This window comes from Halichoerus grypus, chromosome 7 (genome assembly GCF_964656455.1).
Source record: "Halichoerus grypus chromosome 7, mHalGry1.hap1.1, whole genome shotgun sequence".
Taxonomy (NCBI): domain Eukaryota; kingdom Metazoa; phylum Chordata; class Mammalia; order Carnivora; family Phocidae; genus Halichoerus; species Halichoerus grypus.
Window position 1 is genome coordinate 108,917 of NC_135718.1, and position 72,089 is coordinate 181,005.

Consider the following 72,089-nt stretch of genomic DNA (forward strand, 5'->3'; position numbering starts at 1 on the left):
CTGTGATTTCTTCTCATTCAGTTTTCTCTCCTTTCTCCTATTGTCCTCTACACTATTCCTCATGTTCCACATATGAGTGAAACCATATGATAATTTTCTTTCTCTGCTTGACTTACTTCACTTAGCATAATCTCATCCAGTTCCATCCATGTTGATGCAAATGGTAGGTTTTCATCTTTTCTGATGGCTAAATAATATTCCATTGTATATATGAACCACATCTTCTTTATCCATTCGTCTGTTGAAGGGCATCTTGGCTCCTTCCACAGTTTGGCTATTGTGGACATTGCTGCTATGAACATTGAGATGCAGGTGCCCCTTCTTTTCACTACATCTGTATCTTTGGGGTAAATACCTAGTAGTGCAATTGCTGGGTCATAAGGTAGCTCTATTTTTAATGTCTTGAGGAACCTCTACACTGTTTTCCAGAGTGACTGTACCAGTTTGCATTCCCACCAACAGCCTAAGAGGGTTCCCCTTTCTCCACATCCTCACCAACATTTGTTGTTTCCTATCTTGTTCATTTTTGCCATTCTAACTGGTGTGAGGTGGTATCTCATTGTGGTTTTGATTTGTATTTCCCTGATGGCAAGTGATGTTGAACATTTGTTCATGCATCTGTTAGCCACTTGTATGTCTTCTTTGGAGAACTGTCTGTTCATGTCTTCTGCCCATTTATTGACTGGATTATTTGTTTTTTGGGTGTTGAGTTTGATAAGTTCTTTATAGATCTTGGATACCAGCCCTTATGTCATTTGCAAATATCTTATCCCATTCCACGGGTTGCCTCTTAGTTTTGTTGACTGTATCCTTTGCTGTGCAGATGCTTTTTTTTTAAGATTTTATTTATTTATTTATTTGACAGAGAGAGGGAACACAAGCAGGGGGAGTGGGAGAGGGAGAAGCAGGCCTCCTGCTGAGCAGGGAGCCCGACGTGGGGCTCAATCACAGGACCTTGGGATCATGACCTAAGCTGAAGGCAGACACTTAATGACTGAGCCACCCAGGTGTCCCTGTGCAGAAGCTTTTTATGTTGATGAAGTCCCAAAAGTTCAGTTTTGCTTTTGTTCCCCTTGCCTTTAGAGATGTGTCTTGCAAGAAGTTGCTGTGTCCAATGTTGAAGAGGTTGCTGCCTTTGTTCTCCTCTAGGATTTTGATGGATTCCTGTCTCACATTGAGGTTTTTCATCCATTTTGAGTTTATCTTTGTGTATGGTGTAAGAGAATGGTCCAGTTTCATTCTTCTGCATATGGCTATCCAATTTTCCCAGCACCATTTATTGAAGAGACTGTCTTTTTCCATTGGATATTATTCTTTGTTGAAGATTAGTTGACCAAAGAGTTGAGGGTCCATTTGTGGGTTCTCTCTTCTGTTCCACTGATCTATGTGTTTATTTTTGTGCCATTACCATGCTGTCTTGATGATCACAGCTTTGTAATATAGCTTGAAGTCAGGCTTTGAAATAAACATTCCTAAAATTTGCATAGAACCAGAAAAGACCCCAAATCACCAGGAGAATGTTGGAAAAAAAAGACTGGGGGCATCTCAACTATTCTCTTATTTTATCAACTCTTTGTTTTTAAGTCATTTTTAACTTTTATTTTTATATTTACATTTTATAGATATATTCTTCATTTTTTACATCCTTTCACTGTATTCAATTTATTTTTATATAGATATAAATTTTGATTTCTTTACAATTTTGGGATTTAGTGTCTTCTAAAGAACAGGCCCAAAATACACCCAAGACCAAGTGGATCAACCTGTTTTGTCCACCTAGGAAATTATATTCTCTTTTTTTCCTTTTATTTTTTTTTTCATTTTTCTTATCTTTTTTGGTTTCTGACCTCTTCAGATTTGGCTAGTGTGTATTTTGCTTTGGTTGTAGTTGATATTTTTTATTTTGTTCTCTCATTCATCCATTCTTCTCTGAACAAAATGACTATAAGGAGGAATTCACAACAAAAGAAAGAACCTGAGGTAATACTCTCTGCCACAGATCTAATCAATATGGATATAAGTAAAATGCCAGAGCTGGAATTCAGGATGATGATCATAAAGTTATTAGCTGGGCTTGAAAAAAACATAAAAGACACCAGAAAATCTCTTAGTGTAGAAATAAAATCTAATCAGGCTGAAATGAAAAATGCTTTAACTGAGATGCATTCTAATATAGATGCTCTAACAGCTAGGGTAAATGAGGCAGAAGAAAGAGAGAGTGACATAGAAGACAAGATGGTGGAAAGGAAGGAAGCTGAGGAAACGAGAGAAAAACAGCTAATGGACCATGAGGGAAGGCTTCAAGAAATCAGCAATATCATAAAGTGAAACAATATTAGAATTATAGGGGTCCCAGAAGAAGAAGAAAGAGAGAGAAAGAGAGACAGAAGGTATATTTGAGCAAATCATAGCTGAGAACTTCCCTAATCTGGGGAAGGAAATAGGCATTAAAGTCCAAGAGGCCGAGAGAAACCCCTCAAAATAAACAAAAATAGATCAACACCCCAAAATATAATAGTGAAGCTTGCAGCTTCAGATGAAAGCAGCTCAAGACAGGTTCTTAACCTACAGGGGTAGGAACATTAGATTGGCAGCAGACCTATTCATAGAGACTTCGCAAGCCCCAAAGGGCTGGCATGATATATTCAGGGTACTAAATGAGAAAAACATGAGCCAAGAATACTTTATCCAGCAAGGTTGTCATTCAGAATGGAAGGAAAGATAAAGAGCTTCCAGGACAAACAAATTAAAGAATTTGTGATCCCTAAACCAGTCCTGCAAAAAATATTAAAGGGGATCCTATAAGTGAAGAGAGTGCCCAAAAGTAACATAGACCAGAAAGAAACAGACAATATACAGGAACAGGGACTTTACAGGTAATGAAATGGCACTAAATTCTCATCTTCCAATAGTTACTCTGAATATAAATGAGCTAAATGCTCCAATCAAAAGACACAGGGTATCAGATTGGATAAAAAACAAGACCCATCCATATGCTGTCTACCAGAGACTCATTTTAGATCTAAAGGCACCTCCAGACTGAAACTGAGGGGGTGGAAAACCATTTATCATGCTAATAGACCTCCAAAAGAAAGCTGGGGTAGCAATCCTCATATCATACAGATTAGATTTTAAACCAAAGACTGCATGGAGCACTGGGTGTTATACAAAAACAATGAATCATAGATCACTACATCAAAAACTAATGATGTATTGTATGGTGACTAACATAACATAATAAAATAAAATTAAATAAAAAAACAAAAAACAAAAACTATAGTAAGGGATGAAGAGGGACACTATGTCATACTTAAATGGTCTATCCCTTCTAACAAGAAAATCTAACAATTATAAATATTTATGCTCCTAACTTGGCAGTAGCCAATTGTATAAACCAATTAATAACAAAATTAAAGAAACACATTGATAATAATACAATAATAGTAGGGAACTTGAACACCCCACTCACAGCAATAGACAGATCATCTAAGCAGAAGATCAACAAAGAAACAAGAGCTTTGAATGAAACACTGGACCAGATGGACTTCACACATATGTTCAGAGCATTCCATTCTAAAGCAACAGAATACACATTCTTCTCAAGGGCACATGGAACATTCTCCAGAATAGATCACATACTGGGTCACAAATCAAGTCTCAACTGGTACCAAAAGATTGGGATTATTCCCTGACATATTTTCAGATCGTAGTGCTTTGAAACTTGAATTCAATCACAAGAGGAAAGTTGGAAGGAACTCAGTCCCTTTGAGGTTAAAGAGCATCCTACTAAAGAATGAATGGGCCAACCAAGAAATTAAAGAAGAATTTTTAAAATTCATGGAAACTAATGAGAATAAAAGCACATCAGTTCAAAACCTTTGGGATACAGCAAAGGTGGTCCTAAGAGGGAAGTACATTGCAATACAAGCCTCTCTCAAAAAATTAGAAAAATCTCAAAACACAAGCTAACCTTACACCTAAAGGAGCTGGAAAAAGAACAGCAAATAAAGCCTAAACCAATCAGGAGAAGAGAATAATAAAGACTAGAACAGAAATCAATGAAATAGAAATCAGAAGAAAAGTAGAACACATCAATGAAACTAGAAGATGGTTCTTCAAAAGAATCAGTAAGATCAATAAACCTCTGGCCAGAATTATCCAAAAGAGAAAGGACCCAAATTAATAAAATCGTGAATGAAAGAGGAGAGATCATGACCAACACCAGGGAAATACAAACAATTGTAAGAACATATTATGAGTACCTAAATGCCAACAAATTAGGTAATCTGGAAGAAACAGATGCATTCCTAGAAACCTATAAACTACCAAAACTGAAACAAGAAGAAATAGAAAACCTTAATAGACCCATAACCAACAAGGAAATTGAAGCAGTAATAAAAATCTCCTAAAAAACAAGAGTCCAGGACCAGATGGCTTCCCGGGGGAATTCTAAGAATTAATATCTATTCTTCTGAATCTGTTTCAAAAAATAAAAATGGAAGGAAAACTTCCAAACTTATTCTATGAGGCCAGCATTACCTTAATCCCAAAACCAGAGAAAGACCCCATCAAAAAGGAGAATTACAGACCAAAATTCCTGATGAACAAGGAAGTCAAAATGCTCACCAAGATATTAGCCAATTGTATCCAACAGTACATTAAAAGGATTATTCACCATGACCATGTGGGAATTATTCCTGGGCTGCAAGGGTCGTTCAACATTTGCAAATCAATCAACATGATACATCACATTAATAAAAGAAAGGACAAGAACCATATGATCGTCTCAATAGATGCAGAAAAAGCATTTGACAAAATACAGCATCCTTTATTGATTAAAAAAAACTCTCTGCCATGTAGGGATAGAGGGAACATACCTCAATATCATAAAAGCCATCTAGGAAAAGCCTACAGTGAATATCATTCTCAATGGGGGAAAACTAAGAGCTTTTCCCTTAAGGTCAGGAACATGACAAGGATGCCCACTCTCACCACTATTGTTCAACATAGTACTAGAAGTCCTAGCCTCAGCAATCAGACAACAAAAAGAAATAAAAGGCATCCAAATCAGCAAAGAAGTGAAACTCTCACTCTTTGCAGACAACACGATACTCTATGTGGAAAACTCACAAGACTCCACCACAAAATTGCTAGAACTCATACAGGAATTCAGCAAACTGGCAGGATATAAAATCAATGCACAGAAGGCATACCAAAAGGCAAAAAACACAGTCTGAGGACACAGAACAGCATCAGAACCAGACAGGGAGGGATATTGGCATGGTCAGACCAGGAATTTAAAACAACTACAATTAATATGCTAAGGGTGGAGGAGGGGAAAGATGGCAGAGGAGTAGGGGACCCTATTTCAACTGGTCCCTGGAATTGAGCTCGATAACTACCAGACCACTCTGAGCACCCGCGAAACCAGCCTGAGGTGTAAGAAGATCTGGATCTCTACAAACAATATCGCAGGCAGTTGGTTTTGAGGTACGAAGCTGAGAGCCGTGATTCCGCGGGCAGATACCGGAGGATAAACGGCAGCGGGAGGGAGCCTGGCCGTGGGGATCCTACACTGGCGGTGAGCGACAGCCTCGCACGCTGCAGACGGGGCACAGACTTGCAGACCGGGAGCGTCGGGAAAGGACTTTAGGGCAGCCCCCGGGGTGGAAAACCAGACCAGCGGGGTCGCGCGCACGCGAACTGCAGCCTCTGAGACGGAAACCGGGTGCGCCAGGGTCACGCTGGTGAACTGCAACCCCCGGGGTGGAAACCCCGAGTGGCGGAGTTGCACGCGCGTGAACTGGGAGCAGCTGGTGGTTTTAGAAGCACAAAGGGCAGAGACGTGCCCCAACCTGGAGGCAGGACTGGGGGCGCTGCGGAGGGGCGCACAACCCAGGACGCTGCAGTTTATAGCAGCAGGGACAGAAACGGAGACGGTGGGGCCTGGAGAGCTCACTGAAGAACGGACTGAGGTCTCTCTGCTCTGAGGCAGAGGGTTGGAAACGGTCTCTTCTGCTCTGACTCGCAGAAGAGATGCAGAAAGCCCCCAGGGAAAGGCGCCAGAGAACAAAAGCCCCAAAGACTGATTCCCGCTGAGCCCATCCCCCACCACAGGGCGCAGGGCAACTCCGCCCAAACAGGGTTGCCTGAGTAACAGCGCGGCAGGCCCCTCCCGCAGAAGACAGGCTGGGAAAACAAGAGGCCAGCAACCCTAAGGTCCCAAGAAAACAGGTGCATCTTGCTTGGGTTCTGGTCAATAATTTGGACTCTATACATTCCCTCAAACACCCATCAACAGAATGACTAGGAGGTGGAGCCCCCAAAACAGAAGAGACTCAGAGATTATGACTTATGCTGCAGATTTACAAATGGATGCAGATATAACCAAGATGTCGGAGATGGAATTCAGGCTAGCAATTGTGAAGACAATGGCTAGAATGGAGAAATCAATTAATGGCAACATAGAGTCTCTAAGGACAGAAATAAAAGGTGAATTGGCAGAACTTAAAAATGCTATCAATGAGATCCAATCCAATCTAGATAATCTAACAGCTAGGGTAACTGAGACAGAAGAGAGAATAAGCGATCTGGAAGACAGTATAATAGATAAAAAGGGAAAAGAGGAGGCCAGGGAAAAACAACTCAGAATCCATGAAAACAGAATCAGAGAAATAAGTGACACCATGAGGCGTTCCAATGTCAGAATAATTGGAATCCCGGAGGTAGTGGAGAGAGAGAGAGGGCTAGAAGATGTATTTGAGCAAATCATAGCTGAGAACTTCCCTAATCTGGGGCATGAAACAAACATTCGAGTCCTAGAGGCAGAGAGGACCCCTCCTAAGATCAAGGAAAACAGGCCAACACCCCAGCATGTAATAGTAAAACTTGCAAATCTTAGAACCAAGGAAACCATCTTAAGGGCAGTTAGGGGGAAGAGATTCCTTACGTATAGAGGGAGGAACATCAGAATAACGTCAGACCTATCCACAGAGACCTGGCAAGCCAGAAAGGCCTGGCAAGACATATTCAGCATACTGAATGAGAAGAACATGCAGCCAAGAATACTTTATCCGGCAAGGCTTTCATTTAGAATGGATGGAGAGATGCAGAGCTTCCACGACTGGCAGAAGTTGAAAGAATATGTGACCACTAAGCCGGCCCTGCAAGAAATATTAAGGGGGGTTCTATAAAAGGAGAAAGACCCCAAGAGTGATCTACAACAGAAATTTACAGGGACAATCTATAAAAACAACGTCTTCACAGGCAACATGATGACAATTAATTCATATCTTTCAATAATCACTCTCAACGTGAATGGCCTAAACACTCCCATAAAATGGCACAGGGTTGCAGATTGGATAAAAAGACAGGACCCATCCATATGCTGTCTACAAGAGACTCATTTTGAACCTAAAGATACATCCAGACTGAAAGTGAAGGGATGGAGATCTATCTTCCATGCCAGCAGACCTCAAAAGAAAGCTGGGGTAGCAATTCTTATACCAGACAAATTAGATTTTAAACTAAAGTCTGTAATAAGAGACACAGAAGGACACTATATCATTCTTAAAGGGTCTATCCAACAAGAAGATCGAGCAATTGTAAATATCTATGCCCCCAACATGGGAGTAGCCATCTACATAAGCCAACTGTTAACCAAAATAAAAAGTCATATTGATAACAATACGTTAATTGTAGGAGACCTCAATACTCCACTCTCAGCAATGGACAGATCATCTAAGCAGAAAATCAACAAGGAAACAAGAGCTTTGAATGATACATTGGACCAGATGGACCTCATAGATATTTACAGAACATTCCACCCTAAAACAACAGAATACTCATTCTTCTCGAGCACACATGGAACTTTCTCCAGAATAGACCATATACTGGGTCACAAATCAGGTCTCAACCGATACCAAAAGATTGAGATTATTCCCTGCATATTCTCAGACCACAATGCTCTAAAACTGGAACTCAATCACAAGAAAAAATTTGGCAGAAATTCAAACACTTGGAAGCTAAAGACCACTCTGCTCAAGAATGTTTGGGTCAACCAAGAAATCAAAGAAGAACTTAAACAATTCATGGAAATCAATGAGAATGAAAACACATCGGTCCAAAACCTATGGGATACTGCAAAGGTGGTCCTAAGGGGGAAATACATAGCCATCCAAGCCTCACTCAAAAAAATAGAAAAATCCCGAATTCACCAACTAACTCTACACCTTAAAGAACTAGAGAAAAAGCAACAAACGACGCCTAAGCCACGCATTAGAAGAGAAATAATTAAAATTAGAGCAGAAATCAATGAATTAGAAACCAGAAACACAGTAGATCAGATCAACGAAACTAGAAGTTGGTTCTTTGAAAGAATTAATAAGATTGATAAACCACTGGCCAGAATTATCCAAAAGAAGAGAGAAAGGACCCAAATTAATAAAATTATGAATGAAAGGGGAGAGATCACGACTAACACCAAGGAAATAGAAACAATTACTAGAAATTATTATCAACAGCTATATGCCAAAAAACTGAGCAATCTGGATTAAATGGAGGCCTTCCTGGAAACCTATAAGCTGCCAAGACTGAAACAGGAAGAAATTGACAACCTGAATAGGCCAATAACCAGTAACGAGATTGAAGCAGTGATCAAAAACCTCCCAAAAAACAAGAGTCCAGGGCCTGATGGATTCCCTGGGGAATTCTACCAAACATTCAAAGAAGAAATAATACCTATTCTACTGAAGCTGTTTCAAAACATAGAAACAGAAGGAAAACTTCCAAACTCATTCTATGAGGCCAGCATTACCTTAATCCCCAAACCAGGCAAAGACTCCATCAAAAAGGAGAATTTCAGACCGATATCCCTGATGAATATGGATTCCAAAATCCTCAACAAAATCCTAGCTAATAGGATCCAACAATACATTAAAAGGATCATCCACCACGACCAAGTGGGATTTATCCCCGGGATGCAAGGGTGGTTCAACATTCCCAAATCAATCAATGTGATAGAACACATTAATAAGAGGAGGGAGAAGAACCATATAGTCCTCTCAATTGATGCAGAAAAAGCATTTGACAAAATACAACATCCTTTCCTGATTAAAACTCTTCAGAGTATAGGGATAGAGGGAACATTCCTCAAGCTCATAAAATCCATCTATGAAAAACCCACAGCGAATATCATCCTCAATGGGGAAAAGCTGAGAGCCTTTCCCTTAAGATCAGGAACACATCAAGGGTGCCCACTCTCACCATTGTTGTTCAACATAGTACTAGAAGTCCTAGCAACAGCAATCAGACAACAAAAAGAAATAAAATGTATTCAAATTGGCAAAGAAGAAGTCAAACTCTCTCTTTTCACAGACGACATGATACTTTATGTGGAAAACCCAAAAGACTCCACCCCCAAATTACTAGAACTCACCCAGCAATTCAGTAATGTGGCAGGATACAAAAATCAATGCACAGAAATCAGTTGCTTTCTTATACACTAACAACGCAACTGTAGAAAGAGAAATTAAAGAAACGATTCCATTTACAATAGCACCAAAAACCATAAGATACCTCGGAATAAACCTAACCAAAGAGGTAAAGGATCTATACTTTAGGAACTACAAAACACTCATGAAAGAAATTGAAGAAGACACAAAAAGATGGAAAAATATTCCATGCTCATGGATCGGAAGAATAAACATTGTTAAAATGTCTATGCTACCCAGAGCAATCTATACCTTCAATGCCATCCCGATCAAAATTCCAAAGACATTTTTCAAAGTGCTGGAACAAACAATCCTAAAATTTGTATGGAATCAGAAAAGACCCCGAATTGCCAAGGAGATGTTGAAAAAGAAAAACAAAGCTGGGGGCATCACGTTGCCCGATTTCAAGCTATATTACAAATCAGTGATCACCAAGACAGCATGGTACTGGCACAAAAACAGACATACAGACCAATGGAACAGAATAGAGAACCCAGATATGGACCCTCAACTCTATGGCCAAATAATCTTTGACAAAGCAGGAAAAAATATGCAATGAAAAAAAGACAGTCTCTTCAATAAATTGTGCTGGGAAAATTGGACAGCCACATGCAGAAGAAGGAAACTCGACCATTCTCTAACACCACTCACAAAGATAAACTCAAAGTGGATGAAAGACCTCAATGTGAGACAGGAATCCATCAAAATCCTAGAGGGGAACATAGGCAGTAACCTCTTTGACATCGGCCACAGCAACTTCTTTCAAGATACATCTCCAAAAGCTAGTGAAACAAAAGCAAAAATGAACTTTTGGGACTTCATCGAGATAAAAAGCTTCTGCACAGCAAAGGAAACAGTCAACAAAACAAAGAGGCAACCCACAGAATGGGAGAAGATATTTGCAAATGACACTACAGATAAAGGGCTGGTATCCAAGATCTATAAAGAACATCTCAAACTCAACACCCAAAAAACAAATAATCAAGTCAGAAAGTGGGCAGAAGAGATGAACAGACACTTCTCTGAAGAAGACATACAAATGGCTAACAGACACATGAAAAAATGTTCATCATCATTAGCCATCAGGGAAATCCAAATCAAAACCAAACTGAGATACCACCTTACACCAGTTAGAATGGCCAAAATGGACAGGGAAAGAAACAACAAATGTTGGAGAGGTTGTGGAGAAAGGAGAACCCTCTTACACTGATGGTGGGAATGCAAGTTGGTACAGCCACTTTGGAAAACAGTGTGGAGGTGCCTCAAAAATTTAAAATTAGAGCTACCCTATGACCCAGCAATTGCATTCCTGGGTATTTACCCCAAAGACACAGATGTAGTGAAAAGAAGGGCCCTATGCACCCCAATGTTCATAGCAGCAATGTCCGCAAAAGCCAAACTGTGGAAAGAGCCAAGATGCCCTTCAACAGATGAATGGATAAAGAAGATGTGGTCCATATATACAATGGAATATTACTCAGCCATCAGAAAAGATGAATACCCAATTTTACATCAACATGGATGGGACTGGAGGAGATTATGCTAAGCCAAATAAGTCAAGCAGAGAAAGTCAATTATCATATGGTTTCACTTATTTGTGGAACATAAGGAATAACATGGAGGACATTAGGAGAAGGAAGGGAAAAATGGGGGGGGGGAATTGGAGGGAGAAATGAACCATGAGAGACTATGGACCTGAGAAACAAACAGGGTTCTAGAGGGGAGGGGGGAGGGGGGATTGGTTAGCCCGATGATGGGTATTAAGGAGGGCACGTACTGCATGGAGCACTGGGTGTTATACGAAAACAATGGATCGTGGATCACTACATCAAAAACTAATGAGGTATTGTATGGTGACTAACATAATATAATAAAATTAAAAACTACAAATAATAATAATAATAATATGCTAAGGGTCCTAAGAGATAAAGCAGACAGTATGCAAGAAGGGGTGGGCAATGTAAACAGAGAGGTGAAAATCCTAAGAAAGAACCAAAAAAGAAATGCCATATATATGCATTACTATAACATAAATGAAGAATGCCTTTGATAGGCTCATTAGTAGACTGGACACAGCTGCAGAAAGAATCTATGAGTTAGTAAATATATCAATAGCATCATCAAAAAAACAAAAGCAAAGATAACAAAGACTGGAAAAAAGTATCAGAATATCCAAGGATGTAGGACAACTACAGAATATGTAACATACATGTAATGGGAAGACCGGAAGGAGAGAAAAGAGAGAAAGGACCAGAAGAAACATTGAAACAATAATAACTGAGATTTCCCCCAAATTAATGTCAGACACCAATCAGGAATCTCAGAAAACACCAAGCAGGATAAGTGCCAAAAACACTACATCTAGGAATATCATATATCATATTCAAACTGTAGAAAATCAAAAGTAAAGGAAAAATCCTGAAAGAGGGCCAGGGGAAGAAAACATTTTACCTACAGCAGAGCAGAGATAAGAATTACATCCAACTTCTCCTTGGAAACCAGGCAGGGAACCAGAGAGTGGAATGAAATATTAAACGTGTTGAGAGAAAAACCCACCAACCTAGAATGCTGCATCCTGCAAAATTATCCTCCAAAAGTGAAGGAAAAATACTTTCTCAGATAAACAAAAATCAAGGGTATTTGTTTCCAGTAGACCTGCATTGCAGAAAATGTTAAAAGGATGAAAATAATATAGATCAGAAACTTGGATCTATATAATTACATATAATGTAAGGGAGAATATATATTATACATAATATATATATATATATACTTTCATGTAAGTGAAATGAATGGCAATGATAATACAAGGGAAGAAGGAATTAGGAATTTGTTATACCTGTCAAGTGGTATACTACTACTTTAAAGAGGATTTAGAGTAGTTGTAAATGCAAACTCCCAGGCAACCACTGTAAATTATTTCTTAATTTTCAGAGTACTGATCTTTTACTTCTTTGGTTTGGTTTATTGCTAGGTATTTTATGTTTGGTGCAATTGCAAATGGGATTGATTCCTTGATTTCTCTTTCTGCTGCTTCGTTATTGGTATAGAGAAATGCAACAGATAGAAATCTACATTAATTTTGTATCCTGTGACTTTACTGAATTCCTGTATCAGTTCTAGCAATTTTTTGGTGGAGTCTTTTGGGTTTTCTTATAGAGTATCATGGCATCTGCAAATAGTGAAAGTTTGACTTCTTCTTGCCAATTTGAATACATTTTATTTCGTTTTGTTGTCTGATTGCTGAGGCTAGGACTTCTAGTACTATACTGATCAACAGTGGTGAGAGTGGGCATCCTGTCATGTTCCTGACCTTAAGGGAAAGGTTGTCAGTTTTTCCCCATTGAGGATGATATTAGCTGTGGATTTTCTGTATATGGCCTTTATGATGTTGAGGCATGTTCCCTCTAACCCTACTTTGTTGAGGGTTTTTATCATGAATGGATGTTGCACTTTGTTAATAGTAGCATTATCAACAATAGCCAAATTATGGAAAAAGCCCAAATATCTATCAACTGATGAATGGATAAAGAAGATGTGGTATATATGTACAATGGAATATTACTCAGCCATAAAAAAGAATGAAATCTTGCCAATTGCAATGACATTAAAGGAGCTAGAGAGTATTTTGCTAAGCAAAATAAAGTCAGAGGAAGACAAATACCATACGATTTCACTCACATGTGGAAGTTAAGAAAAAAAAATGAACATGGGGGAGAAAAGAGAGGCAAAATAAGAAATAGACTCTTAACTATAGAGAACAAACTGATGGTTACTAGAGGGAAGGTGGGGGGGCATGGGTTAAACAGGTGATGGGCTTAAGGAGGGCACCATAGTGATGAGCACCAGGTGTTGTATGTGAGTGTTAAATCACTAAACTCTACACCTGAAATTAGTATTGTGCTTTTGTTAACTAGCTGGAATTTAAATAAAAACTTGGAAAAAAAGAAGTATAAGTGATTAGCTAAGAAAGGAAAGGAAAGGAAATTACATAAAATACTCAATTAAAACTAAGAAAAAGATAGTAAAAGAGTGGAAGATAAAAATAGGAACAAAGAACAAGGGCAATGAATAGAAAACAGTAATAAATATGGTAGATATTAATCCAACTATATCAAGTATCACTTTGAATGTCAGTGGTGTAAATGCACCAAGTAAGACAGAGATTGTCATAATGATCAAAAAAGAGGACCCAACTATATGTTGTCTACAAGAAACCCACTTTATTTTTTTAAAGATTTATTTATTTATTTTAGAGAGAGAGAGAGCAGTCGGAGGGAGAGGGAGAGAGAGAATCTCAAGCAGACTCCCTGCAGAGCATGAAGCCTGAGGTGGAGCTAGATCTCATGACCCGTGATATCATGACCTGAGCCAAAACCAAGAGTCGGATGTTCAACTGACTGAGCCACCCAGGAACTCCCACACCTTAACATATTTAAAAGAATAGAAGTCATACCATGTCTGCTCTCAGACCACAGTGGAATTAAGCAGAAGTCCATAAGAGAAGAATAACTGCAAAATCCCAAAATATGTGATTACACAATATATTTCTAAATAATACATGGATCAAAGAATAAATCAAAAGAAATTTTAAAATATCTTAAACTAAATGAAACTGAAAACACAATTTATCAAAATCTGTGAAATATACTGAAAGCTGCACATAGAGGGTGACTGAAAGCACTGAGCGCACAGACTAGAAAGAAGGAAGACCTAAAATGAGTGACCTAAGTTCCCACCTTAGGAAAATAGAAAAGTAAGAGCAAATTATAGCCAAAGTAAGCAGAGAAAAGAAATAATATTAATTAGAGCAGAAATCAATAAAATTTGAAAGAGTAAATCGATAGAGAAAATCAACAAAAGCAAAGGCGGTTCCTTGAAAAGACCAATAAAATCTGACTAAGAAAAGAAGTAAGAGGATGCAAATAGAATCAAAAATGAAAGAGAGATGATCACTACAGATGTCATGGAAGTTAAAAGGATAATCAAGGAATACTGAACAACTCTATGTCACAAACATGGTAAACTAGATGAATGGGCCAATTCCTTGAAAACACTATCCGCCCAACTAAAACAAGAAGAAAAAAATGGTAGGAATAGACTTATATGCAACTAATGAATCATTGAACACTACATCAAAAACTAATGATGTGGGGGCGGAGCAAGATGGCGGAGGAGCAGGAGACCTGGATTTCGTCTCCTCTCAGGAATTCAGCTGGATAGGGATCAAACCATTCTGAACACCTACAAACTCAACAGGAGATCGAAGAAAAGAAGAGCAACAACTCTCTGAACAGAAAAGCGACCACTTTCTGGAAGGTAGGACGTGCGGAGAAGTGAATCCGAGGCGATATTCGGGAGGATAGACGGCACGGGAGGGGCCTCCGTCGGCCGCTTCTGGCAAGTGATAGAGCCGCGGAGCACAAAATCGGAACTTTTAGAGTCTGCTCCGCTGAGGGACGTCACTCTGGTGGCGAAGTGGGGGGTGGAACCCTCGTGGGACAGTGTGGTCTCAGGACCCTCGGGGTCACAGAAAGACCGGGGGTGCCTGAGTGCGGCAGAGCTCCCAGGGATCGGAGCGGGGAAGCCAGCTGCAGAGACGGAGCCCAGGCGCGGGCTCTCAGCTCGGGGTTGTCATAGACCGTGATCCGCGGCACAGTCGGGCCACCGCTCCTCCAGCAGGGACCCAACAAGCGGCAGATCCGGGGAGACTCACCTTCCTCCCCCGGGAGGAGAGGTGCGGGAGCGCACCGCGGGGATCTGCTGGGTTTGGAGACTCCACGCGGGGTCGGGTGCCGGATAGAAAGGCGCGGTCACAGGCCGGGTGAGCGCGGAGTGTGGCCGGAGACCGGGGAGACGGGAGTGACTGACTGCTTTTCTCTGGGGGCTCGCTGAGGAGCGGGGACCTGAGTTCTCGGCTCCTCCGGGGCGGAGACTGGGAGGCCACCATTTTCACTCTCCGCCTCCAAAGCTGTACGGAGAGCTCGCAGGGAACAAAAGCTCCGGAGAGCAAACCCGAGCAGATGACTTAGCCCGGACCGGCAAGGGCGGGGCAATTCCGCCTCCAGCAGAGACATTTGGGAACCACGGCAACAGGCCCCTCCCCCAGGAGATCAGCGAGAACAGCCAGCCAAGACCAGGTTTACCGATCAGTGAGAATGGCAGAACTCCAGCGCTAGGGGAATACTGCACATAGAATCCATGGCTTTTTTACCATGATTCTTTAGTCTTTCAAAGTAAATTATTTTTTTTAACTGTCTTTTTTTCTTTTTTTTTGAATTTTTCTTTTTCCCTTTTTCAACCAACATCTTATCAATCCCTTTTTTAAAAAAATTTTTTATTTTTCATTTTTTAGAGTCATATTCTATCCCTTCATAGTAGTTACCCATATTTTTGGCATATATATATAAGTTGTTCTCTCTTTAAAATTTTGAGATAGTTTCTTCTAACAGATCAAAATATACTCTAAATCTCTAGTGTACGGTTTTTTTCTACTCCCCTGCCTGATCACATTCTCTCCCTTTTTTCTTTTTTTTTTTTAAATCCTCTTCTTTCTTTTTTCAACTTATCAATTCCTTTTATAAAATTTTTTATAATTTCCATTTTTACAGTCATATTCCATCCCTTCATCATATCAACCCTTATTTTTGGTACATATATAAGTTTTTCTTTCTTTAAAATTTTGGGAGGCACTTTCTTTTAACAGACCAAAATACACCCAAAATCTAGTGGGTGGCACGGATCTATAAACCAGCTTGATCATATTTGATCACATTCTGTTTTTGTTTTGTTTTGTTTTGTTCTGTTTTTGTTTGTTTTTATCTTTATCTTTTTCTTTTTTCTTTTTTTCTTTCTTTTTCTTTTTTCTCTCTTTCCCTTTCTTTTCCCACTGCTTCAGGTCTTTTCTGATTTGTTTAGAGTATATTTTCTGGGGACGTTGTTACCCTGCTAGCATTTTGTTCTCTCATCAATCTGTTCTCCTCTGCACAAAATGACAAGACGGAAAAAATCACCTCAACAAAAAGAACAAGAGGTAGTACCGACTGCCAGGGACCTACTGAATACGGACATTAGTACGATGTCAGATCTAGAGTTCAGAATCATCACTTTAAAGATACTAGCTGGGCTTGAAAAAAGCATGGAAGTTATTAGAGAAACCCTTTCTGGAGAAGTTAAAGAACTAAAATCTAACCAAGTAGAAATCAAAAAGGCTATTAATGAGGTGCAATCAAATATGGGGGCGCTAACTGCTAGGATAAATGAGGCAGAAGAAAGAATCAGTGAGATAGAAGACCAAATGACGGAAAATAAAGAAGCTGAGAAAAAGAGAGATAAACAACTACTGGATCACGAGGGCAGAATTCGAGAGATAAACGATACCATAAGACGAAACAACATTAGAATAATTGGGATCCCAGAAGAAGAAGAAAGAGAGAGAGGGGAAGAAGGTATAATGGAGCAAATTATAGCAGAGAACTTCCCTAATTTGGGGAAGGAAACAGGCATCAAAATCCAGGAAGCACAGAGAACCCCTCTCAAAATCAATAAAAATAGGTCAACACCCCGACATCTAATAGTAAAACTTATGAGTCTCAGAGACAAAAAGAAAATCCTGAAAGCAGCTCGGGAGAAGAGATATGTAACCTACAATGGTAGAAACATTAGATTGGCAACAGACTTATCCACAGAGACCTGGCAGGCCAGAAAGGACTGGCAGGACATATTCAGAGCACTAAATGAGAAAAATATGCAGCCAAGAATACTATATCCAGCTAGGCTGTCATTGAAAATTGAAGGAGAGATAAAAAGCTTCCAGGACAAACAAAAACTAAAGGAATTTGCAAACACGAAACCAGCCCCACAAGAAATATTGAAAGGGGTCCTCTAAGCAAAGACAGAGCCTAAAAGCAACATAGACCAGAAAGGAACACAAACAATATACAGTAACAGTCACTTTACAGGCAATACAATGGCACTAAATTCCTATCTTTCAATAGTTACCCTGAATGTAAATGGGCTAAATACCCCAATCAAAAGACACAGGCTATCAGATTGGATTAAAAAACAAGACCCCGATATCGATATGCTGTCTGCAAGAGACTCATTTTAGACCCAAAGACACCCCCAGATTTAAAGTGAGGGGGTGGAAAACCATTTACCATGCTAATGGACACCAAAAGAAAGCTGGGGTGGCAATCCTTATATCAGACAAATTAGATTTTAAACCAAAGACTGTAATAAGAGATGAGGAAGGACACTATATCCTACTTAAAGGGTCTATCCAACAAGAGGATCTAACAATTGTAAATATCTATGCCCCGAACATGGGAGCAGCCAATTATATAAGGCAATTAATAACAAAAGCAAAGAAACACATTGACAACAATACAATAATAGTGGGGGACTTTAACACCCCCCTCACTGAAATGGATAGATCATCTAAGCAAAAGATCAACAAGGAAATAAAGACTTTAAATGACACACTGGACCAAACGGACTTCACAGACATATTCAGAACATTCCATCCCAAAGCAAAGGAATACACATTCTTCTCTAGTGCCCATGGAACATTCTCCAGAATAGATCACATCCTAGGTCACAAATCAGGTCTCAACTGGTACCAAAAGACTGAGATCATTCCCTGCCTATTTTCAGACCACAATGCTTTGAAACTAGAACTCAATCACAAGAGGAAACTCGGAAAGAACTCAAATACATGGAGGCTAAAGAGCATCCTACTGAAGAATGAATGGGTCAACCAGGAAATTAAAGAAGAATTTAAAAAATTCATGGAAACCAATGAAAATGAAAACACAACTGTTCAAAATCTTTGGGATACAGCAAAGGCAGTCCTAAGAGGAAAGTATATAGCAATACAAGCCTTTCTCAAGAAACAAGAAAGGTCTCAAGTACACAACCTAACCCTACACCTAAAGGAGCTGGAGAAAGAACAGCAAATAAAGCCTAAACCCAGCAGGAGAAGAGAAATCATAAAGATCAGAGCAGAAATCAATGAAATAGAAACCAAAAGAACAGTAGAACAGATCAATGAAACAAGGAGCTGGTTCTTTGAAAGAATTAACAAGATTGATAAACCCCTGGCCAGACTTATCAAAAAGAAAAGAGAAATGACCCAAATCAACAAAATCATGAATGAAAGAGGAGAGATCACAACCAACACCAAAGAAATACAAACAATTATAAGAACATATTATGAGCAACTCTATGCCAGCAAATTAGATAACCTGGAAGAAATGGATGCATTCCTAGAGATGTATCAACTACCAAAACTGACACAGGAAGAAATGGAAAACCTGAACAGACCTATAACCACTAAGGAAATTGAAGCAGTCATCAAAAATCTCCCAAAACACAAAAGCCCAGGGCCAGATGGCTTCCCAGGGGAATTCTACCAAACATTTCAAGAAGAATTAATACCTATTCTTCTGAAACTGTTCCAAAAAATAGAAATGGATGGAAAACTTCCAAACTCATTTTATGAGGCCAGTATTACCTTGATCCCAAAACCAGACAAAGACCCCATCAAAAAGGAGAATTACAGACCAATATCCCTGATGAACATGGATGCAAAAATTCTCACCAAAATACTAGCCAATAGGATCCAACAGTACATTAAAAGGATTATTCATGAAGGGGGGGAAATCGGAGGGGGAGAAGAATCATGAGAGACGATGGACTCTGAAAAACAAACTGAGGGTTCTAGAGGGGAGGGGCGTGGGAGGATGGGTTAGCCTGGTGATGGGTATTAAGGAGGACACGTTCTGCATGGAGCACTGGGTGTTATGCACAAACAATGAATCATGGAACACTATATCTAAAACTAATGATGTAATGTATGGGGATTAACATAACAATAAAAAAATTAAAAATAAATAAATAAATAAAAGGATTATTCACCACGACCAAGTGGGATTTATCCCTGGGCTGCAAGGTTGGTTCAACATCCGCAAATCAATCAACGTGATATAATACATTAACAAAAGAAAGAACAAGAATCATATGATCCTCTCAATAGATGCAGAAAAAGCATTTGACAAAGTACAGCATCCTTTCTTGATCAAAACTCTTCAGAGTATAGGGATAGAGGGTACATACCTCAATATCATAAAAGCCATCTATGAAAAACCTACAGCAAATATCATTCTCAATGGGGAAAAACTGAGAGCTTTCCCCCTAAGGTCAGGAACGCGGCAGGGATGTCCACTATCACCACTGCTATTCAACATAGTATTGGAAGTCCTAGCCACAGCAATCAGACAACAAAAAGAAATCAAAGGCAACCAAATCGGAAAAGAAGAAGTCAAACTCTCACTCTTTGCAGATGATATGATACTTTATGCGGAAAACCCAAAAGACTCCACCCCAAAACTGCTAGAACTCATACAGGAATTCAGTAAAGTGGCAGGATATAAAATCAATGCACAGAAGTCAGTGGCATTCCTATACACCAACAACAAGTCAGAAGAAAGAGAAATTAAGGAGTCGATCCCATTTACAATTGCACACAAAACCATAAGATACCTAGGAATAAATCTAACCAAAGAGGCAAAGGATCTGTACTCAGAAAACTATAAAATACTCATGAAAGAAATGGAGGAAGACACAAAGAAATGGAAAAACGTTCCATGCTCATGGATTGGAAGAACAAATATTGTGAAGATATCAATCCTACCTAGAGCAATCTACACATTCAATGCAATCCCTATCAAAATACCATCCACTTTTTTCAAAGAAATGGGACAAATAATCTTAAAATTTGTATGGAACCAGAAAAGACCCCGCATAGCCAGAGGAATGTTGAAAAAGAAAAGCAAAGCTGGCGGCATCACAATTCCGGACTTCCAGCTCTACTACAAAGCTGTCATCATCAAGACAGTATGGTACTGGCACAAAAACAGACACATAGATCAATGGAACAGAATAGAGAGCCCAGAAATGGACCCTCAACTCTATGGTCAACTAATCTTCGACAAGGCAGGAAAGAATGTCCAATGGAAAAAAGACAGTCTCTTCAACAAATGGTGTTGGGAAAATTGGACAGCCACATGCAGAAGAATGAAACTGGACCATTTCTTCACACCACACACAAAAATAGACTCCAAATGGTTAAAAGACCTCAATGTGAGACTGGAGTCCAACAAAATCCTAAAGGAGAACACAGGCAGCAACCTCTTCGACCTCAGCTGCAGCAACTTCTTCCTAGAAACATCGCCAAAGGCAAGGGAAGCAAGGGCAAAAATGAACTATTGGGACTTCATCAAGATAAAACGCTTTTGCAAAGCAAAGGAAACAGTCAACAAAACCAAAAGACAACTGACAGAATGGGAGAAGATATTTGCAAATGACATATCAGATAAAGGGCTAGTATCCAAAATCTATAAAGAACTCATCAAACTCAACACCAAAAGAACAAAGAATCCAATCAAGAAATGGGCAGAAGACATGAACAGACATTTTTCCAAAGAAGACATCCAAATGGCCAACAGACACATGAAAAAGTGTTCAATATCGCTCAGCATCAGGGAAATCCAAATCAAAACCTCAATGAGATACCACCTCACACCAGTCAGAATGGCTAAAATTAACAAGTCAGGAAATGACAGATGTTGGCAGGGATGCGGAGAAAGGGGAACCCTCCTACACTGTTGGTGGGAATGCAAGCTGGTGCAGCCACTCTGGAAAACAGTATGGAGGTTCCTCAAAAAGTTGAAAATAGAGCTACCATATGATCCAGCAATTGCACTACTGGGTATTTATCCCAAAGATACAAAAGTAGGGACCCGAAAGGGTACGTGCACCCCGATGTTTATAGCAGCAATGTCCACAATAGCCAAACTGTGGAAAGAGCCAAGATGTCCATCGACAGATGAATGGATAAAGAAGGTGTGGTATATATATACAATGGAATATTATGCAGCCATCAAAAGGAATGAGATCTTGCCATTTGCAATGACGTGGATGGAACTGGAGGGTATTATGCTGAGCGAAATAAGTCAAACAGAGAAAGACATGTATCATATGACCTCACTGATATGAGGAATTCTTAATCTCAGGAAACAAACTGAGGGTTGCTGGAGTGGGGGGTGGGATGGGAGGGATGGGGTGACTGGGTGATGGACCTGGGGAGGGTATGTGCTCTGGTAAGCGCTGTGAATTGTGCAAGACTGTTGAATCTCAGATCTGTACCTCTGAAACAAATAATGCAATATATGTTAAGAAAGAAAAAAAGAAGAAGAATGTAGCAGGAGGGGAAGAATGAAGGGGGGGAAACCGGAGGGGGAGACGAACCATGAGAGACGATGGACTCTGAAAAACAAATAATGCAGGGTTCTAGAGGGGAGGAGGGTGGGAGGATGGGTTAGCCTGGTGATGGGTATTGAGGAGGGCACGTTCTGCATGGAGCACTGGGTGTTATGCACAAACAATGAATCATGGAACACTACATCTAAAACTAATGATGTAATGTATGGGGATTAACATAACAATAAAAAAAATTTTAAAAAAAAGGAGGGCATGTATTGCATGGAGCACTGGGTATTAGACGCAAACAATGAATCATGGATCACTACACCAAAAACTAATGAAGTACTACTGTATGGTGACTAACATAACATAATAAAAAAATTATAAAAAAAAACTAATGATGTACTATACAGTGGCTAATAGAACATAATTAAAAAAAGAATAGACTTATCTCTATTAAAGAAATTAAATCAATAATTAATAACTTTCTAAATCAAAAGGTAGCACGCCCAGATTAATTCTACCAAACTTTTAAGGAATGAATTCTCTGTATAAAAAGAATTGTACATCAGGGCAGTGGACACAGTGTCTGGTGAGAACCTGCTTCCTCACTGAAGGCCATCTTTATGCTGTGTCCTCATGTGGTAGAAGAGGAAAGGCAGCTCTGTGGGGTCCCTTTTATAGGGGCACTGGTCTCACTCATGAGGGCTTTGCCCTCCTGACCTAAGCCTTTCCCAAAGGTCCCACCTCCTAATACCATCACCTGAGATTTAGGGCTTCGACATGTGAGCTTTGAAGAGACACAGACATTCAGTCCACAGCACGTGGACTTTTAAAGGTGATGCTGGTAATGGTACAGAAGTGGGGAGAGCTCTAGAGAGAGGTTCTGTCTCTTTAGAGCATTCAAAAGTAATCATGTATGAAATGTTGTCAGAAGCATGGACCATGAAGACTGATCTGATAAGGCTCCGGACAGAAATGAGGAACACGCTCACTTGGCAATGCAGAAAAGGCAATTCTTGTAACAAGCTGGAAAAGAACTTGATTGAATTGTGTCTGAGTTGCATTGTTTTGTGGAAGGCAGAACTTGAAAGCAATGACACTGGATACATAGCTGAGCAGGTGTCTAAACAATGTACTGGCGGAACAGACAGGTCCTTCCTGACTGCTCATAGGGAAGTACAAGGAGAGAGAAGTGACTTGAAGATGGAATTGTTAAGCAAAAATCTGTTGGAAATTCTTATCTTATCCTTATTGCAAAAAGAGAGAGAGACAGCATGTTCAGAAGAGAGCACTTAAAGGTGTGGCCAAGTGATCCTTTGGTAGGGAGGTTTGCAGGGTGGGAACCAGGTGAGGAGGAAAGAGATGGGAAGGAAGGGAGGCTGTTGGACTTGGATTTTACTGGCTGAAATAATAGAGCTTTTCAGCTGTGAAGAATGTGGTACTTCAAAGCAAGGGAAGCATGACCCTGAAGTCCACTCAGAGATTACGAGAGCCACCTTTTCAGTTTCAAGGGAGACTATCACCTTGTTTTCACAAGCCAGACATCCTCTGCCTGAAGTCCTTGGGGCCGGGATACCTGGGGATGCCCAGGGGCATGACCCCTACCCAGCAGAGGTTCAGGGACAGGATCTCCACCCCAGTGGTTCTGGAGGGCAGAGCCTCAAGCCAGACAGGATTTTCCTCAGGTGTTGAGATCCTGTAATCTGCCATGCTGGGCTTTAGACGTCCTGGGACCTGCCACCCCTCCTTTCCTTACCATTTCTCCCTTTTGCCATGGGAGTGTCTATCAGGCGCCTGTCCCATCACATAACTCATTTGGTGTCATGGGTAACAGCTGGAGAGAGGTTTTGCTTGAGGAGAAACAGTGCCTCCTGTCTCACCCCCATCTGATTTAGTGGATATTTAGGGGAGACTGGATTTTGGACTTAAATGCTGACTGCAAGCAGTAAGACTTTGAGGCTGCTGGGATGGAATCAGTGTATTCTACATGTGGGAAGATATGAATTTTGGGAAGCTAGGAATGGAAAGCTATAGACTAAATGTCTGTGTCCCCCAGAATTCCTATGTTGAAGCCCTATTCTCAACGTGATGGTCTTAGGAGGCAGGGCCTTTGGGAGCTGACCAGGCCATGAATGGAACCAGGGCCCTTAGGAGAAGAGCCAGAGAGCTAGCTAGCTCTCTTTCTATACATGAGAACACAGCAGGAAGTCAGCAATCTACGACCCAAAAGCCATCTGCTCTCACCAGAACCCCACTCTGCTGGCATTCTGATTGTGGACTTAGAGCCTCCACACCTTTCAGTCGGTGATAAACCACAGTCTATGGCACCTTGTTACAGCAAAGAGAACAGACCAAGACATTCCTTCTTTCCCTTGTCCACCCCACCCTTTCTCTTCCTGTTCTGCCAAAGGTGGTTCAGATCAGTGGAGGGTTTCTTAAGCTAAGACTAATTTTCAAGGTAGTTTTACCTGGCGTCCATGCTTGCCCTTAAGGAGACAGCAAGACTCGTAAGAGCTGGGGCTTGGGAAACTACAGCATGGATGCATTTTGGAATGTGCTGACCGGGAAGCAACCCAAGCCTGTTGATAATCAACTGCTGCTACCTGGATCAGTTAAACACTTACACCCCAACAGCCCCCACTCTCCCTCCCAACTGTTTTTCATCACTTTTGAGTACTTTAGAATTTTCCTAGGCATTCTCTCAACTTCAAATCCCCAAAGCAAATAAAAAGACATTTTCTTATCTTTTTCTGCTGGAAGTAGTATTACCCCCTGTGTAGATATGGTCAGGAAAAAGGCAGGCAACTTTCAGAATGGGGCAGCTGGTCCTCCTCAGTTTGTGATTTGTCTGTCAATGTTGGTTTTGCTAGTGCTTCATGGTGGGTAAGATGGCACACACATCCTAATCCCAGAACCCGTGATTATGCTACTTTACATGAAGAAGGGGTTTTGAATGTGTGATGAAGTTAGGAACTCTAAGACAGGGAGACTATCTTGTGTTATTTGGGTGGGCCCATTATTGTCACAGGACCCATATAAGAGGGAGGTGGGAGGGTCAGTCAGAGAGAGATTGAAAGATGCTACACGGTTGGCTTTGAAACATTATTCATTTTATTAAGGAACACTTATGCAGGACTTTCGGTGTGCCGCTCAAGTTCCAAAGGCTCTGCATACCTACACTGTCCAGCCCTCATACTCTATTGCATAGAGGGGCCTCCATCAGGCCCATCCCACAGATGGGCAGTCAAAGCATGAAGGCTGAGCACACAGGGGGCTTTGGTGGGAGCCAACAGGGTGGGGACAGAGTTCTTGTTCCAAATTCCTCTACTGCTTCACCACATTGTTTAGTTCACTGAGCTGATTAATGATTTCCTCATTTCTGCCTTATTCCACACAGGTTCCCCGTGAGCCTAGAGTTTTTGTTCCAGATACAAAGTCACATTTTAATGTTAAGAGATAGTAACAGATGTCTGTGTTGACTTTTCAGACATAGTTTAATCTTAAAATATAGCACATGATGCTGAGAAGTGAGCCCAAAGGAACAACTTCATATCCTAGGGACAGATGGTAGTGGATACCTTTTTAACATGGCTAACAAGCTTTCAAAAAATAGAGCTACCCTATGACCCAGCAATTGCACTACTGAGTATTTACCCCAAAGACACAGATGTAGTGAAAAGAAGGGCCATATGCACCCCAATGTTCATAGCAGCAATGTCCACAATAGCCAAACTGTGGAAGGAGCTGGGATGTCCTTCAACAGATGAAGGGATAAAGAAGATGTGGTCCATATATACAATGGAATAGTATTCAGCCATCAGAAAGTATGAATACCCACCATTTGCATCGACATGGATGAAACTGGAGGGGATTATGCTAAGTGAAATAAGTCAAACAGAGAAAGACAATTATCATATGGTTTCACTTATTTGTGGAACATAAGGAATAGCATGGAGGACATTAAAAGAAGGAAGGGGAAAATGAAGGGGGGAAATCAGAGGTGGAGATGAACCATGAGAGACTATGGACTCTGAGAAATAAACTGAGGGTTTTAGAGGGGGGTGGGGGATGGGTAAGCATGGTGATGGGTCGTAAGGAGGGCACGTATTGCAATGAGCACTGGGTGTTATACGCAAACAATTCATCATGGATCACTACATCAAAAACTAATGAGGGCACCTGGGTGGCTCAGATGGTTAAGCGTCTGCCTTCGGCTCAGGTCATGATCCCAGGGTCCTGGGATCAAGCCCCACATCGGGCTCCTGGCTCAGCGGGGAGTCTGCTTCTCCCTCTCCCTCTGCCTCTGCCTCTCTCCCTGCTCATGCTCTCTCTCTCTCTCTGTATCTATGTGTCTCAAATGAATAAATAAAATCTTAAAAAAAAAAAAAAACTAATGATGTACTATATGGTGACTAACATAACATAATAAAAATAAATAAATAAATACAGAAATTCAAAAAAAACCCCAAAGGTATATTATTTTTCCCCTTTTCCAAACTACAAAGCAGCGTTTGTATTCTTTTTTGTGAATCATGGTGACTGGGTACTTCTACTTTCCTGGAAGAGGTGCGTTTACATTACTATAGTCTCACTCACCCTTGATCCAGGCACCCCAACATAGACTCAAGTAGGTCATAGTTTGTTTCAATTTGTTTAATTGGTTTTACACAATCTTTTTTGGACTTTGCTGTCAAATTTCATCTGATGTACATAACTCTGGAAAGCAGCACCTCTAGCCCAATTTCTTCCCTGAGTACTTTCACTGAGACTGTGCAAGGAGGGTCTTCCTGGAGGCACCAAGGGGACATGGGGGGAGCAGGAAAACTCCAGGTTTGCATCGAAGAGCCTGGGGATGGGGTGGGACTCTTCAGCCTGAGCGGGGAATGACACAGAGTTTGTAATGGGGTGGGATCTTGGCAAAACCGATTAGGATGGGACTGAGGTCAATATCCTTGGGGTCAACAAGAGACTTCAGGTTAAAGTGCTGCAGAATAGCGGACAAGAACAGGAACAATTCCATGCGAGCCAGGCCTTCTCCAACACACACCCGCTTTCCTGGAAATGACAGTAGTGCTGCTGAGACTCTGAGGCAGCTTCAGGACACAGCAGCACAGGTAAGGAAGCAGAGGGGGGCCGGGCAGGAGGGGGCTGTGGGTAAACCGTCACCCTAAAGCAGAACGGACCCCTCTCTGCCCCTTGGAAGGAAGCACATAACACCTTTCCGCATAAGAATATCCATGATAGACACATTCAGGGACCAGCCTTCATACGGCTTCTGTCGCCAGGACTCAGCAGCATAAACCTATGTGGGGTTGGGAGAGCGATCTCTGCCCATTGCTTGCCCTGACATCTTTCAGGAAAGAGGTAGGGCCACAGCCAGAAGCCAGTGCTCTAACCTTGAGTATTATTGAGTTGGTTACATACTTCCCTCCCACCAGCCACTGAGGAAAGGCCCTGGAGGAGACCAAGGGCCTGAGAGAGGGCACTGGGACACAGCCTAGGGAAGGCCAGATGGTTCCATGGGTCCAGGTAACCAAACGTTAGGTTTTGTTTATTAACTCTTGTTTAAAATTATGGAGAATTATGTAATGCAGTTTTGAAAGATTTTCACTAAGTCCTATTAAATAGAGTTTTAGCACTGGATGAAGAGAAGTATCTGCTATGAAGTAAGAATAATTCATCTCATTCCCAGGACCTCAGGTAAGAAGGTGTCATTTAACCACTATGAACAGGGGAGAACACACTTGGGTCCCCCTACAGGTGCTTGACCATGGAACTGGGGACAGTTCCTTAGGGAAGGCCCTACATCTTCACTCTTCTTACCTGCGGAAAATGCCTTGAAATAGTCACTATATTTGAACTTTCCATTTTCATTCAGAAAGTGCTCTGGCTTAAACTTCTCTGGATCAGGAAATTCTTGGTTGTCAAACAAGATGGAGTCCAGTGTTGGAATTACAACAGTGCCCTAGAAGGAAAAAGGCCTGTGTCAGTCAAATTAACAAAACATGAGCTTTCCACTGGGACGCCTAGGGGGGAAGTCGTTTGCTTAAGCACTAGATGGCAGGCAGTCAGGGGTCAGGTCTAAATGGTGACAAGAGCTCTAATCTCATCAGAAGAGGAGCTCACAGGCTAGATGCTACTGTTGTGGTTTCTGAGGTTGGGAAGTACCACAAACCCCAGGCACTGGCCCAGGGGTCCCCTGCCAGATTTTCTCCATTCGGTGGTCACCAGGTCCATGTGAGGACTGCTGGGGAAGCAGCACTCTGTGGGGCGGAACACAGGCCTGTCCCCCACCATTCAGCCAAATCTGCCAAAGGATCCTGCCTTTTGGTGGGTTGGCTGATGGGCTGGCAGGGTGGTGCTCATGGTGCGCACTCCAGGCTCACAACTGACCTTGGGGATGACATATCCTCTGAACTCCGTGTCCTGGTTTGCTTCATGGGGCAGGTTGGAGGGCAGGAGGTCGATGAATCGCTGAATCTCATGCACCACGGCATCCATGTAGGGCATCTCTAGCCTGTCCTTGATGGCAGGGATTCGGCTTGGCCCAATCACCCTGTCGATTTCTTCATGAAGTTTCTCTGCCAAGATATGAATAGAATAGATCAATGCCAGGCTGGCTCGGCACCCAACCACCCCTCTGCCCAGCAGATGCTTATGGAGCACTCTCAGCAGTGCTTTGGGGTGTCCTGGATACTTTGGATACACAAATGCCAATGAGAGCCACACTCTGCGAGGCTATTTAAGTCTCTAGCATGTGTTAGCCTCCAGCTGATCATAGCTGATCCAGTTCCTGACATTACACCAGGAGTAGAGAATAACAAAAGGTTCTTAGAAATTTCAGTTGGAGGGAAATCTCTGTCTTAATTATGACCCCAGGCTGGTTTATTGCACCCTTCAGGAAGTGTGGAGGTGAACGACAGGATGGAAACAGATATATGTGGCCTTCTGCGTGAAGAACAAGGAAGCACCAGGGCTGCCCCCCAGGCTGGGCGACCCTTCCTTTGACAAGTTGCTGGGTTAGCAATATATTGAGTGAATGACAAAATTGTGTACCATGTGGTTCCCAGGTAAAAATGTAAAACACACCCAGTATGGCTGGTATGCTGACACTGAGCAAACATTAAATGTATGAAGGCGAGCACAGAGATGACACACACGGTCCTGGGACAAGCCTGGGGGCGCAGGCAGGGGTCCCAAGGAGGGGCTTCGGCAGCCTGTCTTCAGGAGCCCTGAAGCAGATGCTGCCAAGGCTAACACGTGGTACGTTCGGCAGTGGTGTAAGGGTGTCCGTCATATTTATCTTCTTTTTCTCTATATTGGAGATTACTTATAATTAATCATGTAAAACAGTTTTTCAGTCTAGTTCCCCCAGTACTCAGAAGTTCTCTCAGCTCTGTGAAAGGCTTTGCTCCAGAGACTTTTGGCTCCTTCACCCCTCACCCTTCTGTGAGACAGAAAATGCAATGGCTTTGGGGTCAGATCTGATCCTGAACAGGTGACACTCCACATCCCTGGGGGAAATTACCTCATATCCTAGAACAGCTGCCCTTAAGAGCACAGTGTCTTTCGGTGCTCATGCTGTGCCAGGCACATAGCAGGAGCCAAATTATCCTTAGCAGCAACAGCAAGCATGCCTCGGGGTGATGGGGCGCCCCGGAGCAGGGCCCAGGGGCCTGGCCGCTAGCCATGAGGACACCCTCACCCTATCCTGCCCTCTCTTTCTCCCTGCTCTGCCTAGCAAGCCAGGTCTCGTTCAGGGACAAGGTAGATGTTATTTTCACTGTCATAAATAGGTTATATTGTGGAGCAGAATGCAGATGACATTGCATTTCTCCACGCTGGTACTGGCTCTTCTGTTCTGAAATCAGGTGTGAGTCAGTGGGGTGTGAGGAATTGGTATTCAAGAGTGCCAGGCACCCATCATATACAAGAGCACGCCCACTGAATTCATGCAGTGATCCCCACGTCACTGCCGTGAGGATTAACAAGCAATGCCAATTTCCATTTTGCAGACAGAAAGCTTCACCCTAAATACTCCAGCCTGACAATCCATGGCCCCAGAATCCTTGCCTGCTCTTGGCATACCTTCGACCTCTGGGTATTTCATGAGAATCAGGAGCCCGTATCTCAGAGTGGTGCTGGTGGTCTCTGTACCCGCAAAGAACAGGTCAGCCACGGTCACGGCAACGTTGTCCGACGTGCACCAAGGCTCTGCGCCGTATCTTTCCTGCAGATATTAGAGGCAGACAGGGACTCCATAAGAAGACGTCTTCAGGTGGATGAGAGACCTCTGTCCTCCTCAGCCTCAAAAGAACCTGACAGCTCAGCCAGCTCCACAGGGAGGAGAGGGCAGGTGTGCATGAGGGTATCCCCTGGAGACATGGTCGTCTCCATGGCACAGTTAGGGAAACCAAGGCTCCCAGAAAACTGACTACAGGCCCACGCACCTGGCCCCACAGCCACTGAGGGCTTCTCCAAGAAAGCCGTCTTGCTGGCCAGCACCATGGACGGTGTGTGCTGCTTGAGTTCCACCAGGCAGGCTGGCTGTGTCCCCACACCTCTAGGAGCAGGTGTGATGATCATGTGAAGCCATGTGCGGTCGGACCAGGAGCATCAGAACATGCCCGCATGGGCCAGCAGTGTCCCAGTGTCGGTCTGAAGCATGCACGTGCATGCCCCCACCCCACCAGCAGACACACGGGGTCCGTGGAACCAGGGTCTGCACGGTACCTTCTGCAATTCCAGGAGCAGGCAGTCGGTGAAGTCCCGGGGGCAGTTGGGGTCCAGCGACTCCTGATGCTCCTTCACTCTTTCTGAAGTGTAATCTTTTATTTCAGACACATTTTTAAATACTTTTCGATGGCTTCCAGGCAGGTAGTGCAGGTAGCTTGGGAAAACATTATAAAGCTAGAAAGAGAGAGAGAGGGAATTTCTATTTTTTTTTCCAGATGCAACATGGTTTTGTGTACTGGGCTAATTATTTTCTCCAACTTGAATTTATGGACATCACATTGTATTATTTAGAACATTTTGGCTCACAGTATCTTTTTGGCACCTCGTTGTGGGGTGTGTGAGGTCACGTGTTAGTGGGGTCCTGTTTCAAAGGGTAAAACGGCCTCCCGTGGTCAGCAAGGGAAACATCGGGCCCGATGGATGTCTCCAGAAGCAACATCCAGGCTATCGAGTTACACAAGCCCTGGCTGTTCTCTGGCTTTTGTGGGCCTGTCTGCCTGTCTCCCAGTTCCTGTCCTTGTCCTTTTCCTAACCTCAGTGGAGCAACCACGGGCAGGTGCAAACTAGGCGGGGGGGGGGGGGGGGCCTCACTTGGAGCCAGCATGTGCTGAGCAGGTAGAAGTTCTCATTGAAAAGCCTCTGTATCCTCAGACCCGTCTCATCCATGTAGTCAAAGTGCTTGCGGAAGAGGATGTCAGCGATGACGTTGAAGGGGGCAAAGCCCAGGAGAAAGGTGGGGTCGAAGGGCTGGCCTGGAAGACAGGGGAGCGGTCAGGGCAGCTCCCACCCACTAACACTTTCCAGCGCCTGTGAGGCGTCATCCTAAGCACCCCCGTAATTCTACGAGGCTTGTGGGAGCCTACTGGGGGTCCCTGTACTTTCCAGTTATTCCGGATGAACACACTGGACATGGAGAGGACCCTGCGATGCAGACAGTGTCTGTGGATTAAGGCAACCCTCTCGGTGCCAGCTGGGCCTCACGGGTCCACCAGGGCTGCCCCCAGGCTGAGTGTGCAAGGATCTGGCCACCACACGCACCCTGGGTGCCCCTGAGCGCCTCCAGCAGGAAGGGGATCTCCCTCTGGATCCGTTCCTCGTTGCCACGCTTCCCCATGCCATAGTCCCGGAGCGTGGTCAGGGAGAGCCGCCGGGTGTCCTTCCAGCCTGGTCCGTTGTTGAAAGTAATCCCTAGGGAAGAGGGGACAGCAGAGGAGTTACTGCAGACCCCCTGGGGCAGAGTGACAAGGTGAGTGACTCCAAGCAGGAGGGACCCAAGTGGCAAACTGTCCAGCCTGGGCACCCAAGCACTGGGGCTGCCTGGTGTCCAGAAGCTTGACTGGTACCCCTGAGGCTGGCTTTCCACCTGACATTTCACCTCCCCCAGTGTTCTTCACACCATCAGTTTACTGTCTTTTTCCACTTTGCCCGGAGTCTTCCCACGTGAAACAAAATCACAGCTGCCCACCAAGAGAAAGCCCCCAACCCCTTTCTCAGAAGCTCTCCTATTTCCACTGGTTTCTAACCTCCACATTACAAATAAAAAAGTGTCCTTACTAAAACCTGAGCTGTCACTCGGCTCCCAGACTCTGCCAACCATCGGATTTGGGAAGACCTCATGGACATCCCTCTTGGAGGTACAAGCAGAGGTCTGAGGAAGGCTGAGGCACAGCATATTCTAGAAGGAAGTCTGGTGCGCCTGACAGGTACCAGAGGTGTCACATGAGGGGGGGAGGGGGGACCAGGAGGTGTGAGATGAGGGGAGAGGAGGGACCAGGAAGTGTGAGATGAGGGGGGAGGAGGGACTGGGAGGTGTGAGATGAGGGGGGGAGGGACGAGGAAGTGTGAGATGAGGGGGGAGGAGGGACCAGGAGGTGCGAGATGAGGGGAGAGGAGGGACCAGGAGGTGTGAGATGAGGTGCGGAAGAGGGACCTAGAAGTGTGAGATGGGGGGGGAGGAGGGACCGGGAGGTGTGAGATGAGGGGGGAGGAGGGACCGGGAGGTGTAATATGAGGGGGGAGGAGGGACCGGGAGGTGTAATATGAGGGGGGAGGAGGGACCGGAGGTGTAAGATGGGGGGTAGGGGGTATTGGGAGTTGTGAGATGAGGCGGGTAAGAGGGACGGGATGTGTGAGATGAGGCCGGGAGAAGAGACGGGAGGTGTGAGATGAGGTGCGGAGGAGGGACCGGAGGTGTGAGATGAGGGGGGGAGGAGGGACCGGAGGTGTGAGATGGGGGGAGGGGGGATTGGGAGTTGTGAGATGAGGTGGGGAAGAGGGACGGGATGTGTGAGATGAGGCAGGGAGAAGAGACGGGAGGTGTGAGATGAGGGGGGAGGAGGGACCGGGAAGTGTGAGATGAGGAGGGGAGGAGGGACCGGGAAGTGTGAGATGAGGAGGGGAGGAGAGACGGGAGGTGTGAGATGAGGTGCGGAGGAGGGACCAGGAGGTGTGAGATGAGGTGCGGAAGAGGGACTGGGAAGTGTGAGATGAGGGGGGGAGGAGGGACTGGAGGTATGAGATAAGGGGGGGAGGAGGGACCGGGAGGTGTGAGATGGGAGGGGGGATTGGGAGTTGAGAGATGAGGTGGGGAAGAGGGACGGGATGTATGAGATGAGGCGGGGAGAAGAGACGGGAGGTGTGAGATGAGGGGGGAGGAGGGACTGGGAGGTGTGAGATGAGTGGGGAGGAGGGACCAGGAGGTGTGAGATGAGGGGGGGAGGAGCGACCGGAGGTGTGAGATGGGGGGAGGGGGGATTGGGAGTTGTGAGATGAGGTGGGGAAGAGGGACGGGATGTGTGAGATGAGGCAGGGAGAAGAGACGGGAGGTGTGAGATGAGGGGGGAGGAGGGACCGGGAAGTGTGAGATGAGGAGGGGAGGAGAGACGGGAGGTGTGAGATGAGGTGCGGAGGAGGGACCAGGAGGTGTGAGATGAGGGGAGATGAGGGACCAGGAGGTGTGAGATGAGGGGAGAGTAAGGACCGGGAGGTGTGAGATGAGGGGGGGAGGAGGGACCAGAGGTGTGAGTTGGGGCGGGGAGGAGGGCGGCAGTACAGGCCAGACTAAGGTCTAGTTCCACCCTGAAGGGAACATGAGGTAGAGACAGACAGGTGGTCTCACAGCATGGCCCCTAACTGGTTGTGAGTGCTCAGAGGGTACACAGCACCCAGGGCCATACTTAGAGGTGCTGTTTGCCAGGTTAAACACACAGCTAGGGATGGTGTTTGGGGGTCCTGCAATCAGGTCTGTGCATGCCCAGCTTTGGATTCCTGCAAGATGCTTTGGAGCCTGCTGGGTGGATGTCGGAGACACAGCTGGGCACCCGGGGAGGGAACCCAGGGCATATGTGACCATATTCCTGTGTGTCTGTGGGATCCACGATGGTCGCAGCAGGAGGGCACCCTCCATCTTCCAGTGCCTGCAGCAGACGCGTTGACCCAGAATGCAGGGCAGACAAGCACACACCAGAGTGTGTGCACTCAGGAGGTCAGAGGACACAGCTGTGGGCTGAGGACCCAAGAAGCTGGCAGGGAAGGCAGGAAGAGGGCATGCCCAGTGAATCTTCCCAAATGGCTGTGACATGGGGACTGGGGGGGACGGACAGGGAGGCAGACAATTCTAAAATAGTATCAGGAAGAATTGTGTGGCAAGGGGAAGGTGGAAGATGCCAGAAAATGTGAGGAGAAGACAGAGAGACAGAGACTGAGAAAGACAAAGACAGAGACAAAGACAGAGAGATAAGACAGAGGGATAAAGGGGGAGACAGAGAGACAGAGACTGAGACAAAGACAGAGAGACAGAATGACAGAGACAAAGAGAGACAGAGTGACAGAGACAGAGAGAAAGAGACAAAGAGACAAGACAGAGACAGAGGGATGGGGGAGACAGAGACAGAGAAACAGAGTGACAAAGACAGAGAGACATATAAACAAAGACAGAGACAAAGAGACAGAGAAAGAGAGAGGGACAGAGACAGAGAGACAAAGAGGGAAAAGAGGGAGACCGAGAGACAGAGAAACAAAGACAGAGACAGAGAGACAGACAGAGACAGAGAGACAGAGAGGGAGATCCCAGAGGAACCAAGACTTTGGAAACCAAAACAGGCTGAAATGGAGACAGTAATGCTTCTGGGTCAGAGCCTCATAAACATTCACTGAAATTAAATTTATTGAAATTAACATGGGCCCTGTGCTCAATATTATGCTGATAATTAACATTTGCATCATTATGCCTGGGGAATCAGAGGTATCCCATTTATAGGGTCTGGGCTACATGGGACATGTGAAAATAGGACTTGGGAGCCACAGGCAGGACAGGACAATGCCCCCTTGAGTCCAACGCATGGAATGTGAATATGGCCCTTGCCTGGCTGCATTCAGGGGCCCATGACTTGGACCATGAGTGGCAGATAAGGGCTCCCTGGAACCAGGATGGAGTTCCTTAACCCCACAACTCCTGCTCTTGTGGTGCAGCAAAGCTCCTCTGGTGTTAATGACAAAGACTGAGGAAGTTAACTTTGTTTTTGGCAACCCCAAAGGAGTAAAAACCCACAATGTCCAAGAAAGAAAATGAAATGCCATTGATAGTGACAGGGTATGACCTTGTGAATGTAGATGGGAATAAGGGGATGGCACCATGAGAACAGCGGATGCAACTGTAAGCACGTCAATTCGAAATTTCTGCATAAAATGGATACAGGTTTTCTAGAGATTTGTCATCAAAGTTAACTCAGGAAAAACTAGAGGCTTCTGGGTTTTGTAGGGTAGATGGGACACTGCTTTATTTCTAATCTGCTTTAGAATCTTACTAAAATGACAGTGAGCAAGTGGAAAAGAATCAGCGCACAAGGTCGGGAGACAGACAGTGGTGGGCAGCACGCTCACAGGGCTGTGAGCTGGAGGAGCTGTGAGCAGCTGCCCCCATGGGCTCCAGGATGTCCCAGGAGACACAGGAGGTAGGCGCTGGAGTCGGGAGTCTGGACAACACTCAGATAAAGACTCAGATATTTTAGTATATGTGCTGCTGAAGCGAGCACGATAAAGACTCAGATAAACACTCAGACCACCAGATCCCTAATACAAGGTAACAGTGCATATTCTAGATATGGGAACCCAGGGCTCTGGAGACATGGGCTGCAGAAGAAAGAGAGGTGGCGCTGGCAAGATGGAACCATGTGGAAGTCCCTTTGTGAGCTGGGGTTGCTGTGCTCAGAAAAGCACAGGTGGGGTATCAGAGGCCTCCAGGTTTAGAATGTGAACTGCAGCTGACCTAAGCCCCACAAACAAACAGGATGCCCGGTGAGAGTCAGTGCCTGATCTTAGGTGAGGGGTCTCAGAGCATGGAGCACCAACACCCAGAAGCAGGTGAGGCTGTGAGTGAGAAGAGCTCCCCAGACTGAGGCCCCAGGAGGCTGGAAGGTCTGTGGGAGGAAGGAACAGCTCATCTGCCGGAGGCATTTCCCTCTGTGGTATCTCTCTATAAACACATCTGTACTGCTGGTCAGAGTGTGGGTGCTGGAGGTCCTGTTTTTTCAGCTACAAGTCTGTAATAGTAGCTTTCAATAAAGTGTATACTGAGCACATGAATTGTTAAGGGTCTCTTTACTCTTCTGTTTTGTTGTACTATATGCTATGTGGTCATCAGCCCTGGTATTTCAGGACCTGGCTCCCACCCCACCATGGGGGGGGGGTGCTCTGAAAAGCAGGGCTCACCTCTGTCCTTATGCAACTGGAACGCGAAGATTTCTCCTCTGCCAGAAAGGTCATTCTTGTGGTCAAGCAGAGCTTCCTTCACCGCCTTGTAGCCATGCAGGACCACAGTGCGCTGGGAGCCCAGGTACAAGGTGAACACTGGCCCGTACCGCTCTGCCAGCTGCAGAGACCAGCAAGGAGCCAAGTGAGACCACTGGGAACTTAGAGAGGAGGTGAGCCAGGCTTAAAACCCAAAGTTCTTGTTGACCAACACAGATGGATCTGGGGAAAGACAGTCATTGTCCAGCCTGACTTGGGAAGACCCTTCCCATAGAGACTTTCTTCTGCAGGGAGCAAGGTTCCAGCATACCTGGGCTCCTGGACACAATTAACTTGGTGGGCTGACTCCTGTCCCTCTCATGAGGACCCTTTGCCAACATCTGCCCCATCACCCCCACTGTTTGCTGTCCCCAAAGTCCTAGACCCGGGTGCTGCAGAAGGGCCCTGAGCCAGCACTGTCCTGACCTCCACAAGCCCAGCCTCCATGGTGCACAAAGTACTGTCAACATCTCCCTTACCTCGAACATTTCCCACACATATTAGATGCCCTATAGCATTCTTTTATTAACTCATGTAATAGATTTAGCAACTCATTCAGTTTTTAGATTTGTTAGCTCATTCACTGATCACAACAACTGTAGACGGAGGTACCACACAGGTTGGTTGACACCACTCTTCACCCTGTTCTTTGGCATCTACAGTGTGCATCTAGTGTAAACACATGGCCTTCCTTACACTGCAGTGGTGAACAGCAGCAGCCCCAGACACACTGGCCTCACCAAGCCAGCCAGTGACAGAGCATTTAACCCATGGCTCAAGCAGAGGCTTCTGTGGCCAGCCATAGCCAATGCCCACTCAAGGGCTCCATGCCCACACTGTACCACTAACTAAATACCGTTAATATCACTCTTGGATGCTACTGTTAAGTCAGTTCACTCATAACAGGCTGGTATTGAATAACAACTTGTCTAACAACAAATGGAATGCAAACATACTACATCTAATCCCTGAATTCTCCTCCCCTAACCAACAATATTTCTCTTACCTTGGCGAAAGATTTTGGAACATTCTTTAAATCCAACTGAAGAAGATTCCCTATAATGGGCAGTGGAAAAGGGCCAGGGGGCAGTTTCCAGGTGCTGTAGATCTGCTTCCAGATAGAGATAAGCATTAGGGTGGCCATCCACACCAGCAGGGCAACTGTGATGCCCAAGGCAGCCATGGTGTCCTTGGGGTCACTGCTGACTTGTGAGAATGCTCCGAAGAAAGGCAAAGCTTTTATAATGCACCCTCGGGAAGGAGGGTGACCAGCCAACCAATGCCATTTCCTCTGGCCCAAGATATTAGTTTACTATTAGCTACTGTTGGCCATCATTTCAAAAGCTGATTCCCGTAGTGGTTGCATGCAAGAAACTCTACCCTGGTGCTCAGGCTCTGTCAACACTGGATGCTGGCACTTGCACCAAAGTCAGCAAACACAGCATCCAGGGAAATACCACACCAACCCTTGGATCAGAAGATCACACTGGTTTGGAAGATGGCGGAGGAGTAGGAGACCTGGATTTCGTCTGGTCTCAGGAATTCAGCTGGATAGGGATCAAACCATTCTGAACACCTACAAATTCAACAGGAGATCGAAGAAAATAGCAACAACTCTCTGAACAGAAAAGCGACCACTTTCTGGAAGGTAGGACGTGCGGAGAAGTGAATCCGAGGCGATATTCAGGAGGATAGACGGCGGGGGAGGGGCCTCCGTCGGCCGCTTCTGGCAAGTGATAGAGCCGCGGAGCACAAAATCGGAACTTTTAGAGTCGGCTCCGCTGAGGGACGTCACTCTGGTGGCGAAGTGGGGGGTGGAACCCTCGCGGGACAGTGTGGTCTCAGGACCCTCGGGGTCACAGAAAGACCGGGGGTGCCTGAGTGCGGCAGAGCTCCCAGGGATCGGAGCAGGGAAGCCGGCTGCAGAGACGGAGCCCAGGCGCGGGCTCTCAGCTCGGGGTTGTCATAGACCGTGATCCGGGCCACTGCTCCTCCAGCAGGGACCCAACAAGCGGCAGATCCGGGGAGACTCACCTTCCTCCCCCGGGAGGAGCGGCGCGGGAGCGCACCGCGGGGATCTGCTGGGTTTGGAGACTCCACCCGGGGTCGGGTGCCAGAGAGAGAAACGCTCGGTCACAGGCCGGGTGAGCGCGGAGTGTGGCCGGAGACCGGGGACACGAGAGTGACTGACGGCTTTTCTCTGGGGGCGCACTGAGGAGCAGAACCCCGAGTTCTCGGCTCCTCCGGGGCGGAGACTGGGAGGCCACCATTTTCACTCTCCGCCTCCAAAGCTGTACGGAAAGCTTGCAGGGAACAAAAGCTCCGGAGAGCAAACCCGAGCAGATGACTTAGCCCGGACCGGCAAGGGCGGGGCAATTCCGCCTCCGGCAAAGACATTTGGGAACCACGGCAACAGGCCCCTCCCACAGAAGATCAGCGAGAACAGCCAGCCAAGACCAAGTTTACCGATCAGTGAGAACGGCAGAACTCCAGCGCTAGGGGAATACTGCACAGAGAATTCATGGCTTTTTTACCATGATTCTGTAGTCTTTCAAAGTTATTTTTTTTTTAACTGTCTTATTTTTCTTTTTCCCTTTCTCAACCAACATCTTATCAATCCCTTTTTAAAAAAAACATTTTTATTTTTCATTTTTAGAGTCATATTCTATCCCTTCATGGTAGTTACCCTTATTTTTGGCATATATATATATAAATTGTTCTCTCTTTAAAATTTTGAGATAGTTTCTTCTAACAGATCAAAATATACCCTAAATCTCTAGTGTATGGTTTTTTTCTACTCTCCTTCCTGATCGCATTCTCTCCCTTTTTTTTCTTTTTTTTTTAAATCCTCTTCTTTCTTTTTTCAACTTCTTATCAATTCCTATTATAAAATTTCTTATAATTTTCATCTTTACAGTCATATTCCATCCCTTCATCATATCAACCCTTATTTTAGTACATATATAAGTTTTTCTTTCTTTAAAATTTTGGGAGGCACTTTCTTTTAACAGACCAAAATACACCCAAAATCTAGTGTGTGGCACTGATCTATGCACCAGCCTGATCATATTTGATCATATTCTGGTTGTTTTTGTTTTGTTTTGTTTTTGTTTGTTTTTATCTTTATCTTTTTCTTTTTCTTTTTTCTCTCTTTCCCTTTCTTTTCCCCCTGCTTCAGGTCTTTTCTGATTTGTTTAGAGTATATTTTCTGGGGACTTTGTTACCCTGTTAGCATTTTGTTCTCTCATTAATCTGTTCTCCTCTGCACAAAATGACAAGACGGAAAAAATCACCTCAACAAAAAGAACAAGAGGTAGTACCGACTACCAGGGACCTACTCAATATGGACATTAGTACGACGTCGGATCTAGAATTCAGAATCATCACTTTAAAGATACTAGCTGGGCTTGAAAAAAGCATGGAAGTTATTAGAGAAACCCTTTCTGGAGAAATAAAAGAACTAAAATCTAACCAAGTCGAAATCAGAAAGGCTATTAATGAGGTGCAGTCAAATATGGGGGCACTAACTGCTAGGATAACTGAGGCAGAAGAGAGAATCAGGGATATAGAAGACCAAATGATGGAAAATAAAGAAGCTGAGAAAAAGAGAGATAAACAACTACTGGATTACGAGGGCAGAATTCGAGAAATAAGCAATACCATAAGACGAAACAACATTAGAATAATTGGGATCCCAGAAGAAGAAGAAAGAGAGAGAGGGGCAGAAGGTATATTGGAGCAAATATAGCAAAGAACTTCCCTAATTTGGGGAAGGAAACAGGCATCAAAATCCAGGAGGCACAGAGAACCCCTCTCAAAATCAATAAAAATAGGTCAACACCCCGACATCTAATAGTAAAACTTATGAGTCTCAGAGACAAAAAGAAAATCCTGAAAGCAGCTCGGGAGAAGAGATATGTAACCTACAATGGTAGAAACATTAGATTGGCAACAGACTTATCCACAGAGACCTGGCAGGCCAGAAAGGACTGGCAGGATATATCCAGAGCATTAAATGAGAAAAATATGCAGCCAAGAATACTATATCCAGCTAGGCTGTCATTGAAAATAGAAGGAGAGATAAAAAGCTTCCAGGACAAACAAAAACTAAAGGAATTTGCAAACACGAAACCAGCCCCACAAGAAATATTGAAAGGGGTCCTCTAAGCAAAGACAGAGCCTAAAAGCAACATAGACCAGAAAGGAACACAAACAATATACAGTAACAGTCACTTTACAGGCAATACAATGGCACTAAATTCCTATCTTTCAATAGTTACCCTGAATGTAAATGGGCTAAATACCCCAATCAAAAGACACAGGCTATCAGATTGGATTAAAAAACAAGACCCATCGATATGCTGTCTGCAAGAGACTCATTTTAGACCCAAAGACACCCCCAGATTTAAAGTGAGGGGGTGGAAAACCATTTACCATGCTAATGGACACCAAAAGAAAGCTGGGGTGGCAATCCTTATATCAGACAAATTAGATTTTAAACCAAAGACTGTAATAAGAGATGAGGAAGGACACTATTTCCTACTTAAAGGGTCTATCCAACAAGAAGATCTAACAATTGTAAATATCTATGCCCCTAACATGGGAGCAGCCAATTATATAAGGCAATTAATAACAAAAGCAAAGCAACACATTGACAACAATACAGTAATAGTGGGGGACTTTAACACCCCCCTCACTGAAATGGACAGATCATCTAAGCAAAAGATCAACAAGGAAATAAAGACTTTATGGACGCCTGGGTGGCTCAGTTGGTTAAGTGACTGCCTTCGGCTCAGGTCATGATCCTGGAGTCCCGGGATCGAGTCCGGCATCAGGCTCCCTGCTCGGCAGGGAGTCTGCTTCTCCCTCTGACCCTCCTCCCTCTCATGCTCTCTGTCTCTCATTCTCTCTCTCTCAAATAAATAAATAAAATCTTTAAAAAAAAAAAAAGACTTTAAATGACACACGGGATCAAATGGACTTCACAGACATATTCAGAACATTCCATCCCAAAGCAACGGAATACACATTCTTCTCTAGTGCTCATGGAACATTCTTCAGAATAGATCACATCCTAGGTCACAAATCAGGTCTCAACTGGTACCAAAAGATTGGAATCATTCCCTGCCTATTTTCAGACCACAGTGCTTTGAAACTAGAACTCAATCACAAGAGGAAACTCGGAAAGAACTCAAATACATGGAGGCTGAAGAGCATCCTACTGAAGAATGAATGGGTCAACCAGGAAATTAAAGAAGAATTTAAAAACTTCATGGAAACCAATGAAAATGAAAACACAACTATTCAAAATCTTTGGGATACAGCAAAGGCAGTCCTAAGAGGAAAGTATATAGCAATACAAGCCTTTCTCAAGAAACAAGAAAGGTCTCAAGTACACAACCTAACCCTACACCTAAAGGAGATGGAGAAAGAACAGCAAATAAAGCCTCAACCCAGCAGGAGAAGAGAAATCATAAAGATCAGAGCAGAAATCAATGAAATAGAAACCAAAAGAACAGTAGAACAGATCAACGAAACTAGGAGCTGGTTCTTGAAAGAATTAACAAGATTGATAAACCCCTGGCCAGACTTATCAAAAAGAAAAGAGAAATGACCCAAATCAACAAAATCATGAATGAAAGAGGAGAGATCACAACCAACACCAAAGAAATACAAACAATTATAAGAACATATTATGAGCAACTCTATGCCAGCAAATTAGATAACCTGGAAGAAATGGATGCATTCCTAGAGATGTATCAACTACCAAAACTGAACCAGGAAGAAATAGAAAACCTGAACAGACCTATAACCGCTAAGGAAATTGAAGCAGTCATCAAAAATCTCCCAAAACACAAAAGCCCAGGGCCAGATGGCTTCCCAGGGGAATTCTACCAAACATTTCAAGAAGAATTAATACCTATTCTTCTGAAACTGTTCCAAAAAATAGAAATGGAAGGAAAACTTCCAAATTCGTTTTATGAGGCCACCATTACCTTGATCCCAAAACCAGACAAAGACCCCATCAAAAAGGAGAATTACAGACCAATATCCCTGATGAACATGGATGCAAAAATTCTCACCAAAATACTAGCCAATAGGATCCAACAGTACATTAAAAGAATTAGTCACCATGACCAAGTGGGATTTATCCCTGGGCTGCAAGGTTGGTTCAACATCCGCAAATCAATCAACGTGATACAATACATTAACAAAAGAAAGAACAAGAATCATATGATCCTCTCAATAGATGCAGAAAAAGCATTTGACAAAGTACAGCATCCTTTTTTGATCAAAACTCTTCAGAGTATAGGGATAGAGGGTACACACTTCAATATCATAAAAGCCATCTATGAAAAACCTACAGCGAATATCATTCTCAATGGGGAAAAACTGAGAGCTTTCCCCCTAAGGTCAGGAATGCGGCAGGGATATCCACTATCACCACTGCTATTCAACATAGTATTAGAAGTCCTAGCCACAGCCATCAGACAACAAAAAGAAACAAAAGGTATCCAAATCGGCAAAGAAGAAGTCAAACTCTCACTCTTTGCAGATGATATGATACTTTATGTGGAAAACCCAAAAGACTCCACCCCAAAACTGCTAGAACTCATACAGGAATTCAGTAAAGTGGCAGGATATAAAATCAATGCACAGAAGTCAGTGGCATTCCTATACACCAACAACAAGACAGAAGAAAGAGAAATTAAGGAGTTGATCCCATTTACAATTGCACCCAAAACCTTAAGATACCTAGGAATAAATCTAACCAAAGAGGTAAAGGATCTGTACTCAGAAAACTATAAAATACTCATGAAAGAAATGGAGGAAGACACAAAGAAATGGAAAAACGTTCCATGCTCATGGATTGGAAGAACAAATATCGTGAAGATGTCAATGCTACCTAGAGCAATCTACACATTCGATGCAATCCCCATCAAAATACCACCCACTTTTTTCAAAGAAATGGAACAAATAATCCTAAAATTTGTATGGAACCAGAAAAGACCCCGAATAGCCAGAGGAATGTTGAAAATGAAAAGCAAAGCTGGTGGCATCACAATTCTGGACTTCCAGCTCTATTACAAAGCTGTCATCATCAAGACAGTATGGTACTGGCACAAAAACAGACACATAGATCAATGGAACAGAATAGAGAGCCCAGAAATGGACCCTCAACTCTATGGTCAACTAATCTTCGACAAGGCAGGAAAGAATGTCCAATGGATAAAAGACAGTCTCTTCAACAAATGGAGTTGGGAAAATTGGACAGCCACATGCAGAAGAATGAAACTGGACCATTTCCTTACACCACGCACAAAAATAGACTCCAAATGGTTGAAAGACCTCAATGTGAGACAGGAGTCCATCAAAATCCTAAAGGAGAACACAGGCAGCAACCTCTTCGACCTCAGCCGCAGCAACTTCTTCCTAGAAACATCGCCAAAGGCAAGGGAAGCAAGGGCAAAAATGAACTATTGGGACTTCATCAAGATAAAAAGTTTTTGCACAGCAAAAGAAACAGTCAACAAAACCAAAAGACAACCGACAGAATGGGAGAAGATATTTGCAAATGACATATCAGATAAAGGGCTAGTATCCAAAATCTATAAAGAACTTATCAAACTCAACACCCAGAGAACAAATAATCCAACTAAGAACACTACATCAAAAATGAATGAAGTACTATATGTTGGCTAATTGAATTTAAATAAAGAAAAAAGAAAGAAATGGGCAGAAGACATGCAGACATTACTCCAAAGAAGACATACAAATGGTCAACAGACACATGAAAAAATATTCCACATCACTTGCCATCAGGGAAATACAAATCAAAACCACAATGAAATACCACCTCACACTAGTCAGAATGGCTAAAATTAACAAGTAGGAAACAACAGATGTTGGCAAGGATGCCAAGAAAGAGGAAACCCTCTTCCATTGTTGGTGGGAATGAAAGTTGCTGCAGCCACTATAGAAAACAGTATGGAGGTTCCTCAAAAAGTTGAAAATAGAGCTACCCTATCACCCAGCAATTGCACTACTGGGTATTTACCCCCAAGGATGCAAATGTAGTGATCCGAAGGGGCACCTGCACACTAACATTTACAGCAGTGATGTCCACAATAGCCAAACTATGGAAAGAGCCAAGATATCTTTCAACAGATGAATGATAAAGAAGATGTGGTATATATATACAATGGAATACTACTCAGCCCTCAAAAAAATGAAATCTTGCCATTTGCAATGACATGAGTGGAACTAGAGGGTATTATGCCAAGTTAAATAAGTCAATCAGAGAAAGACAATTATCATATGATCTCACTCATATGTGGAGTTTAAGAAACAAAACAGAAGATCATAGGGGAAGTAGGAAAAATAAAACAAGATGAAATCAGAGACCATAAGAGACTCTGAATCATAGGAAACAAACTGAGGTTTGCTGAAGGGGAGGGAGGTGGGAGGATAGGGTAACTGGGTGATAGACATTAAGGAGGGCATGTGATGTAATGAGCACTGGGTATATAAGACTGCTGGATCACTGACCTCTACCTCTGAAACCAATAATACATTATATGTTAATTAATTGAATTTAAATTTTAAAAAATTTAAAAATGAAAAAAAAAAAGGATTTATTCTCTAAAGTGTCTGCACCAATTTTTGTTCCTACCACCAGGGCATGAGTAGTCTGATTTCGCCACATCCTTGGCCACACCTATTGTCTATCTTTTTGTTTATAGCTGTCCTAGTCAGTGAAAAGTAGTGCTTCATGTGGTTTTGATTTGCATCTCCTTCATGACTTGTGATGTTGAGCATCTTTTCATGTATTCATTGGCCATTTATATATCTTCTTTTGAGCAATTTCTATTCAGATCCTTTGCCAATTTTTTCTTCTTTTATTATGTTCAGTTAGCCACTGTATAGTACATAAGTAGTCCTTGATGCAGTGTTCAATGATTCATTAGTTCAGTATAACACCCAGTGCTCATCACAGCACATTTTTTAAATCAGGTCATTTGTCTTTGTGTTATTGAATTGTAAGAGTTTTTTTAATCCTAGATACAAGTTCCCTTATCAGATGTATGATTTGCAAATATTTCCTCTCATTTGCTAGGTGACATTTTCAATTTCTTGATGGTATCTTTTGACACATAAAGTTTTAAAATTTGAAGTTTAATTAATCTATTTTTCTTGGGTTGCCAGTCCTTTTGGTGTCATATCTAAGAAGACACTGCCAAATTCAAGTCATGATGATATAGATGCCTCTACATTTTCTTCTAAATGTTTTATAGTTTTTGTTCTTAGGTTTTGACCCTTTATGGGTAATTCTTGTATATGGCATGAGGCAGGGGTCCAGCTACATTCTTTTGCAGATAGATGTCCAGTTGTCCCAACACCACTTTGTTGAAAAGACTTCCTTCCCCACTGAATGGTCTTGGTAGGTTTGTCAAAAATCGTTGGCCATAGTTACATGGGCTTATTTCTGTACTCTGAGTTGTAGTCCATTGATCTATATGTTGGTCTTTATGCCAGTGTCATACTGCCTTGATTACTGTAGCTTCATAGAAAGGTTGAAGTCAGGAAGAGTGTTGTTGGGTCCATCGGTATCCTGCTGAGGCTTGCTGCCTTGTGGACCTGGAAACCTCTGGAGAAGAGAGACTCTTGCACTATGCTGAGAATTCTCATAGCCCTGGGACAGTTCTAACCATGTGGCAGTTGCCTACCAGATTGTTATTAACTAAATTAGCACACATATTGAGGCTTATGTGCTATAAATTATGGCTACATGTTGTGGGCTATGAGGTAAAGTCAAAGTTCAAGGATTATTTTTATGGATAGACATCATCTCTTTAAGGGAATGTGTCAATTAGGAAAATCAGACATAGCCAAATGTTGTATCACATATAAATAAAGTAGAGGAATCATTCAGATCTTGAGTTGCTGAAACTCTATTGCATTTACTGTCACATGAAATAAATAATTATTGGTCAGAGCCTAAACCTTGTGCTGATAATTGAGGTGAAGGAATTAGGAGGCATGGGACCAGTAGTTATTCCTTTTGTGAAGTTAAGAACCACTTCAAATTAATAATGGCTCCTTCTTTGGCTCTTTTGCAATGACTAATATCTGTATGTCTTGTATTCTGAACTTGGTCACAAATATAAATTACTAGAGGGGCGCCTGGGTGGCTCAGTTGGTTGGGTGACTGCCTTCGGCTCAGGTCATGATCCTGGAGTCCCGGGATCGAGTCCTGCATCGGACTCCCTGCTCGGCGGGGAGTCTGCTTCTCCTTCTGATCCTCCCCCCTCTCATGCTCTCTCTCTCTCTGTCTCATTCTCTCTCTCAAATAAATAAATAAAATCTTTAAATATATATATATAAATTACTAGATTTTCCTTGTACATACTATTTTTTATATGTTGGGCATGTTGTAGACAGACCACCAACAGATACTCCAGTTGTGAGCCTCCTGACCATTCAGGTGAAAGAGCTACCTGCAATGAGCTCACTGTGCCTCATCACCCACTGCCAGAGCCCCGAGGGGCATGGGGGCTGGGGTTGAGGAGGACTCTCCTCCCCTGACACTGGGACACCCAGCATTGGGCTGGGCACTTAAAAAATGGTTATGAAAAAACCCATCTTCTCCAAACCAACATCAACAGTGAAAATCAATGATGGATGTCTCCCGGCGTGATGATGTGAGGGTGGCACCTCAACCTGTGACCTTCCTCCTGAAACACACCACCCTAGTCTGATCATGAGAAACTCAGCTGACAAATCCCAATAGAAGAACACTCCACAAAATTCCTGGCCAACACTCCTCAAAACTGCCAAGGTCATCAAAACCAAGGAAAGTATGAGAACAAGTCAGGCAAGAGGACCCTAAATGCCATGTGATGTCCTGGGTGTGATCCTGGGAGAAAAAAAGGACAAACTTAGGGTAAAAACTAAGGCAATCTGAATCAATTATGGACTTTAGTTGGTGATAATATGTCAATATTGATTCATTACAAATAACAAATATCCCGTAGTAATGGAAGTTGTTACTAATAAGGGAAACTGGGTCTGTACTCCCTGTACTGTCTTCTCAGTTCTTATGTAAGTCCGAAGCTGTTCCAAGAAATAAATTCTATTTGAAATAAAATCCCATCTTTCCTGTGGGGATTCGTTTTACATGACTCTTATCTGAGATCGTTTACAAGAAAGAGGCTGTCACCTCACACTGCCTTCACACCCATGCCCAAGGGAGCACTGTCCCTGTGGCCCCAGGCACCCTGACCCTTTTCAGTGCTCACAGGGTCCTTGTTTACCTCCAAGTGGAGGTAATTGCTCCTTGTGCTCTGAGCTCGCCAGCACCCAAACATCCCCTCAAAGGTATTGGCTCCACTTACAGGTTCACAGCAAACAAGGGAGTCACGGAACAGGGAGGATGGTCTCAGCCTCATGCCCCATCCTCTTTCCCACCAGAGTAAGAATTTCCTGTGTCTTTGCATGAAAATATGGATGTCTTATATTTAGATAGGAGACGATATGGGGTGTACCCCTTACATCCACAGTGAGTATCTTTCTGTCATTAACTCCTCTTGCTTTGGGGACTATCTTCCCTAATTTTCCTTTTGATGTTTCTCAAAAGGCAGATTTGGTTTTGCCCCCACCTATTTTATTGTGGAAAAAATGATAGGAAATTGCTTTGCTCATGGCTTTCACTGCTTCAGTTTGAAATTGCAAAGTCCTCAGAGACCTCCAGCACATCTGTTCATCTGTGACCTATCTGTGCACCACATAAGGAGGAGGGAGAAACCCAGCAGTGTGGTTTGATCTCTAAGTAGGTCAGGATCTTTACGAGAAAGACCCAATGAGCCTGCAGTTGGGGTTTTATGAATCTGGGTGGGTAGCCAGTCACACAGGCAGATGCCCGGAGTGCCAAAGGGGAGCTTGGGCAGCTCAGATGCTGCAACCAGAAGAGGCTTTAGGAATTCCCACCTGCACACAGCAGGTCCTGGGTGACTGCTGAGAAGGGGTGTGTGTGGCATCTGGCATGGGACAGGGCTAGCAGTGACCAGCAGGTGGGGAGCCCCATCCTGCTGACTCAACGGCACCTTGGCTCTGCAGGGGTGGGAGCAAAAAGGGAAGAGGGTTAGATATGCAGCAGGCGGGGCTCTCAGGAAACCAAGAGCTCTACAGCGTTGGAGCTCCACCATAACTGACTGCAGCTGGTGACATATTTCTGTAAATTGGCGTGTCTTTGTTCAGATTCCACCCAGGATAAGACAAACTTCCTCTGTTTGAGATGTGCCATGTTGTTAACACTTGTGCCTGGTAGCCCACAACCCACATGAGCCCCCAGGGCAGGCCATGGATGCTCCTACCTGATGCCCCTGGGACTGCATGGAGGTTGGCCCCAGGGAGGGAGATCGGGCTGGCCTTGTTTCCCTCATGCACCATCTAATTGCTCCATGGGCATGAGGAAGATGCTCTCCTCGAATGAGCTAGGCCCTGTCCTACCCAGGGAGACTGGGTGGCCCCAGAAGGGTTGAGGGCTGGGGATACACAGACCTGGGAGCTGGGTGGATGTGTTGGCCAAGGTCGTGTAGCTGCGCTGAACTGGGTCTGTGCCTTTCTTCCTGTATCCCAGTCCCTGGCCCAGAGAAGGGACAAGCTTCTTGTCCAGCTCAGGAGCAGGGGATGGGGTTAAAACCAGGAGGCTGGGTGACCCACACTCTCCCCATCTCATCACAAGGATGCAGCCTGGAATGGCCTAGGCAGAGCTGGGCAGCTGTGGCTTCAACTGAAGTGCTGTGGCCAGGTCAGTCCGCAGATGACTCTGATAGCCGAGAGTGACCTTCCCAAAGCAGCCAAGCCCTCTGGTGCCCCAGCCATGACCAGGCTGTGCCCCAAGCCACTCACTCCCCTCCAAGACCCTGTGCTCCCCCTGACTGCCCAGCTCGAAGACCCCACAGGTGAAAATTCCATCCTGTCCTTAAGGCCCCAACTGACTGGATTCTCCTTCCAGGAATCTGCAGTCTGGTGCTTGGCTTGCTGATGGAGACGTGCTCACCATGGCAGTGCCAGGCACACAGTGCAACAGTGAGCTTTTTGTCCCTGGATAATGTAGGAAATGTTCGAAATCAAAGTGAGGAAAAGCTCATGTTGAGCTTTCTGTGTAATTTGTGATGTGATGTCGACCCAGCCAAAAGCAGGCTGTCATGGGGAGGGGTGTCTGCAGGGCTAGGAAGGGCTGGCAGGGAGGGGATCCAGGAGGAGAGTTAATTCTCTGTCTCCCTGAGCCTAGGGACCTTTGTTGGCATCTTCATTATGTGCTTTGCACAGCAAAGTTCCAGACAGCAAGCATTCCCACAGAGGCTGCCCCGCCCACCCTGTGCTTCCCTTTGCAGGCAGGGCTGCATCCACGGGCCAGAGGGCCCCACCTACTGAATGGCCACAAACAACCCCACAGCTGTGGAGGAGGTTGTCCTGCAGCATTTCTCAGGGGACCCTGGGCTTCAGGGTCTCTTCTTGGCTGTGTCCTTCCTCCTCTACTTTGGGGCTTTCACAGGAAATGCCTTCATTGTCATTGCCATCAGCCTGCATCCAGGCTCCATGCCCCAGTGAACCTCTTTCTCACCAACCTGGCCCTTGTAGACACCACCTGCACATCCACTATTCTCCCCAAATTGCTGGAGAACCTGGTGGTCCAGGGGGACACCATCTCCAACCAGGGCTGCCTGGTCCAGGTCTTCTTCCTGATATGGTTCCTGGGGGCCAAGCCACTGCTGCTCAGGGCTGTGGCCTGTGACCGTTATGTGGCCATCTACCACCCAATGCACTACAGCACGCTGAGGAGCTGGCCCATCTGTGCCCTGCTCTCAGGCAGCATGTGGGCAGTCTTTGCAGTCAGCATATCTGTGCACACAGGCATGATGACCAGGTTAACATTCTGGGGTCCCTGTCAAATCCATCACTTTCTGCGTTAAGTCCCCAAGCTGCTGCTGCTCTCCAGTAGCCCAACAGCCCTGAACAACATTATGATCGTCATTGCGGACATTTATTCTGAAGTAGTCAACTTCCTTCTCACCCTGGTGCTCTACAGCTGCATCATCACCAGCATCCTGGGCATGCACTCAGTCGTGGGCAAGTGGTGGACATTTCTTGTCTCACCTCCTGGTGGCTGCCTGGTACTACTCCACCATCATCTACACATACATCTGCCCAGGCTTCAGCTCCTCCATGGAAAATGGCAAAGTTGCTGCTATGCTGTACAAGACAATCAGCCCCACCTTGAACCCCCTCATCTACTCTCTGTGGAACAAGGATGTCAACGTGGCCCTCAAGAAAGTATTTTCCAACATCTAACAAATGAAGGGAAATGGCCAATGTTGAATTTTTGGGTGTTAACCAGCTAATCTTAAAATAGGACTTAGAGAATCTGATTTAAGTGGCAAAATGCAAGAAAGCAATAGATTTGTACATAATGTGTTTTCCCTGTAGGAGCTGCAATGTTCCACGTGGCACTTCAACTAAGCTGTCCAAGGTCCTTAGAACAGGCACTCTCAGGGCTCCAGGGAGCAGGAAAAGCCAATGTCCAGCCTGCCCACTGTCCTGCCCCTGCACCTGGCTTGAACTTTGGTCTCACTCAGGCCTCAGATGAAATGCCACCCACAGAGTCTCTGTTTGTCCCCTTATCTGAAAGTTCTCTTCCGGCTATTCACACTATAGCACTCTGTTTATTTTTTGAAACCTTAATGTTTATTTACCCAAGTATATTTTACTAGAACACAAGCCCCATGAGTACATGGACTTTTGTCTGTTCAGTTCCAGGTTGTATTCCCAACATCTAGAATAGTAATTTGCATGTGGAAGGCATCTGAAGTCAGTTGAATGCATGAATGCCTCACATTCTCGAATGTAGACTTTGTGTCCTCAAAGTTTCCATCTGCTTTGTTCAAGCTAAGCACAACACAATAATCACTTCCTGAGTGAATGATGTCCCCATGTCCTTCTGGAGAACCCAGGGGCTGGACTTTTATATGTGGTTTTGAGGAGTTTAGAATTGGGCCACACAGTTGTTTGGGGTTTTAGGGCTGCCATGAAAGCTTTGCCTGTAACTAAAGTCAAGAAGCAAAGTGCAGTTTCCAAAGCCTGAACTACACGTCCAAGCATGTCTTCATGCAGTCCTCTCAAGGGAGACCTGTCCCCGGGAGGCTCCAGTGGACAGGGAGGGAACCCTTTAGTGGCATAGAGGGTGGAAATTGTAAGGGGACATTTTCTGAAAATGAGACTTAAAAGTCACATGCATCCCTTCAAATGGAACTCCTAGGAGGATGGAATTGTGTGGAAGTCTTTGGAAGTGCTGAGCCTGTCTTGGTCCTTGGTGAGCTGGTGCTGCTCCTTCTGCGTTGGCAGCCCTAAAGCTTCCCTGGTACACGTGCTCCCCACTGGTGCTCCTGTCCACTTGAATTGTAGCTGCTCCTCAGCCTGAACACACGTCAGCTAGCCATTGCTGACTGCCTCGAGGGGCTTCCTAGAAATAGGCCCTGAGACAGCACGTTGTGGAAGTGATTTATTAAAGCATCACTCCAGAGAAACCAGCCTAGGGAAGGACACAGAACCAAATATGAGTGTGACTGACTCCAGTTGAAGCCTCAACCTTGGTCTGATCCTGCAGGCCGCTCTGGAACATGAAATTGGCATGGGTAAAGGGGTGGACTTTCATTCTCCCACACCCACTGGCCCCTGTCCACTGGTCTTAGGGCAGGGATGTACGTGGACAGGACAGCCTGGTCCTCACATCCAGTGAGGTGGCATGGGAACTGCAGTGCAGGCCTTGCATGGAGGGAGGTCCTGGGTGGAGGGAAGTACTCAGGAGTGGGCGCATGGAGGGAAAAAGCAGACCTGCTGCAGGGTCCAGTGCAGGGCCTGTTGGTAACTGCATGTGCCATTTGTGTGCTGTATCTGTACTTTAGAAAGGCACAGTGTAGTCAGTCCACCATGGCAGCCCTGAGACCCAGCCGGGGCCTGGCACTGGGCTGTGAGCTAAAAATTCTTAATAAATGCATGGAGGGAGGGGAGTTAAGATGGCAGAGGAGTAGGGGACCCTAATGTTGTCTGGTCCCTGGAATTCAGCTAGATAGTTACCAAATCATTCTGAACACCTGTGAAATCAACCAAAAATCTAAGAAAAGAATTGCTGCAATTCTACAAATAGAAAAGCAATGGTAGGAAGTGCAGAGAAGTGAATCTGAGGTGATATAGCGAAAGATAAACCACGGGGGAGGGAGCTTCTTTAAGCTGGCTACCAGAAAGTGTTATAAGCAACAGAGTGCAAAATCAGAACTTTTAAAAGTCTGCCTGAAAGGTGATCAGGTGCTGAAGCAAGGTGGAACCTCAGGTGCGACAGCATGGTCTCAGGATCCCCAGGGTCCCAAACAGAACAGGAGTGCCTAAGTGCAGCAGAGCTCCCAGACATCGGAGCAGGGAAGCTGGCTGCAAACAGCGAGCCCGGGCACCAGCTTTCTGCTCCGTGTTGCCATAAACTGGGAACCACCCAAAGTTGGGTGACCGCTCTCTGAGCAGGTGCCCAGCAAGAAGCAGAACTGGGGCAGGACCCTCCTCCATTCCCTGAGAGGAGCAGCACAGGTTCACCCCACAGGAGTCCGTGAAGTTTGGGGACTCAAAGGGGGGGGTCACAAGTCTGAAATAAAAACAGTCACAGGCTGAGCAAACACAGAGTATGGATGCAAACCAGGGAGACAAGAGTGATTGACTGCTTTTCTATGAGGGTGCACTGAAGAGTGGGGGTGCTAACTTTCAGCTTCAGAGCTGATGGTGGAGCGCCACCATTTTTAACCCTGCCTCCACCAGCTCCAGAACTGCTTACACTGAACCCAGCCCCCTGGCAAGGGCAGTGCAATTCCTCCTGGGAAAAGACACCTGAGAATCAGCTCAACAGGGCCCTCCCCCAGAAGACCAGCAGGAATTTGGGGTGAATACCAAGTTCACCCATCATAGAGACCTGCAAGACTTCAGCCTTTGAGGAAAATTGTATATACAATTCGTGGGGTTTTTTTTATTATTATTCTTTAATCTTCCCGTTTTCTTTTTTCTTTTCTTTTTTTAATTTTATTTATTTGACAGAGACAGACACAGTGAGAGAGGGAACACAAGCAGGGGGAGTGGGAGAGGGAGAAGCAGGCTCCCCGCTGAGCAGGGAGCCCGATGCAGGGCTCGATCCCAGGACCCTGGGATCATCACCCGAGCTGAAGGCAGACGCTCAAAGACTGAGCCACCCAGGCGCCCCCGTTTTATTTTCTTTCTTTCCTTTTTTTTTTTTAATTATGTTCAGTTAGCCAACATATAGTACATCATTAGTTTTTGGTGTAGAGTTCAGCAATTCATTAGTGGCACATAACACCCAGTGCTCATCACCATATGTGCCCTTCTTAATACCCATTCAGCTATTCTTATTTTATCAATTCTTTTTTTAAGTCCTTTTTAATTTTAATTTTTATGTTTATGCTATATATATGTTTTTCAATTGTGGTTTCCTGTCTTTGTATTCAATTCTATTTTTGCATATATATAAGTTTTTCTTTCTTTCCTATTGTGGGATCTAGTTTCTTCTAATAAACAGACCAAAATACAGCCAGGGGCTAGTTTATTGTTTGTTCTGTTTTACTTTTTGTTTGATTTCTCTCTCTCTCTCTCTCTCTCTGTTACTATTTTCTTCTGATTTGTTTTGTTTGTATTGTTCTGGTGTTGTTGTTGCTATTTTTGTATTTTCTCTCTCTTTCATCTATTCTTTTCTGGACATAATGATGAGATGGAGAAACTCACCCCAAAAAACAAACAGGAGGCAGTACTCACTGCCAGGCATTTACTCAATATGAATATAAGTAAGATTCAGAACTAAAATTCAAAACAATAATTATAAAGATACTAGCTGGGCTTGAAAAAATCATAGAAGATACTAGAGAATCCCTTACTGGAGGAATAAAATAACTAAAATCTAAACAAGTCGAAATCAGAAAGGCTATTACTGAGATGCAGTAAAAAATGGAGGCTCTAACTGCTAAGATAAATGAGGCAGAAGAGAAAATCAGTGATATAGAAGACAAAGTGATGGAAAATGAGGAAGCTGAGAAAAAGAGAGATAAATAACTACTGACTCCCAAGGGGATAATTCGAGATACGTGATACCATAAAGTGAAATAACATTAGAATAATTGGAGTCCCAGAAGAAGAGGAGAGGGGGCAGAAGGTTTATTTGAATAAGTTATAATGGAGAATTTCCCTAATCTGGGGAAGGAAACATGCATCCAAGTCTAGCAGGCACAGATAATCCCCACCTTCAAAATCAATAAAAATAGGTCAACACCTAGACATATGATAGTGAAACTTCAAATTTCAGAGATAAAGAGAAAATCCTGAAAGCAGTTCAGGACAACAGATCCTTAACCTACAGAGGCCGAAACATAAGACTGGCATCAGCCCTGTCCACAGATACCTGGCAGGCCAGAAAGGACTGGTATGATATATTCAAGGGGCTAAATGAGAAAAATATGCAGCCAAGAATACTTTATCCAGCAAGGCTGTCATTCAGAATACAAGAAGAGATAAAGAGCTTCCAGAACAAACAGAAACTAAAAGAATTTGTGATCCCTAAACTAGCCCTGCAAGAATATTAAAGCGGCGGGGCGGGTGGGGGGGGGGGCGCCTGGGTGTCTCAGTCATTAAGCATCTGCCTTCGGCTCGGGTCATGATCCCTGGGTCCTGGGACTGAGTTCCACATAGGGCTCCCTGCTTGGCAGGAAGCCTACTTCTCCCTCTCCCACTCCCCCTGCTTGTGTTCCTGCTCTCGATATCTCTGTCTCTGTCAAATAAATAAATAAAATCTTTAAAAAAAAGAATATTAAAGGGGATCCTTTAAGTGGAGAAAGAGACCATACAGAAACAGAGACAATATACAGAAACAGGGACTTTACAGGTACAATGGCACTAAATTCATCTTCAGTAATTACTGTGAACGTAAAGGGGCATAATGTTCCAATCAAAAGACACAGGGTGGGGCGCCTGGGTGGCTCAGTCGTTAAGCGTCTGCCTTCGGCTCAGGTCATGATTCCAGGTCCTGGGATCAAGCCCCGCATCGGGCTCCCTGCTCCACGGGAAGCCTGCTTCTCCCTCTCCCACTCCCCCTGCTTGTGTTCCCTCTCTCGCTGTCTCTCTCTCTGTCAAATAAATAAATAAAATCTTTAAAAAAAAAAAAAAAAAAAAGACACAGGGTATCAGATTGGATTAAGAAAAAAAAAAAAACAAGACCCATCAATATGCTGTCTGCAATAGACCCATTTTATTTTTCTTTAATTTTTTTTATTTTATTATGTTATGTTAGTCACCATGCAATACATAGTTAGTTTTTGATGTAAAGATCCATGATTCATTGTTTTCGTTTAATACCCATTGCTCCATGCAGTATGTGCCCTCCTTAATACCCATCACCAGGCTAACCAATCCCCCCTCCCCCCTCCCCTCTAAAACCCTGTTTGTTTCTCAGAGTCCATAGTCTCTCATGGTTCATCTCTCCCTCCGATTTTCCCACCTTCATTTTTACCTTCCTTCTCCTAATGTCCTCCATGCTATTCCTTATGTTCCACAAATAAGTGAAACCATATGATAATTGACTTTCTCTGCTTGACTTATTTCACTTAACATAATCTCCTCCAATCCCATCCATGTTGATGTAAAAGTTGTGTATTCATCCTTTCTGATGGCTGAGTAATATTCCATTGTATATATGGACCACATCTTCTTTATCCATTCATCTGTTGATGGACATCTTGTCAATGAGCCTGACATTTATCCACTTGTCATTTATAAGCTCATCCTTGAAATGTTTCTCTGTGTCTGTTTTTATACAACAAACATGATGCAGGAATATAAAATACATCTGCAATCGTGCTAATTTCTGATGTGCCAGCTCAGAATCAGCCAGAATAAGGGCTGTGGACAAGGTCACCCCTACAGAAGCAGCTGGGAGTTGCCACCAGGCCCTTTGATGCCTGCTCTGACCTGGCCTGGATGCATCCTTCCCAGGACTGGGCAGTCACTGAGGCAGAATCAGCAACACTTTCCTCTGGGAAACCCCTTTGCTCTGCTCTTTTCTGGTGTGACTGCCCTCGACCCTCAACCCGTAAGCTCCTCCCTGCTTCCAAAACTGCCTGAATCACCTCTGACCTTCCCAGTCTGGTCCTGACTATACCTTCCAGCCTGGACCTCATGTTTGTCCCCCTTGATGACTTAGGTCTCCCACTTGACTGCAGATTTATCTGCCCTGCCTCCTGGCCTCCTGCCTTCCCCTGGCATCATCCTATGTCCCCCTAAGCAGAGCCCAGGCTCCATGTCAGGGTCTGATGCTCACTGAGAAAGAAGCTCATGTCTGGGGCAGCTCATCAAGGGATGTGGAGGGATTAGGGGAACCAGGCAGAGGAAGTGGGATAGTACATTTAGGGGGAGAGGGGGGAAGAGCAGGGGCAATGCTGGATACTCCCTGTCCAGGACAGGACATGGAGACACTTTAAGGCCCACTGCACACTGGACATCATCTCCTGAAGGGCTATTGCAGGGACATGGCATAGTCAGAGGATCTCTGTGGGAGGCCATTGTGCCGCAGTGGGGGTGTTTGTGGGGAGGTGGTCTTAGGTGTAGTGGTGGCAAGATGGAGCCAGGGTGAGCACTCCTGCCCATTTTTCTGAGAGGAGCTTGTTTGCTGGTGATGCCCAAGTCTAATGAAATATGAAAGTATTTAAATTCTGGGAGGGTCTGACATATGAAGGTATCTTGACCTACTTATGTAGACAATTAATTCCACACACTTTTTTCCAGCCCAGCTGCAGAGCAAGAAAGAGTTTGAACAGACCAGTCAAAGGCCATGAGTAATCAGACGCTGGTGATGGAATTTATCCTGCAGGGCTTCTCAGAAGTGCCGCAGCTCCAGGTTCTCTTCTTCGTTCTCTTCCTCTGCCTCTACACCACAGCACTCTGCGGCAATTCCCTCATAGTGGTGGCCACCACCTTCAGCTCTAGGCTCCACACGGCCATGTACTTCCTCCTGGTCAACCTGTCTGTGTTGGATATTATCTGTGCATGCACCGTGGTGCCCAAGCTGCTCAAGATCCTGGTGGCAGAGAAGAGAAGCATCTCCTACAGAGGCTGCATGACCTGGATGTACTTCCTGTCGGGGTCAGTGGCAGGGGAGGTGCTGCTCTTCACTGCTATGGCCTATGACCGCGACGTGGCCATCTGCCAGCCACTGCACTATAGCTCCATGATGAGCCCCAGGGTATGTGCAGTGCTGGCTGGAGCTGTGTGGGGCATCATCGTGCTAGGTGCTGGAGTCAATGCCTGCCTGATGTTATGGCTGAACTTCTGTGGGCCCAACATGATTAATCACTTCTTCTGTGAGATCCCCTCTCTGCTGTTACTCTCCTGCTCCTCCACATATGTGAATAACATCATGGCAATTATGGCTGACATCTTCTTTGCCATGCTGAACTTCCTGCTCACCATGGTGTCCTATGGCTTCATCATCTCCACCATCCTGAAGATTCATACAGCCGAGAGGAAGCAGCGAGCCTTCTCTACCTGCTCCTCCCATCTCATTGTGGTCACATTATACTACTCCACCATCATCTACACCTATCTGAGTCCTGGCTCCAACTACTCCCCAGGGATGGGCAAGGTGATGGCTGTAATTTATTCCACTGTGAGCCCCACCTTGAACCCTCTCATCTACAGCCTGAAGAACAAGGATGTCAAGGCAGCCCTTAGGAAACTCTTGATATTCATGGGCAATAACCTGTAAATTGGCAATCTCTAAAGTTTGTGTTCTTTGTTGCTCTCTGACCACTGACCCTTATGAGATGTATCCCACCTATTATAAATACCCTCTTTCTATGCAACCCTCAATACACTTTGTTGAGAAAATATTTCTCTGTGAATTCTCTATAGCATCCCAGTGAGATGTGGATTTTGGCCACTGTTACTGAAAGTTTGGAGTTCCTGGAATATAACACATATTAAGATACAACGGATGTGTTGGTTTCTTCTCAGATCCCTGGACTGCACACCAACCCAGAGTCTCTACCTATGTCTTACTGACCTTCATGAGGTGGGAGCAAGCTCAACTCCATCCAAAGTTCCACTGTGAAAAAACAAAAACAAAAAAAATGCCCCTGTAAAGCTACCCAAAGTTCTGCTTAGGCCATATAGATCTTGGTCCCGAATTGCAGAGCAGGTGTCTCCAGAATGGTTGATTTTATGTGTCAACCTGACTGGGCTCCAGGACACCCAGACAGCTGGTCAAACATTATTTCTGGGTGTGTCCGTGAGGGTGTCTCTGGAAGAGATTAACATTTGAATGGGTAAACTGGATAAAGAAAGTCATAGATCGTCCTCACCAATGGAGGTGGGCATCACGAGTCCACTGAGGGCCAGAATGAAACAAAAAAGGGAAAGGTAAATTTGCTTCTTTGGCTATCAGACTCAGAATAGTACTTACAAACTGCCCCTGGTTTGTAAGCCTTTGGACTTGGACTGAATTACTACATCAGCTCTTCTGATTCTACAGTTTGCAAATGGCTGGTAGTGGGGCTTCTTGTCTTCCATAAATGCATGAGCCAGTTCCAATAATAAACCTCCAAATGTATGTATATATGCATATACATGTGCACACCATATTGTATAATATCATGCATGTAATTACACATGTGTTATACGTATGTATATATGTGTGCATGTTATATACATGTGCGTATATATGTGTGTATAGATATAGATCACAACAAATCCAAAAGTATGTATACCTGCTGTTGGTTGTTTCTCTGAAGAACCCTGACTAAGACATCTCTCTTCCCACATAATGATTGCCTTGGAATCCTTGGTCCAGGGATATGATAGGAACCTCATGATCCAAGGCAACATTCCCCCTTCAAGTCTTGTGTACACATTGCTCCTTCAGCATGGAATGTTATTTACCTGCTTAATTCATGCTCTTTTCACATCCCAGCTGCATGTTAAATCCTAAATAATTTTTCCCTAACCAGCCTGAGTTAGGTCCCTCCATTATCTGCTCTCCTAGTGCCTTCTTATTTCCCTGAGAGCTAATCATACAGTTGATTATTTAATTAATATCTCTCGTACTGGGTTTCATTAAGAGAAGGGCTGTAGTTTTTGCTCACCATTGTATCCTCGCAAAAAAACAGGACCTGGAACATAATAGGTGATAAATAAATGACAAATAATCCACAGTACCATCTTACTTTGCACATCTATTCAAGATGAAGATGCACATACTCTACTATTCAACAATTTCACTGCTAGGTGTTCTTGCATATATACACAAGGACACGGGTTCACAGTGGTTTGTTCCATCACTTTGTGCACTAGCAAAAAGTAGAAACTACCTAAATGCCCATCAGTGGGAACATGAATAAGCAAACCATGGATTTATCACACGTGGATTATCATCCTGACTCCATACATTTAATGTGGACACACATCACACATGGAGTATCATGTTGGATGTGCCTTATCCATGTGGACATACAACAAAAGCATAATGTCAAGTAGAAAAGCAAGTTGAAAGTGACTATACAGAGGTGGCAAGCATTGCCATATTTATAAAAATTTGAAATAATGGGGTGTCTCAGTCAGTTAAGTGTCTGCCTTGGCTCAGGTCATGGTCTCAGGGTCCTGGGATCAAGTCCCGCATCAGGCTCCTTGCTCAGTGGGAAGCCTGCTTCTCTCTCTGCCTCTGCTGCTCCCCCAGCTCATGCTTGTTCTCTCTCTCTCTCTCTCACACACACACTTGCTCTCTCTCAAGTAAATAAATAAAATATATATTTTTTTAATCATTGAGGGGTGCCTGGGTTGTGGCTCAGTCAGTTAAGCGTCTGCCTTCGGCTCAGGTCATGATCCCAGTGTCCTGGGATTGAGTCCCACATTGGACTCCTTGCTCAGCGGGGAGCCTGCTTCTCCCTCTGCCTCTGCCTGCCGCTCCCCCTGCTTGTGCTCTCTCTCTCTCTCACACGCACACACACACAAATAAATAAAATCTTTAAAAAAAAAACCTAATGAATGAGAATTTGCATTTTAACAGGTTCCCTGGGTGATGCTTCATAAGCTGAGGTGTGAGTACCCCTGATTCAGGGTAAAAGCAAGACTTTCCCGTCTCCCACTATGTACCCATCATGGGATCTGATATTCTTCCTCAAAACAGAGAAAGCTATAGGACCCCCTGCTAAATTCCTCTGTTTAGCAGATAAGTCTGAATTTTCACTCAACAGTATAGATACTCATATCCTGTTTGTTTAAAGAAAATTTGTCAGTATCATTGATCAGAATGGCTAAAATTAACAACACAAGATAAAACAGGTGCTGGTGAGGGTGTGAAGAAAAGTGAACCCTCTTACACTGCTGGTGGGAATGCAAACTGGTATAGCCTCTCTGGAAAACAGTATGGAGGTTCCTCAAAAAGTTAAAAATAGAGCTACCCTACGACCCAGCAATTGCACTACTAGGTATTTACCCCAAAGATACAGATGTAGTGAAAAGAAGGGCCATATGCACCCCAATGTTCATAGCAGCAATGTCCATAATAGCCAAACGGTGGAAAGAGCTAAGATGCCCTTCAACAGATGAATGGATAAAGAAGATGTGGTCCATATATACAATGGAATATTACTCAGCCATCAGAAAGGATGAATACCCAACTTTTACATCAACATGGATGGGATTGGAGGAGATTATGCTAAGTGAAATAAGTCAAGCAGAGAAAGTCAATTATCATATGGTTTCACTTATTTGTGGAACATAAGGAATAACATGGAGGACATTAGGAGAAGGAAGGGAAAAATGAAGGGGGGGAAATCAGAGGGGGAGATGAACCATGAGAGACTATGGACTCCGAGTAACAAACTGAGGGTTTTAGCGGGGAGGGGGGTGGGGGATTGAGATGGCCCAGTGATGGGTATTAAGGAGGGCACGTATTGCATGGAGCACTGGGTGTTATACAAAAACAATGAATCATGGAACACTACATCAAAAACTTACAATGTACTATATGGTGACTAACATAACATAATAAAATAAAAAAATAAAAATAAAAAAGTCAGTTTCATAATCTGAGTTTTTGGAAGTATCTTTTTTAGTAAATATAGGTAGCTCAGCCAGTTGGGCTGTATTGATTGTAATCCCCCAGAGCACCCCGTTTTCTCTCAGTGGTCTGAAAGCCATGGGTCATCTCTCCACTGCATGGCTCAGCCACAGGCAGCTCCCAAAGCCTCCATAAAAGTTATTTTTCACTCCTGTGGAAGAGACACCACACAGCACATGCATCGCCCTGTGACCGGGTCCTGGATGTACCACTGGCAGCACAGTTAGGCTGTGGGAAGGACCACAGGCTGCTTCGGATGATGACACAGTCCTTGAGTGCTGAAAATAGTATTATAGGGAAAAGAGTTCTTCTAAATTCTATCAAAACAGTAATCACATGAATGTTTCCAACCAGCCAGCTAGCATCTGACTCTCTATCATTCTCATCTTGCCTGACTCCAAAAGACAAATGAACTACAACTACAGAATGTTACCTGGCACTAGCGGCTGGTGAGTCAGTGCATCAAAATGGCTTCAGGTGGTCCCTCTGGGCACTTCAGCCACTTAGAATTCATCTCCCAATTTTGCAGGTACTTTGTCGTATTTCCAAATTGTAACTGATTTTGCCACATAAAGCTATGAAGATCCCTAATTTAGTGCATCACCTCAGCGGTTTAGGACAGGCAAGTAAAGAATGTGATTACAATTAACCTTGAATTATTTTTCCCAATTCTTCTTCTATATAAGAGTAGATATGTATTTATCATCACCACAAAATGTTACATGAAGAGAGTAGAAACAGTTCCAACAGATCCTTGGTTCTCCCTGGATCCACCCTCCCTCTTACATACACACCCCATTTCTATCCCCAGAGTAATCCCTGTTAATTTTTTCTTTTACTGTCTTCCAGAAAATTTTTGTTGTGCATTGCTAAACAAATACTGGATAGCTATTTGTCATAGCATTTATAGATCTTTATAATTTTTTCTTTTATAAAGTAATTGTATTTAGCCAGGTATTTATTGATGCAGATTTTGATAATTTCATTTTTCTGTTATAAAAATGCTACACTAAATATTTTTAGAAATATTTGAGTACTGAGTATTTATGCAGAGCACGGTCAGGGAAGAGAGATTAATCATGGAAAGGATAATTATGAAACCTGCCAAATTTTATTTGTTCAGAAAATGCAAACAATTTACAAATGTATTAATTTTCCCTTATCTTCACCAAAATTTCCAATCTGAAAGTGAAATTTTATTTCATTGTTGATGTAATTTTCACTTCCCCAAATGTGGTTATATTGGCTCTCTTTGGGAGAATTCACTCATCATTCCTCATCTAAGACAGTGTTTGTCCATCCTCATGATTTGTAGAGGCTCCACATACTCAGTAGAGGACCAAGAAGGGCTATAGAACAGATGTGGGGCAAAGTTTGCTGCAGAATAAAGGCCACTCTAGACAATCCCAAAGCACTTAGAAGTCACCTAAAAGCAGTGGACAGATCAGCAAGACTGTTCGTTTCCTACTAGAGATTTTATAAAAGCAGGCAGTGGACAACATAGAATCATGTGTCCAGCATCCATTCACGATTACCAGACAAACAAAAGAGGCAGAAAAAAGTGTAACACAGCCAGGGGAAAGTTCAGTGAACAGAAACCCTAAAACATGGTACAGAGGATGGAATTAGTGAATAATTGCATTAAAAGAGCTATTGTAAATATGTTGTACATGCTTAAAAAAAGACGAAAATTGTGGAAGAGAAAAATTAAAGGTTAATTAAAAGCCAAATAGAACTTGTAGAGATGAAAAATGCTGTCTCTAAAATGGAAAGCTCATTAAGGAGAGGAAGAGCAGACTGGAGCCTGTGGGTCTGGACACTTAGCAGTAGAACCTCCTTAAAAAGATAAAGGGCTGATATCCAAGACCTATAAAGAACTTATCAAACTCAACACCCAAAAAACAAATAATCTAGTCAAGAAATGGGCAGAAGACATGAACAGACAATTCTCCAAAGAAGACATACAAATGGCTAACAGACACATGAAAAAATGTTCAATATCATTAGCCATCAGGAAAATACAAATCACAACCACAATGAGATACCACCTTACACCAGTTAGAATGGCTAAAATTAACAAGACAGGAAACAACAAGTGTTGGTGAGGATGTGGAGAAAGGGGAACCCTCTTACACTGTTGGTGGGAATGCAAGTTGGTGCAGCCACTCTGAAAAACAGTATGGAGTTTCCTCAAAAAGTTAAAAATAGAGCTACCCTACGACCCAGCAATTGCACTACTAGGTATTTACCCCAAAGATACAGATGTAGTGAAAAGAAGGGGCACATGCACCCCAATGTTCATAGCAGCAATGTCCGCAATAGCCAAACTGTGGAAGGAGCTGGGATGTCCTTCAACAGACAAATGGATAAAGAAGATGTGGTCCATATATACAATGGAATATTACTCAGCCATCAGAAAGGATGAATACCCAACTTTTACATCAACATGGATGGGACTGGAGGGGATTATGCTAAGTGAAATAAGTCAGAGAAAGACAATTATCATAAGGTTTCACTCATATGTGGAATATAAGGAACAGCATGGAAGACCACAGGGGAAGAGAGGGAAAACTGAAGGGGGACAAATCAGAAAGGGAGATGAACCATGAGAGACTATGGACCCTGGGAAACAAACTGAGGGTTACCGAAGGGGGGTGGGGGGGGATGGTGTAACTGGGTGATAGGTATTGAGGAGGGCACGTGTTGTGATGAGCACTGGGTGTTATATGCAACTAATGAATCATTGAACATTACATCAAAAACTAAAGATGCCCGGTGATGGGTATTAAGGAGGGCACATATTACATGGAGCACAGGGTGTTATACAAAAACAATGACTCATGGATCACTACATCAAAAACTAATGATGTATTGTGTATTGTATGGTGACTAACATAACATAATAAAATAAAATTTAAAAAAACTAATGATGTACTGTATGGTGACTAACATAACAATAAAATTAAATTTAAAAAAACTAATGATGTACTATTTGTTGACTAATTGAATTTAAATTTAAAAAAAAAGTTAGGTGAAGTAAAATAGACCGAAAAATAAGCATCTCGAGTGATCTATAAGGGAATATTGAGCAATCTGTCAGATATGTAAATGATTACCAAAAAGTGAGGGGTGGAAACAAAAAAAATTGGTCAAAAAATCTTCAAAGATTTTCTAGATATAGGAATCCCAACAGTCACCCCAAGCAGCATAAACACACACAAACACCACATCAGAACTCACCATTATGAAATGTTTGACAATGAATAGACATATGAGAGAACAAAGGTAAAAAATTGCAAGCAGATTTCTCTTTGGAAATTGTGTAAGCCAGGGGCACCCGGTGACTCAGTCAGTTAAGCATCAGATTCTTTTTTTTTTTTTTTTTTTTTAATTTTAAAGATTTTATTTATTTATTTGAGAGAGGGAATGAGAGACAGAGAGCATGAGAGGGAGGAGGGTCAGAGGGAGAAACAGACTCCCTGCCGAGCAGGGAGCCCGATGCGGGACTCGATCCCGGGACTCCAGGATCATGACCTGAGCCGAAGGCAGTCGCTTAACCAACTGAGCCACCCAGGCGCCCAGTTAAGCATCAGATTCTTGACTACAGCTCAGGGCGTGATCTCAGGGTCATTAGATCAAGCCCCTCGTATGGCTCTGTGCTCAGCAGGGAGTCTGCTGGAGATTCTCCGTCTCCTTCTGCCCCTCCCCCCAAGAAAGAAAGAAAGAAAAAGAAGGAAGGAAGGTAGGAAGAAAAAGAAAGAAAGAAAGAAAGAGAGAGAGAAAGAAAGAAAGAAAGAAAGAAAGAAAGAAAGAAAGAAAGAAGAAAGAAAGAAAGAAAGAAGAAAGAAAGAAAGAAAGAAAGAAAGAAAGAAAAAGAAAGAAAGAAAGAAAGAAAGAAAGAAGAAAAAAGAAAGAAAGAAAGAAAAAGTTGTAAGCCAGAACACAATGACATGGCATCTCTAACGCATGGAAGCATCTGGGGGCAAGACCACAGTGTATGTTACACACCCTCAGATAATTTGGAAGAAAATGAAAATTTTGTGTGTGCATTTTCTAACAAATATTTAAGGAAAGAATAATACTAATTTTACAAAACATCTTCCAGGGAGGGTAAAGACTAAAGCATTCCTGACTTAGCTGACAAGGCCACCATTGTGCTGACTTCCAAAACAGACAACAAAGATATTATAAGAAAAGAAAACAGCAGATCAAAACCCTCAACAAAATATTACAAAGTTACTCTGATAACATATAAAGGATATACATCATGTCAGTTGAAGCTCAGTCTAAGAATGGACAGTTGGTTCAGTATCTTAGAATCAATCACTGTAGTTCACATTCCAACAGACTAAAAAAGTATATGATGATCCTATGAGACGCAGAAAAAAAGTTGACAAAATTCAACATGCATCAATAATAAATATTCTAGGAAAAATAGGAATTAAAGAAAACTGCCTCAAACTGGTAAGGGGTATTGACAAAACACCAAGAGCCACACTGTATTTCTCAGTGAAGAACCTAATGCTTTCCCTCTCAGATCATAAACAATGGCTCCTGCTCAAAGGTGACCCAAGAAGAAGAGCAGATAGATTAGGTCGCCAGAACAGAAAACCTGACCAGGAAAAAATCCTTGCAAACCGCATTTCTCTTCCCTGGTTCCTGAGGCCCTGGGACAAACACCTGCTCTTGGAAATACAGAGGCTTCCTTGAAGGCCAGTCAGACCAGAGATCCAGCCAGGAGGACATGGGAGGACACAGGGCATCTGGGGCCACCGCAGAGCCTCCTGTGGCTAAAACTGCCTTCCAGAGCATCCCCGGAGGCCACCGTGAGCAAAGGTGAGTGAAGCACTGCAGCTCCGCCCTCTGAATTGTTGGGAGAACAAACACCTGCTTCCCAGCAAACCCAGAAACTTGACCACGGTCCTCAGAGCTCAGTGCAGGTGGGGTTAGGGCACCACACTCTGAGTTAACACTTCTTCAGGTTCTACTGAAAGTGACTGATCAAGGAAAGGACACGGTAGAAAGTTTTGGTTTTATGCCCCATCATATAAAAAGCATAATATCAAATTTTTATGACCCTTGAGCTTATTCAGGTCTGTTATTTTTGCACTTTGTTCAAAACCTGGTTTTCTCACTCAACTGCCCTGCTGATAATACTGCTTTCGAAATTAAACAAATAATCTGTGAAGAACCTAAGATCCAAATCCATGACTAGACAGTACTTGGGGTCCTCTCCTTCGGCCACGGCCTCCTGAGAGAACCTGAGAAACGATCCCAGATGCCAGGCCCCAGCCCTGCGTCAAGCCAAGAGCCAAGAACAGAAAATGAGTCTCACACCCTGTGAGAGAAACACCTACCCAGTCACGTCAGAGCTGGCCTGGCCCCGTCGGCCGCGAGTCTGCGCGCGGCTGACTCCAAGTCACATCAGTAAAATAGCATTACCGTTGGATGTAAAGTCAGTCAGAGCACAGGTCAGAGAGAGCACGGAGGGTCAAGGATGTGAGGAGAAGGCTGGACTGCCAGGCAGTGTCTTGGGGAGCGTGTCCAGCGCGCCCTGAGCCTCCATGTTGAGGCCCGCGGGGTGCAGAGGCGTCTCCACCCGCGACACAGAGTGGGCCCCAATAGCCCACACCTGGGCTGGTCTCAGCCCCTGCAGGTGTGGAAGGCCGCCTCGCTGCGGACATTCAGGGTCCTCACACACGGCAGCCTCCAGGCTCAACGCCGGCCTTTCCCAGATGAACACGTCAGAGCCACACTCTGTTCCAAGGACCAGTCTGGACAGGTGGAAAGGTCCCAGGTGTGGATCCAGCCAAACCAGTGTGAGGCTAGTGTGCGTGTGCACACACGATTCATCCCATCTGGATAGCAGTTCCTATATCCGAAATAGAGGGATAAAAATACCCCTCCAGCCAGCTGGGAAGAGAGGCCTCACAGGAGTCTGCTCAGGCCAATGGACAGAAACCTGATCAGTTATTGATTTGTTGTTTCTTAAAAGGCCGTTTTAATCCTCCCAACTGCGTGTGTAAGATGTCACTCAGAGTACGAGGACTTGGAAAGCTGCCTCCCCGCAGGCAAGGCAGAGTGAAAGGCCAGGTCCAGCAGAGGGGTGGCCAGTGCCCACCAGGCTGAGGCTCTCGGCTTGCCCCTTCTGCCCATGACCTAACTTCCACAAGAAGCCTCACAAAACACGCTGCGGGGCGGTGGTGGGGAGGGGGCAGTTTGCCCCGAGCCAGCAGACCCAACTATCACCACTTGCTTAAGGTAATCGATTCCTCCATAATTAGTAAATAATCTGTGGGAAATATTCTGAGGCCATGTAAGGTCCTGTGTCTGTCCAAAATTTTACTTGTCCACACGTTTTTAGCAATGATTGATGATGTCATTTCCTTCCTCCTACTTTAAGGATGAGCATTCTCTTAGTTCCATTTTTTTAAATTTTATTTTATTATGTTATATAATAACATAATAAAGTCATCATACAGCACATCATTAGTTTTTGATGTAGTGTTCCATGATTCATTGTTTGTGCATAACACCCAGTGCTCCGTGCAGAACGTGCCCTCCTCAATACCCATCACCAGGCTAACCCATCCTCCCACCCCCCTCCCCTCTAGAACCCTCAGTTTGTTTCTCAGGGTCCATCGTCTCTCATGGTTCGTCTCCCCCTCTGATTTCTCCCGCTCCATTTAATTAATTAATGAAAATATGGACTCGTAGAATCTTAGCATGGTTGTTTCAGCTACTCTCTGAGGAACGCAAAGGTCAAGCCCACCCAGGGAGACTTGTTACACTTTCCAGAGGTTCATGGTGATATGCAAGCCCTTCTTCCGGCCTGGACTCCCTGTCTGTCTCCGAGACCAGGCTTGTGGAAGTTGGGCCGGGCTATCACCTGTCAGCTCGATTACCAGCAGGTGTGTGTGCTGGCCACGCCATCCTGGGTTTGCCTGACCTGTGTGGCCCTATGCACACAATAAATGCCTCATCTGCAGAATCTCGGCCCGGGTCCGGCTAGGTGCCCTTCTTGCATCCAGTAAACATGTCATCGCCCTTGGGTGAGCCCTGCAAACTGACAGTCAAACTGCCCCAAGGCCTTTCTTGACCCAGCTCGTCCTTAGCTGTGACAATCTCGGGCCCACCCCAAGCTCTAGCTGAAAGGGTCACCAGCTGGATCTATAATGTCTTACTGTCCCCACGACTGCACTCAGGGGGGTGGTCTGTTCCCAGAGCCCCTTCCTCAGTGCACAGTTGGCCCCATTCTTCAAGTCTTACCTACCACTGCCCCGAAGGGTTCATCCTCTCCCGATAACAGCCCCTCATTCTGTCTCCTGCAGCTGCTTAACTGCCCCTGGTCTACTGTATGCTCTAAGTCCACATAGCAACTTGCCTCTTTGGCCGCATTTTCAATTCCTGTCCTTGCTGTTCCTGCCTCATGCTGGAGATTCACAGATGCCCCTCACCCCTCCAGAGTGTGTGGGAGCCATGACACAGTCTTTGGTCTCACCTGGGCCTTCCCTGCTGGGCCCTCAGGTGATTCTGTTCTCGAGGGTCTCGATGGGACAAGAATAGGGACTGCTTCAGGGTCCTGCAGTCCTAACTGCCCCATACTTCCGTGCGGCTTCTCCACTCCACACATTCTCCCTCACCAAGGTCGTGCGTCAAGAATGACTCACAACTCAGTCTCGCCACCCGCATGAAGCTCTGTGTCCTGGACCCTTTACCCAGTGGGGGTTGGGGGGCCCTTCATGTGGGTCATAAGTGCCCTGTTCCGTCCTAGAACAGCCCTCCACCCACTTATTCATCAGGAAGATGCCACAGCCCCTCATGGTCCAAATGCTCAGCTGGTCTTCTGGGCTTCACATAAAACGACCCCTCAGTTGCCAACACTCCCTCTGGTTCCCGGTGTACCTGTATTCCTCACAAACCCTTTATAATGGTCCTTACCCATAGCTGTGGGTTGAACTGTGTGCCCTGAAAAGATATGTGGAAGTCTTAACACGGGAATTTTTGAATGTGGCCTTCTTTCGAGATAAGGTCATTTCAGATGTGGTCAGCTAAGGTGAGTTCCTGCCAAAGTAGGGTGGGCCCTAATCCCCCTGTCTGGGGTCCTTAAGAAAGACACAGTGACATGGACACAGAGGGAGAAGCCACATGAGGATGGAGACAGGGGTTGGAGCAAAGTGTCTACAAGCCAAGTGTGCCAGGACACTGGACAAGGCAACCAGGGCCCTCCCCATGGGCTCAGACAGGGACGGCTGACCCACACATCGATGTCGGTGTTGGGTCTCTACTCCTGGATCATAATAAGTTTCTGTTGTTTTAACCCTCCCACTGTGTGGCACTTTATGACAACAGCCCTAGGAAACTACATTTTGCACAGGTGGCCATCCTGAGCATGAGCTGTGGCTTTGGGTCTGGTGGTCATTCAGATGCGGTGGGAAGGACATCAGGGCAGACAGTACATTCAATAGAGGGCACGGGGAATGGGTCCATAGCCCACAGTCCCCAAGGGGTGTGGAAGGGGCCTGAGCCAATGTTCAGTGAGGTGGGATGGTAAGAGTCTGCAGCATGGGGTCGAGGGTTCCACTGAAGGGTCCTGGAGTAAGATTTTGGGCTATATGCCAATTGTTTGGTGTAGTTCTCTCTGTACATAAGATAGCACTAATGCAAATTAGGCCCATATCAAATGCTGTCTGCTGCATCATTATGTCTTGCCTAGGGCAGGCCCTCAGCCCCATTTGTGCAAGCGAGAGACATGTCCCCATGCACCTGCCCTTCTGCTCCCAGGCTTGCCAAGAGTGCAGCATCCCAGCGTGTGGCCCAAGGTCTACCCTCCCCCCTTCCCCCAACGCGGAGATGTTTCTCTGGCTCTACTCTCTCTCCCATTAGTCAGACCAAAGTTTTCGTTGCTACAATCCTTCTGGTTTCTCTGGGCAGCTCCTGAGAAGTGTTTCTCTTCTGTACCAAGGGAGCAGCCACCCGGCCACCCCTTCAGACCTGGATTAAGTCGACTTTCCTCTTGGACAGAGAGCGCAGTAACTGTCACTAAGACTTGCTCAGAATCTCTTTTTCTTTAACACAAAAGCAGACTGGAAGTGGGTGGCCCCTAGGAGGCTGGTCCTTCTGCTCCCCTCCCTCATCATACCAGCTCACAGAAGAAGGGCTGTTCTGGCTCCTTCTGGGCTCCAATGGAACCCACCCAATGGCATCACCAGGCTCCCCTTTCAGGCTGAGCTCACTGCAGCCTGTGTGGGGACAGCCGAGAGGTGGCAGGAGGGCCATGGGCAGTGCCGCTGCCGCCGGCGGGCAGCCTCCTGACTGGTGAGCCTCACGGCGTGCTCACACCAACCACCCCATGCTCTGCCCTGCTCTCTTGTACAGGGTCCCATACGGCCCGGAGCTGCACAAGCAAGGGTGGTATCCCCTCTGAGGCCTTGTCAGGGCTGGGTCCTGGCAACTGTCCTCACTTTCTGAAACATATGCCCAGGTCAGAATGCTCTCTGGGTAGACTGACCCCATGCAAAGGCAGGAGCACCCACCCAACACTTGGCTCAGTCTGTTTGGGGCTGCTAAAGCTGAACACCACAGATTGGAGGCTGCAAGTCCCAGACCAAGGCACTGGCAGACCTGGTGTCTGGTGAGAGCCCACCTCTGGCTCTCCTCCCTCTGTCCTCACAGGGAGGATGGGGTAGGGCGCTTTCTGGAGTCTCTTACAAGGGCACCGATCGTATTCATGAGGGCTCCAGGATCACGACCTCATCACCTTCCAAAGACCACCACCTTGAGCGCTTGGGTTTCGACATAGGAATTTCAGGGGACCCAAATATTCAGACCATAGCAGATGTGGAAACCAATGATACCACACACACTAAGCCGGTAGGAGAGTCCCTGACTCATCCCTTGTGGTCTCTAGGGGGAGCAGGGCAGCCCCCAGCGAGCCTGAGACAGCGGGGAAGGAGCGTGGCTCAGGGTTACCCTGTCAGGCGGTGGGGCCAGGCGAGGGTCTCCACACACAGGCAGCGACTTGTGACCCGGGTCTTTCATCAGCTTGTCCAGGTGTGGGGCAGAGGGTCTGAAGAAAGACTCCTCTCTTACTCACAACACCAAGGGACATGTGCTGAAACAAGATGTGGGTGAATTTGGTCCTGCACAGGTAGGAAATGGGTGCTAGGGCAGAGCTGGTGGCAGCTGGCCAGAGCGCTGAAGGTGCGAGCCAACAAAGAGCTGGTGCACAAAGGCCAGGTGTTTGGTTTTGGCTGCAAGCATTTAAGAAAATCAATTTCAAATCTACTTCAAGTCACCACTCAGCTAATGAAAGAGACCTCTGTGGTCACATGTAACAAAGAGTCTCTACATAGACTGTATGTTGGACCACAAATCAAATCTGAATACATTTTAGGAGATTGAAATCACAAAAAGTATCTCTGACTACAGTGGAATGAAGCTAGAAATGAACAGCACCAGGAAAACTGGAAAATCTACAAACACAACAGGCTCATAAACAGCCAATGGGGCAAAGACATCACACGGAAAGCTAGAAAAATCTTTGAGCTGAATGGAAATGAAAACACAACATACCAAGACATGGATTGAAGAAA

General features: G+C 44.5%; 2 protein-coding genes and 1 pseudogene across 2 annotated transcripts; 2 read left to right on the forward strand and 1 right to left on the reverse strand.

Moving 5' to 3' along the window:
• Nucleotides 1–26,396: 26,396 nt before the first annotated feature.
• CYP2E1 (cytochrome P450 family 2 subfamily E member 1) lies at nt 26,397–37,478 on the reverse strand. Its single transcript, XM_036094092.2, has 9 exons — nt 37,288–37,478; nt 36,204–36,363; nt 31,533–31,682; nt 31,086–31,246; nt 30,492–30,668; nt 29,847–29,988; nt 28,152–28,339; nt 27,582–27,723; nt 26,397–26,813 (listed from the first exon to the last, which is right to left on the reverse strand). Exons 1-9 carry the CDS (start codon nt 37,462–37,464, stop codon nt 26,626–26,628), a joined length of 1,485 nt encoding a protein of 494 aa, XP_035949985.1. The 5' UTR covers nt 37,465–37,478; the 3' UTR covers nt 26,397–26,625.
• A 12,243-nt stretch (nt 37,479–49,721) lies between these two features.
• On the forward strand, nt 49,722–50,639 carry LOC118536877 (olfactory receptor 13A1-like; annotated as a pseudogene).
• Nucleotides 50,640–57,210: 6,571 nt separating this feature from the next.
• On the forward strand, nt 57,211–58,143 carry LOC118536876 (olfactory receptor 13A1-like). The gene has a single exon (XM_036094096.2). The coding sequence runs from the start codon at nt 57,211–57,213 to the stop codon at nt 58,141–58,143; it is 933 nt and encodes a 310-aa protein (XP_035949989.1).
• Nucleotides 58,144–72,089: the final 13,946 nt, after the last annotated feature.

Coding starts and splice junctions, on each gene's coding strand:
- CYP2E1 (XM_036094092.2), bottom strand. CDS start 37,464: ATGGCTGCCTTGGGCATCACAGTTGCCCTGCTGGTGTGGATGGCCACC. Junction 31,683..36,203: donor CCAGTTGCATAAGGACAGAG/GTGAGCCCTGCT, acceptor CCTCTTCCCTAG/GGATTACTTTCAACAACGGA. Junction 31,247..31,532: donor GGCGCTCAGGGGCACCCAGG/GTGCGTGTGGTG, acceptor CCTGTCTTCCAG/GCCAGCCCTTCGACCCCACC.
- LOC118536876 (XM_036094096.2), top strand. CDS start 57,211: ATGAGTAATCAGACGCTGGTGATGGAATTTATCCTGCAGGGCTTCTCA.